The 72,089-nt window shown below is 44.6% G+C and overlaps 1 protein-coding gene across 1 annotated transcript; it reads right to left on the bottom strand.

The window, feature by feature from the left end:
* Nucleotides 1-26,989: 26,989 nt before the first annotated feature.
* On the bottom strand, nt 26,990-52,633 carry SLC30A8 (solute carrier family 30 member 8). Its single transcript, XM_056854686.1, has 8 exons — nt 52,554-52,633; nt 40,842-41,038; nt 33,313-33,459; nt 31,943-32,096; nt 30,175-30,361; nt 29,620-29,725; nt 28,544-28,678; nt 26,990-27,135 (listed from the first exon to the last, which is right to left on the bottom strand). Exons 1-8 carry the CDS (start codon nt 52,631-52,633, stop codon nt 26,990-26,992), a joined length of 1,152 nt encoding a protein of 383 aa, XP_056710664.1.
* Nucleotides 52,634-72,089: the final 19,456 nt, after the last annotated feature.

Raw genomic sequence — 72,089 nt, 5'->3', positions numbered from 1 at the left:
AAGTGTAAAGAATTGTTCTTTAATTGGTAACAGATTAAAAGACTTGTATACGTTGATGTTGATGCCTTAGAGTTTGATATTATTGAATACATTTAAGGATACAGTGGCTGTGTACTGAGATTTTTTTCCTTAGGGATTTGAACTGCCAGGTAGTAGCAGGAGATCTCCTGCTAATTCAACTGATCTCCAGCTGATAGAGCAGGGCCGTGGCTCAGTGGTAGAACATCTGCTTGGCATGCAAAAGGTCCCCGGTTCAATCCCCGGCATCTCCAGTTAAGAGGACTAGGTGATGTGAAAGACCTCTGCCTGAGACCCTGGAGAGCCGCTGCCAGTCTGAGTAGACAATACTGACTTTGATGGACCCAGGGTCTGATTCAGTATAAGGCAGCTTCATGTGTTCACTGCAACCTGGAGAAAAATGGCCGCTTTGGCAATTGAGCTCTATGGTATTGAAGTCCCTCCCCTCCACAAACCCTGCCTTCTTCAGGCTCCGCCCCCAAAATCTCCCGCCGGTTGAGAAGAGGGACCTGGCAACCCTACTCCCCTCCCCAGACCCCGCCCTTCTCAGGCTCCACCCCAGGAACCTCCTGCCGGTGGCGAAGAGGGACCTGGCAACCCTATGCCCTGGGCTCAACAAGTTTGGAGACCCTTGCTTTAAAGGAAGGGCATTCCACAGTCAAGGCATTACCACAGAAAAGGCCCTGTCCCTGGTTGCCACCCGCCTTGTCTTATGTTTAGTAGCAGTAGCAGAGGCTGCAAAACATACTAGAAGCATATGGGAAATTGCTAAAGTCTATAATAGGAGATGCCAATTTGAAGGCTTTTGTAACCCCCCGCAAAACAGACTTAAAAGCTGAATGCTGGTTCCTATTAAGTTGCAAAAATGGAAAAATGCAACCGTCCAAACATGCATAGTCAAAAATGGAACAGGAAATCCAAAATCAAGGGTTTGATGTTAGAAGACTCGATTACATAACAGGAGGAACAAAACGTGTGGGGAAAAAGTCCCTTGGGGAGGTCGTATGTCACTGAGATGCAAAATGTCCAAATGTGATCCAGTAAATTGCTCCCAACTTTACATTTAATGTTCTTGGCACTAAAGAGTTTTCAACAAGACAAGAAGGGAAATGTTTGGTCTGCTAAGCGATTTCTTTCTGGGAAATGCTTTAAAGATGCATCGTAAAGTGCTACATTGCATTATTATTTGGCACTGGTGAGGAAGGATTTTTCTGTTTCTTCTCTGCCTGGGCCTTGCCTTTGTTTTCTTCGAGGCTGAGAAACAAACATTTATTGTCTCAGCAGCTAATCTGGCTCCTATCTACTCTTTGTCAAGTATCAAATGGATTTTCATTAGCTTCAGTTCAAACCATGATGAATAAATAATTGCATAGTGGGTGGCATTTTGCATTAAGACAAAACAAAAGTGCAGACACAAGAAGTGAATGATTAAAATAGCACAGCAGGATTCTTGATTTTAAAACTGTTGCTCTGCCACCCACCGGACGGCCAAAATATACATTTACAAGTGACACAAGTCAGGTCACTGGCGCCCAGCCTGACTCTCAGTTTTGCATTCATGCTGGGACTAAACTTTAAAAACCTCTCAGTTGCTTCCCATGGCTCCAGACTAGGGTTGCCAGGTCCCTCTTCGCTACCAGCAGGAGGTTTTGGGAGCGGAGCCTGAGGAGGGCAGGGTTTGGGAAGGGGAGGAACTTCAATGTCATAGAGTCCAATGGCCAAAGCAGTCATTTTCTCCAGGTGAACTGATCTCTATTGGCTGGAGATCAGTTGTTATAGCAGGAGATCTCTAGCTAGTACCTGGGTGTTGGCAACCCTACTCCAAACACTGCTGGGGGGGGGGGTTTAGAGGAGTGTCAGACTTCTCTGCTGCACTATTTTTGCCAGTGGAAATGGCCATGGAGGGGCTGTTTGTCTTTTCATCAGGTTTATGGTTGCCAGTCCTCAACCTAAAGGTTGCCAGCTGGCAACCTCAAGGAGACTGTGCCGGTGGGGGAGGACTTACCTAAATGGTGCCCCTCACTGGCATGACATCAAATCTGGCTGCATAACTGGAAGTGATGTCACTGCGTTGTGGGATGCTCTAGAATGCTTCTGAAATTCTATGGTAAAACCTCAGAGTTTTGAGTGAATTCTAGAGCATCTTGTGATGCAGTGATGGCACTTCCAGTTATGAAGGTAGAAGTGATGTCCCATCATTGTAGGACACCCCCTAGTTCCTGCTGCTGCCCTATCAAGCAGTGGCAAAAGATAGGGTTGCCAGCTCCAGGTTGGGAAATACCTGGAGATTTTGGGGGTAGAGCCTGAGGAGGGTGGGGTTTGGAGAGGGGAGGGATTTCAATGCCAGAGTCCAATTGCCAAAGCGACCATTTTCTCCAGGGGAACTGATCTCTGTCACCTGAATATCAGTTGTAAAAGCAAAAGATCTCCAGCCACCACCTGGAGATTGGCAACCCTAGCAAGAGATGATCAATTGCAGGAGGTTGCCAGCCTACGGGGGCTCCATGTGCCCTGGGATTAGGGTTGCCAACCTCCAAGTAGTAGCTGGAGATCTCCTGCTATTGTTGATTTCCAGCCAATAGAGATCAGTTCCCCTGGAGAAAATGGCCGCATTGGCAATTGGACTCTATGGCATTGAAGCCCCTCCCCTTCCCAAACCCCACCCTCCTCAGGCTCCCCCCAAAAAACCTTCCGCCGGTGGGGAAGAGCGACCTGGCAACCCTACACATAAAAACCAAGGAAGGGGAAAACATTGTCTACCCCCATGGCCTTTTCCGCTGGCAAAAATGGTACGGGAGGAAATCCTTCTCCCTTGCACCGTTTACAGCTTCGTGAAGCAACTTGGAGGTTTGTGAAGGTTTGTCCCCATGTGAACATGTGATTGAGAGTCACACATGAGCTGACTCATGTAAAGTGAATTTGGGCCCTTATTACATAGCCTAGAGAGAGTCACTTAATTTTGGATTGGTTTCATCAGAGCAGACTGGCAAAAGAAAGGCAGACTGGTTAACTAGGGCTGCATCTACAGCCCTTGGTAGAAGCAGGAAGCGGCTAGATACTTTTATTTTGTATGGAGGAATAGATAGTCATCTGATTTCAGGCCACCCACCCTGGCTTTCTGAAGTGGGACAGTCCAGGAATCAATTTACCACTTCTTTTGCTGTTTGTGTGAATGGAGCCGTTATATGGGATGACTGATCGAGAAGATATTCCCATTGCTTTCCAGTTTCACACTTCTCCCCTCCTCCAAGACTCTGCCACTGGGATATTAAGTAGGACTTGAGAGGCCTTAATTAATAATAACAGTTTCCATTTAAATTGCTAAAAAGCTGGTTGGGTTTCAACTGTTGGTTCAGCTTATTAGTAGCAGAAGGGCACAGACCTATTGCATCTAAGCCCGTGACTGCCAAATCTCCCACCCTTGAGGCACATTTTCTGCATTAATCTGCCTGCCCAAGGAACTGCTGAATGTCTGCTACAGAACATGTTTCAGAGGATTCTGTGGGTTGGGATACAAAACTCTGAGAGCCTCTTTGACATTTTTACAAATTCAGAAGGGTCACCTTGCTAGGCTAGCCAGAGGTAAACATTGTTATTTACCGTTTAACTCGTCATCTGCCTTTTAACCCATACTCTGTTAATAACTTTCTCTCATCGCACAGAGCCCTCTGTTACTTCTCTCTTTGCAACATCACAAGTCTTTCCGAGAAACTCAGATCCATAGGGTTGTCAGCCACTCGGTGGCACCCGATCCCCAATTTCCCGCACAGAGCGGCAGCAGGAGAATTTTTTTAAGGTGATCTCGCCAATGGCATGATGTTACTTCCAGGGGAACCCTAGAAGTTATGTTAATCCACTCTAGGAATTGCCAGAAATTCCTAGAGGGGTCTGATGGCACTTCCGGGCTTTTCATGAAAGTGACATCAGTCCCATTTAGGAATTGCCAAAAAATCTTATGCTTTTACCATAGAGTTTCTGGCAATTCATAGAGAGGCGTGACATCACTTCTGGGGTTCCCAAAGAAAATCAAAATTATATTTCACCAGGTTCTTTAACCCCTTTTGCTATGGGAGGATGGTAGCCTGCGGGATGACTATTTCTGTAATCATTGTTCATCTTATCATCACTGCAATTTGTCACAGTCTCACCAAGATACTAATTCTCTGCCTACTCATCCCTTCCTTGAGTGAACATTGTGCAGAAGGGGCTCTTAATACTAGCAAAGATATGATGGCAGTTTAATACTCACTGCCTAATTATTGCTCTAAATTGCCATCATGTCTCCCCAGCATCTAATTAGAGTTGTTAATATCTATATTACATATTCACCAACATTTCACAGATGGAAAGAGGGATAGGATTGTGAACGTGTGGGGCGGCGGGTAACTAGCAATTCCAGCTACGAGATTCTTCACTGAAAGAAAGCAATGTTAACGGCTTAAAAAGAGATTTTAATTTACAAATATAATAGCAGCAGTTGCTTTGAGAAACCGTCATTGAAAAAAAGTTTGTTTAAAATTACACTTCCATCCCACCTTCCTTATGGAACTTAAGGAAGAGTACATAGCATTTCCAATCAGTCTCCAATCAGACCTAGATGTAAAAAACCTGCTACCAATCGTAAACAGCATCTCTGGATAGTTCAATGGAGAGACAATGGTGATGGAGAAGAACATTTTCTTTATGGCCATCATCATCACAGTGTGTGTGTGTGTGTGTGTGTGAAGTGCCATCAAGTTGCAGCTAACTTCTGGTGACCCCTTATGGGGTTTTCAAGGCAAGAGACTGAGAGAGGTGGTTGGGGAGGGGCTGTGCGTCAGTGGTAGAGCATCTCCTTGGCATGCAGAAGGTCCCAGGTTCAATCCCTGGCATCTCCAGTTAAAGGGACTAGGCGAGTAGGTGATGTGAAAGACCTCTGCCTGAGACCCTGGAGAGCCGCTGCCAGTCTGAGTAGACAATACTGACTTTGATGGACCAAGGGTCTGATTCAGTATAAGGCAGCTTCATGTGCCATTGCCTTCCTCTGCATAGCAACCATGGTATTCCTTGGTGGTCCCCCTGTCCAAATACTAACCAGGCTGACACTGCTTAGTTCCTGAGATCTGATGAGTTCAGGCTAGCATAGGCCATCCGGGTCGGGGCTATCATCCCATAGCAGGCTCTAAAATGCTTGTGTGTCTCAGCAATGCTCAATCTGAGCCACTGGTCTCCCTTGCAATGCTCGATCTGAGAAGCACAACCCAGACTGCCTTGCAATGTCACACAGGGCACTGAGGTGCAAATCCCGGACAAAACGGAGCGGCAAAATGTTTTTGGTCTACTGCCTTCCTCCCAGTCCCTGCAGATCCTTGTGCTATGGTGGAAGATGCTGTCAAAGCAACATTAAAAAAAAAAATACTGCACAGCCAATCAAATCTCCAATAGTCAATCAAAAGCCTTGCTGGGCAAAAGCCCTACCTGGCCCCACCCACTTCCTAAAAACACTCAGCAGGCACCAGAAAAGATGTCAGTGGGCGCAATGGCACCCACGGGCACCACATTGAGAGCCCCTGGTTTAGACCCTCGTCTGTGTGACCTTTGTTTCATCCAAGAGCCAGTGTGATGCAGTGGTTTGAGTGTTGAACTACAGTCTGAGAGACCTAGGCTAAAACCACCACTCTGCCACTGAAGCTAGCTGGGTGACCTTGACCCAGTCACTGCATCTCTCAGCTATATTTGAGTCCAGTGGCACCTTAGAGACCAGCAAGTGTTTCGGGGTATAAGCTTTTAAAGTCAAAACTGCCTTCATCAGATACCTGTCAAGGGGTGCTTTGTCTCTACAAGAGCTCATACCCCAAAAATCTTGTTGGTCTCTAAAGTGCTTCTGGACTCAAATCTAGCTCTTCAACGGCAGACCAACATGGCTTCCCTCCGAAACGCTCTCTCTCTCAGCCTAACCCGCCTCATAGGGCTGTTGTGAGGATAAAGCAGAGAAGGGGAGAACGTTGTAAGCCCCCATTGTGAAGAAAAGTGGGGCACAGATTAAGTAAGCAAGTAAATAACTTTCCAGAAGAGTCACAAAGAAATTTGGACCACACACGACTGACACAATGTCCTCCCATCGAGACAATCTCTCACCTTTCTGGCACAGAAGAGCAGCTGATATGCGGTTATTATTTTAACGAAAGGAGGTGGAGGGCGCCGGGACCCATTTCGACCTGTTTTATTCTATAATACGTTTGATGAGGGAAACTGCTGTGATCATTTCGGGGGAACCGAAGTTGGGAATCTTTTGAAATGAATATTACATTTCTTACCAATTAGCGACAGCCATTGCCAGCGGCACCCAATTTTCGCCAGCTGCGTAACTTCTCAGAACAAAGTGGAAAAGATGGAAATGCAACACAAAGGGGGGAAAGATCCGTCCACAGTAGCTGTCATTATTCTGCCTTTTCACTTTTGTGATTGTCATCTTTTGTTTATTTGCTTTCATTTTCCAAAACAGCCGCCTTTCTCAGATTACACGTCTCTCCTTCGTTTTCCCTTTCATCTGTGACTTTGTTCCTCGGCTTTCTTGAGGAATGGTTTTTCAGACTTCAGATTTCTCTGAACATGTCTTTGAGGGTCAAAGGCAGGCTGCAGCTATCTTACACATTTTAGATAGCGATTAGGGTCGCCAACCTCCAGGTAGTAGCTGGAGACTGCCTGCTATTACAACTGGTCTCCAGTCGATAGAGATCCGTTCACCTGGAAAAAAATGGCCGCTTTGGCAAGTGGACTCTATGGCATTGAAGTCCCTCCCCTCCCCAAACCCTGCCCTCCTTAGGCTCCGCCCCAAAAATCTCCAGGTATTTCCCAACCCAGAGCTGGCAACCCTAATAGCGATGGTCATCAGTTAGCAGCCTGCTGGCTAATGCAGCCCACTTTGGTCTTTTCCAAGTCATATCCCCACTTATTCCCCTGGTGACATATTACTGTTTCTTCATAGCATGCTGTCTCTAATCTTGACTCGGTTTCTTCTCCCATAGAAGATCACAGTGTTGTTTGCTTTAATCCCTTGCACTTCATTCCTCCTCCTAATGCTTCCAAGCTTTTCAAGATCTCCATTGTTTAGACACTGATCAGTTCTCTGTTTCCTTCCTTTCTTCATCTCTCTGTGACAGTCTCTGGACTCTGCCTCTTTCTGAACTTCACTTTCTCCTACTTTATACTCTTACATTCCCATTTTGTCACCACACTGCCTCACTGCCTCTGTTTTGGATGCTGTACCTCTGTTTGCCCTGACCAGGATAGCCCAAACTAGCCCGATCTCATCAGATGTCGGACACTAACTAGGGTTGGCCCTGGTTAGTATTTGGATGAGAGACCACCAAGGGATACCAGGGTTTCTTCGCAGAGGCAGGCAATGGCAAACATTCTTTGTTAATCTATTGCCTTGAAAACCCTTCAGGGTTGGCATAAGTCAGCTGTGACTTGATGGCAAAAAACCCCAACACCCCCCCCCCCCCGCCCTCTGTTTTGGTGCTGAGACCTGTTTCCCTTGAGATGTATTGACCTAAACTGAAGAAATGCAAGGAATCCATGGTAATTATTTCAAATGCAGTCATGCTCTCCGGGAGTACTGTGGTATGATACAGGATCGCCACCCTTCCATTTTTAACAGGTCTGAGCAATATAAGCTGCATTATAGTGAGTTTCAGTTGCTGTGATCTGAAAAGCAAATAAACTTTGGAGCCACCCCATTCCAGGGATGCTCTAGGAGGAACCTGGAGAGCTCCTGGAATTACAACTGATCTCCAGACTACAGAGATCAGTTCCTCTGGAGAAAATGGCTGGTTTGGAGGGTGGACTCTATGGCCTCACATCCCTGCTGAGGTCCCTGTCCCCTGGCTCCACCCCTAAATATCCAGAAATGTCCCAACCTGGATCTGGCAACCCTACCCCCCACACACACACATAGGTTTGCCAACCTCCAGGTACTAGCTGGAGATCTCCTGCTATTACAACTGATCTCAAGCTCATAGAGATCAGTTCACCTGGAGAGAATGGCTGCTTTGGCAATTGGACTCCATTGAAGTCCCACCCCTCCCTAAAACCTGCCCTCCTTCGGCTCCACCCCAAAAATCTCCAGGTATTTCCCAACCTAGAGCTGGTAATCCTACCCACACATCATGCCGGTGGCCAGGGGCCCCCATGATCCCTCATATTGCTCAAGGTCCACCAGTTTCCACCAAGCTCTGCCCGGTGGTGGTATCTGGTGACCGGTGGTGCCTTCTAGCCCAAATGTTAAGTGTTGCCAATCCTACAATCAACTTAAGTGAAAAGTCCATGAACACGTGGACCTGCCTCATACTGAATCAGACCATTGGTCTATCCAAGTCAATGCTATCTACTCTGACAAGTGAAAGCTCTTCAAGGGGAGTCCTTTCACATCCAGTTTCAAAGAGACACCACCTGCTTTGTAATGTTCTCTTGTACTTGAAGGTTAGGATCAGGGTATGCAGGTTGCTGCTCTCAGGTTCCTCAAACAAATATGGATGGGTATGCTCAAAACCACATCCATTTCTTAACAAGAAATCACAAGAAAGGGATCGACTGGTTTCAGAACTAGGGAGCTCATGCGGTCTATAGTTCTAGCTAACAAACAGTGCTAACTAAGTAGGGACTCCACCCCATGAGACCAAACCAACTTACACAAATATTGGGAGGAGGGAAATCAGATCAATCCTTTGTAATGTTTATAATAAATATATCACAGGTAGGGGAAGGTCTGTGTCTCAGTGGTAGAGCATCTGCTTGGCATGCAGGAAGTCCCAGGTTCAATTCCTGGCATCTCCAGCTAAAAGGATCTGGCAGTAGGTGATGTGAAAGACCCCTGCCTGAGACATTGGAGAGCCTCCACCAGTATGAGTGGACAATGCTGACCTCGATAGACCAATGGTCTGATTCAGTGTAAGGCAGGTTTGTGTGTTCATGTGCTATATCTTACACAGCATGGTGTAGTAGTTAGGAGCAGTGGACTCTAATCTGGAGAACCGGGTTTGGTTCCCCACTCCTCCACATGAGTGGTGGACTCTAATCTGGTGATCTGGGTTGGTTTTCCCACTCCCACATGAAGCCAGCTGGGTGACCTTGGGCTAGTCAGTTTTCTTAGAGCTCTCTCACCTACCTCACAAAGCGTCTGTTTTGGGGAGAGGAAGGGAAAGATATTGTAAGTTGGTTTGATTCTCCTTAAAAGGTAGAGAAAATCGGCATATAAAAACCAACTCTTCTTCTTCTAAATATTGTCGAAGGCTTTCACGGTCAGAGTTCATTGGTTCTTGTAAGTTATCCGGGCTGTGTAACCGTGGTCTTGGTATTTTCTTTCCTGACGTTTCGCCAGCAGCTGTGGCAGGCATCTTCAGAGGAGTAACACTGAAGGACAGAGTCTCTTCTTCGTCTTCTTCGTCTTCTTCGTCTTCTTTGTCTTCTTCGTCTTTATGGCAATGAGGCATGTGGTGACTTTTAAAATGGAATGTGTTATACTTAAGTAGGGCTTCAGTTGATTTCTAGTCTTCGCTGGAGCAACTTCTAAGCTGTTCACTTGTGGTCCAAGAACCTGCTGAACCCAGGGGACCATTTCTTCGAAGGGCTTCAGTTAATCCTCTCTAGCTCAGCAGCTATATTCACTGTGGAACACAACAGAACGTTATCAAGTCTGAACACAGAGAAGTGCAGCAGTGGCTCGAGAGAGCATGTGTCCATCGATATTTTGTTTCTTTAAAATATTGATATGCTTTTCTCCTGATCACCCAAGGCGGGTAAAAACAGTAATATCAAGTACAATAAACCTGTTTAAAATCACACGAACGGATATGTTAAAACACTAAATAGAACATATTCAAACTATATTAAAATCGCAAGTCGTGTGAATGCAAGCGGAGGAGGGAGTTAAGGTGACTCGTGAAACGAGGTGGTGGCAGAGGTTATTTTTATTTCGAGGCGGCTGGCGTTCCCTGGAAGCCATCAGGCCAAACCTATAAGGTATGCGCCTATTAAGTTTAGATTAGGTTTATTGATTTAATTGTATATTTTAACTTTATATTAGATATGGTTTTGTCTATTTTAACTTTATATTATATGTGCATGTATTATATGTTGTTAACCGCCCTGAGCCTGGCTTTGCCAGGAAAGGTAAAAAATGGTAAAGGTCCCCTGTGCAAGCACCAGGTCATTCCTGACCCATGGGGTGATGTCACATCCCGACGTTTCCTAGGCAGACTTTGTTTATGGGGTGGTTTGCCAGTGCCTTCCCCAGTCATCTTCCCTTTACCCCCAGCAAGCTGGGTACTCATTTGACCGACCTCGGAAAGTTGGAAGGCTGAGTCAACCTTGAGCCGGCTACCTGAAACCGACTTCCGTTGGGATCAAACTCAGGTCATGAGCAGAGCTTGGACTGCAGTACTGCAGCTTACCACTCTGCACCACAGTATAAATCAAACCAAATAAAATAAAATAATAAAAAACACCATTGAAAAGCTGCTGAAATATTCCTTTGGGCTCTCACATTGTGCCACCACAGGGGAGCATGGCTGTGTTCTAGGGGTGCCCCTGCATTTTTTGCAGCATGACTACTACCTTCAACAAGCCCTTTCAGTTTGTAGTGGAAACGGAAAGTGCACTTTGGGATGTGCCCAGAATCTTCTGCAATGTTCAAGGGCTGAACAGTAGATGGATCTTTGTGGGCAAATTTCCCTGTGGGAGAGAAGTCTGAACTCTTCCTCCACTGGTTTGGAACAAGATAACAGACGCTGACATCGACTGCAAAAACATTAGCGGGAAGAAGGGTTGCCTATTTTTTTAAGAAAAGCAAAGACATACAGGGATTGAGGTTTAAAATAAATATTGCAGCAGGAGCCAAGTATAATCAGAACACATCAAGACTGTGTAAGGAAGGAACTGGAAATCCATAGACAAGGGGGGAATGATGCAGTATGCATAGATGCAGATGATAAAATATCAATATAGAGTTCACAACTCTTCTTTGACTGGCACATATTTAATTCCTTCCCAAGAAATAGAATACATATGCAATCTTGCACTTTGCTGGAAGTAATTATCTACTTGTTTCCAGTTTATCCCAGACAAAAACAGAATATAGTGCTCCCCCAAATGTTTTTGGTTTTGCATCCGTATAATCCCCTCCAGATGCCAAAAAATGTAGGAAATGCTGAAATGCACACCAATTGTACCAAAAAGACAGTGGAAGCAGGTTGCGGGTTACAGCAGGTAGCTCATGCTAACCTGGGAGGGCTCCCAGGGAGGAGGAGGAGGAGGAGAAATGAGCCTGTGGATATTGTGTATTTGGATTTCCAAAAAGCTTTTGACAGAGTCCCCCACCAAAGACTGCTAAGCAAACTTCATAGTCACGGGATAAGAGGACAAGTCCTCTTATGGATTGAGAGCTGGCTGAAAAATAGGAAGCAGAGAGTAGGAATCAATGGTCAGTTCTCACAATGGCAGGATGTGAGCAGTGGGGTGCGTCAGGGATCTGTGTTGCGACTGGTGCTTTTCAACCTGTTCATCAATGACCTGGAATTGGGGTTAAACAGTGAAGTAGCCAAGTTTGCAGATGACACCAAATTATTTAGGGTGGTTAAAACAAAATCAGACTGTGAAGAGCTCCAGAAGGATCTCTGCATACTGGAAGAATGGGCATTAAAATGGCAAATGAGATTCAATGTGAGTAAGTGTAAAATGATGCATATTGGGGCAAAAAATCCCAACTGGTTAGCCACTGTGTGAACAGACTGCTGGACTTGATGGGCCTTGGTCTGATCCAGCAGGGCCTTTCTTATGTTCTTATGTTAAGAAGAAGAAGAAGAAGAAGAAGAAGAAGAAGAAGAAGAAGAAGAAGAAGAAGAAGAAGAAGAAGAAGAGTTGGTTTTTATATGCCGACTTTTCCTACCACTTAAGGGAGACTCAAATTGGCTTACAATCACCTTCCCTTCCCCTCCCCACACAGACACCCTGTGAGGTAGGTGGGGCTGAGAGAGTGTGACTAGCCCAAGGTCACCCAGCTGGCTTCGTTTATAAGAGTGGGGAAACAAATCCAGTTCACCAGATTAGCCTCCGCGGTGGAGGAGTGGGGAATCAAACCCGGTTCTCCAGATCACAGTCCACTGCTCCAAACCACTGCTCCAAACCACCACAACCACGCTCGCTCTCTCATAGAGACCTGCTGTCCAAAACTCATGGGAAGGCTGTATCCCCAGGCAGGGCTTGATGTTTATCAAAACCCTGCCATTCAGCAGTGCTGCAGCAGCATTTAATAGCAGAAACGGAGCAACATATATGACAAAGGAAACTGCTTCTCATCCTATACCCTGAGTTGTCTGTAAAAACCAGTTCAATGAGGCTATGGCATTGAAAGAGCTGCTGTGGCAAAAAAAATTACTGCTGAACGAGGCTATTTTTAACTCCTTGATAAGTCATTCAGAATGTGATCTCTGCTGAGAGTGTAGCAGTTTATTACTCTTCTCCCCCCCGAAGCTAATCTAAATTAGAATCTCCTGAGATCAATAGCTCATATTTTTACCACAGAACAGTTTAACTATATCATACAGATCAGATAAATCATTTTTCACCGCACTTGAGAGTTTATAAGTTACTGTGTAAAAAATGCATCAGAGGTGGTGTTAGAAGCAAGAGCTATAAAATACCTTTCTTTCTTTTATTTTCTTTCTTTTTTTAACCAATAAGGACTGCTGTTAAAACACAGCAGCTATTTTAATTGCTGATCCTTCTGAGATCATGGCCAGATGGTTTCTCCTCCAAGGTGAACTCTTGACAACATCATCGGTTGACACACGTTGCGCTCCTTGGCCACGTTTGTGAGAAGGAACAGTTTTGTTCCTGGAGATGAAAGAGGGTGTTCAAAGTGGAAACCACACAGTTTTGAAAAAGCATTTGGAACTCATCATCTGTGGTGCAGGAAAAGGTGTGATCAATTTGTGTGTAGAAGACTATGAATTCTGACCCTCACTTTGAACTCTTCGACATATGTTGGGGGTGAACCTTGTGAAGTACAAACCCAGGGGCCCTTGCAGGTACAGATCTTTTTCTCTCGCTCCTTCCCCCAGCAACCCCCTGGCGGTGGAATAGGGTTGCCAACCTCCAGGTACTAGAAGATCTCCTGCTATTACAACTGATCTCCAGCCAATAGAAATCAGTTTCCCTGGAGAAAATGGCCACTTTGGCAGTTGGACTCTATGGCATTGAAGTCCCTCCCCAAAACCCGTCCTCCTCAGTCTCCTCCCCCCAAATCACCAGGTGTTTCCCAACCCTATGGTGGAAAGTGCCATCAAGTTGCCGCTGATTTTTGGCAACCCCATGGAGTTTTCAAGGCAAGAGACATTGAGAGGTGGTTTGCCATTGCCTGCCTCTGCATAGTGGGAGGGACCTCAATGCCATAGAGTCCAATTGCCAAAGTGGCCATTTTCTCCAGGGGAACTGATCTCTATCGGCTGGAGATCAGTTGTAATAGCGGGAGTAGAGGCAACCCTACCCCAGAAGGACATTTATATTTTGTTGTTGTATTCACCATTTATGGTAAATTTTAAGGACATTAAAGATGGAGTAGTATTGCTGGGAATAAATTTTATTGCTGTGACTTTAAAACACAAGCAGACAAAAAAACAATCAAACGAATCTATTTATTTAGGATATTTCTATGCCGCCTCTTCAGAGTTCTGCTTGGGCAGCTTACAAACTAAAAACTCGTCCCTATATTAACAACAAGTCATTGGACATAAGGAGTGTAAAAACTATTTATAAAACAGAAGCAGACCATTAAAAAGCTGGTAAGATAAAGTTCCTAAAAGTAAAAGCCTGTGTAAAAAGGTGTATTTTGGCCTGGCATATTATGTATGGGTGTGAAAGCTAGACATTGAAGAAAGCTGATAGGAAGAAAGTAGATTCCTCTAAAATGTGGTGTTGGAGGAGAGTGTTATGGATACCATGGACCACCAAAAAAACAAATCAGTGGGTTATAGATCAAATCAAGGCTGAACTGACCCTAGAAGCTAAAATGACGAAATTGAGGCTGTCGTATTTTGGTCACATTATGAGAAGACAAGAGTCACTGGAAAAGACAGTCATGCTATGAAAAGTTGAGGGCAGCAGGGAAAGAGGAAGACCCAAGAAGAGGTGGGTTGACTCTATAAAGGAAGCCACAGCCCTCAATTTGCAAGATCTGAGCAAGGCTGTTAAGATAGGACACTTTGGAGGACATTGATTCATAGGGTCGCCATGAGTTGGATGCGACTTGACGGCACTTAACACATGCATAGTATCAAACATTTCCTTACCAACCCTTTTCTTCCAAACAACTAACTTATTTTTTCCCCAAACTGCTATCCTAGTTGCAAAGTGGAAGAAGGATGACGTTATTGGGCCTTACACGTGCAAATTCAGTTCATTTAGGAGCCAAAAGATATCTGCTATGTGTACTAGTTTCAAGATCTATTCAATATTATCAAAGAACTCTGCTCGCTTAGATTTCCTTTCAACCGAGAAATATGTAATCTCTTGTCTCAGCTTGAAGACTCTGGAAAGCTCGTTGCCTTGAAACTGTTATGCCACTTTGGTATGCAGCAGCAGACTTTTGTGATCAGCATTCATCTCCTTACAAAGTACTCTGAAGAGTTGGCTGTTCTACATTTGTATGCAGTCAGATAACATACCAGACAGTTCAGGGATTATACATTTCTTCATAGACCTTCAAAATCCTGTATGGTTTGGGACCAACATACCTGAAGGACTGCTAGGGTTGCCAACCTCCAGGTGGTGGCTGGAGATCTCCCGCTATTACAACTTATCTCCAGGCAATAGAAATCAGTTCACCTGGGGAAAACAATGGTCGCTTTGGCAATTGGACTCTATGGCATTGAAGTCCCTCCCTTCCCCAAACCCAGCTCTCCTCAGGCTCCGCCCCAAAAATCTCCAGGTATTTCCCAACCCGGAGGTGGCAACCCTATTGCAAACACACAACCCAATCTGGCATGGCCTTATTTAGAAGAAATAGCTGCTTTGGCAACAGGACTCTATGGCATTGAAGTCCCTCCTCTCGCTATGATATATTATTGGATAAGTGGGAAAGAGTTTGGTCTCGAGACATGAAGCTTATTCTTGCTCTGTCATTAAGAGAAAATATCTACAAAATGATGTATAGGTATATTTAACACCTAAAAAGATGGCAAAGATCTACAAATCAATGTCCCCAAAGTGCTGGAAGTATAATATAGTAATAGGTTCATTTCACCATATGTGGTGGACCTGTGATAAAGCAAAAAACTTTTGGGACATGATCTACAATGAAATAAGATTGATCATACAGAACAATATACCTAAAATACCTGAGATTATGTTACTTAGTATGGTACCAGACTCTATTTTAACTCAGAGATCATTCTTAATCTATGCCACCATTGTTATGCAGCTAAATGGAAATCGACGGACAGATATCTGCAAAAACAGTTTGTATTGGAAAACCAAACAAACAATAACAGCAAAGTGCTATATACAGAAGTGACAAATCACATCAGTGAAGTGCTATGTACATAAATTGCCATAAGCATATACAGCAATCTAGGCATATATTTTTCGTATCTTAAATGCAGGTAGATGTTCAATGGATGTTCATATTACTGAAGAACAAGATGGAATGCTGGGATACAATCGTTTTGGAGTCTTCTTCATTCCCACATCTACACATAAATACACAATGTTCCAAACTATCCATAAATATATGCCTAGATTGCTGTATGTGCTTATTGCAATTTATGTACATAGCACTTCACTGATGTGATTTGTCACTTCTGTATATAGCACTTTGCTGTTATTGTTTGTTTGGTTTTCCAATACAAACTGTTTTTGCAGCTATCTCAGCATATTCTTGTACTACGGTAATTTCCTAACCTATGGTAACAATACAGAGATGTTTGTTTTTGTGGGTTACTACCTGGAGGCTGGCAACCCTACGGACTACAAGTCTGACCCAGCTGGGCTCTTCTTATGTTATGACATAGAAGAAAGAATGGAAGGAGGACAGTAGTCATAACTGATTTGCTCAGGTGTCTCTCCTCTCTTCCTTTCTTTTCAGTTTCAGATTTATGGGGCTTTTGGTGACAGCGGATCTTCAGCAATTCTGCGCTCTTCCACGATACAATCAGAAAGCTCAGGGACTTGATTGCAGCCATCGTGCCCATGTTAGAATAAAATATTATGAATAGCTACTGCTGACTTGGGAGCAATCTGGAAATCTCAAATAATAGAATCATCATTCGGAGCCTCCTTTTAATTTAGCGATATTTAAAAGTTAGTAAAAAACAACAACACACCTCTCGCTGCATAATTTTTCTTACTTTGCTCTAATCACAGGAGAGATGTTGTTTAGTGTACTATTTAATTTCAAGATGCTGGGCATGCATTCTATAAAAGGTGCCCAGAGGTTTTGAAAAAAGAAGGCAAGGACACGGGAGAGCACTTTAATCTAACACTTATATGCAAAATTATAGCCAAGTCAGTTCTTGCACGATAGACATTTTTCCTTTGAGCTGTGATCTGTTTAATTATGTTCGATGTTAAGCACTTTAAAGTTACCATGATAAGCCTTGATGAAAATATTATGATGATTTAAAAAAAAAAAAGAACCTTTTGGCAGGCAGGCTTGTATTCATTTGTTCTAGATAAACGCTGAATCAAGCTGACTCAAATTCTGTGTTGTATGAAAAAGCCAAACTTCGTGGCCTGAATAACTTATACAAATTATGGCTCCCATTCCATTCACATTCACCAGGGAAGAAGCCCTTGTTGCAAACTCTTCTAAATAAGGCCATACCAGATTGGGTTGTGTATTTGCAATAGGGTTGCCATGTCCGGTTTGAGAAATACCTGGAGATTTTGGGGGTGGAGCCTGAGGAGAAGGGGGTTTGAAGAGGGGAGGGACTTCAATGCCATAGAGTCCTGTTGCCAAAGCAGCCATTTCTTCTAAATAAGGCCATACCAGAGTGGACTGTGTGTTTGCAATAGGGTTGCCACCTCTGGGTTGGGAAATACCTGGAGATTTTTGGGGCGGGGCCTGAGGAGAGCGGGGTTTGGGGAGGGGAGGGACTTCAATGGCATAGTGTCCAATTGCCAAAGTGGCCATTTTCTCCAGGTGAACTGATCTCTATCACCTGGAGATCAGTTGTAATAGCAGGAGATCTCCAGCTAGTAGCTGGAGGTTGGCAACCCTAGTTTGCAACCATTTATCCAATAACCATTTATCCAATGGGCATTAAAATGGCAAATGAGATTCAATGTGAGTAAGTGTAAAGTGATGCATATTGGGGCAAAAAATCCCAACTTCACTTATACACTGATGGCATCTGTGCTGGCAGCGACAGACCAAGAAAGGGATCTTGGGGTGGTAGTGGATAGCTCAATGAAGATGTCAACCCAGTGTGCGGCTGCTGTAAAAAAGGCAAATTCCATGCTGGCCATAATTAGACGAGTTTCGATACAAGTTTTCATAATTAGACGAGGAATAGAGAATTAAACTGCTGATATCATACTGCAAATCTATGGTGAGACCACACTTGGAATACTGTGTACAGTTCTGGTCACCACACCTAAAAAAGGATATTACAGAGCTTGGGATGGTGCAGAAAAGAGCAACCAAAATGATTAGGGGACTAGAGCAACTGTCCTATGGGGAGCGGTTAAGATGCTTAGGGCTGTTTAGCTTGGAAAAAAGGTGGCTGAGGGGAGACATGATAGAGGTCTATAAAATTATGCATGGTTTGGAGAGAGTGGACAGGGAGAAGTTTATCTCCCTCTCCCATAATACTAGAACACGGGGTCATCTGCTAAAGCTGGAGGGTGAGAGATTCAAAACAGATAAAAGGAAGTATTTTTTTCACACAACGCAGAGTTAAATTGTGGAACTCCCTGCCCCAGGATGTGGTGATGGCTGCCAGCTTGGAGGGCTTTAAGAGGGGAGTGGACATATTAATGGAGGAGAGGGGTATTCATGGCTATTAGTTAGATGGGCCTTGGTCTGATCCAGCAGGGCCTTTCTTATGTTCTTATGTACTGTAAGTTTATTCTGGTATCGCTGATGTGGGATGAAACAAGTAGCTATGCAGCTCACCAAAGCTCTACCCCCCTGGTCATTGTCAGTCAGGCCTTCTTACCCCGCTCACTCATTCAACCCCATGAAGCACTGCATACACACTTCCTAACATATCTCCATAATCATCAAGGCTTGGAAATTATTCAACAAACCAAAGTATGGAACTTAGATTCTTAAAGTGCCGAGTTCTGTAACAGGCATCACGTTTCAAATTTTATGGGGTGGGGGAAATGGATGCACACCAACAGGTCTCCCGTCATGAACAGGGAGCCGACTGTACATCGATCACTTTGCTATTCATGAGCAGTTCGAGCCTGTTCATTGGGTTGGGTATGTTAAATGCCGTCAAATTGCTTCTGACTGTGAATCAACAACCTCCAAATGTCCTATCGTTTCCAGCTTTCCTCAGGTCTTGCAAACTGAGAGTTGTGGCTTCCTTGATTGAGTCAATCCATCTCATGGTAGTAGAAAAGAGCAAGTGTCCAGTAGCACCTTAAAGACCTAACAAAATTTCTGGCAGGGTATGAGCTTTCATGAGCCACAACTAGGGTTACCAATCTCCAGGTGGCAGCTGGAGATCTCCCGCTATTACAACTGATCTCCAGCAGATAGAGATCAGTTCACCTGGAGAAAATGGCCACTTTGGCAATTGGATTCTATGGCATTGAAGTCCCTCCCCTCTCCAAACCCCATCCTCCTCAGGCTCCACCTCCAAAATCTCCAGGTGTTTCCCAACCCGGAACTGGCAACCCTAGTTACAGCTCACTTCTGAGCTGTGACTCACGAAAACTCATACCCTGCCAGAAATTCTGTTAGTCTTTACTAAGACTACTAGACTCTTGGTCTTTTCTACTGCTACAGACATACGAACACAACTACCCATCATGATCTAACTCACAGTGGGTCTTCCTCTTTTCCTACTTCCTTCAGCTTTTCCTAGCGTTATTGTCTTTTCCAGTGAGTCTTGTCTTCTCATGATGTGACCAAAGTACTATAGTCATTTTAGCTTCTAGGGAAAATTCAGGCTTGATTTGATCGAGAAACCACTTAAACACAGATGGGTTACTTTACAAGTATTCAAACAGTACAGGGATCACTGCATTAAAGATTTTCATGGCTTCTTTGGTTGCTGAGGCAGAATATTCTGATAGTATCTAGGTCACCAGTATAATAAATAACAGTTTGCAACCCTTTAATGGCACCCAAAACTTACCTGACTGGCTGAATGGAACAGATAGGGTTGCCAGGCCCATCTTCACCACCAGCAGGAAGTTTTTGGGGTGGAGCCTGAGGAGGGTGGGGTTTGGGGAGGGGAGGGACTTCAATGCCATAGAGTCCAATTACCAAAGCAGCCCTTTTCTCCAGGTGAACTGCTCTCTGTCAGCTGGAGATCAGTTGTAATAGTGGGAGATCTCCTGCTACTAGCTGCAGGTTGGCAAACCCTAGGAACAGACAAGGCACACCTCCACAATGAAGGAACCAGGAGGCCCCCCAGACTATGGAAAGCCAACATGAACTGTGCATTGAGGGAGCATCAAGTCCAAAGGCAGAGCAATCAGCCACTTTTATCACAATTCCTAGACCAATTCACAATTATCACAATTCCTGGACCCTGCCACATACAAAAAACTAAAACGAGATCCAACTTGCAAAATTACCAGTAAAACTAGCATACTGATCAAGAATTCTGCTCTTCATCCCGACACACACAGAAAACTATGCAAGACAGAAGCACAACCACCACGATTATACGGACTACCTAAAATTCATAAGGATTCCGTCCCACTCCGACCCATCATGAGTTCCATTTCCCAACATATGAATTAGCTAGATATTTGACCACCCTCCTACAGGACCACATTGGAAAAACCACTTCTTACATCAAAGATTCCACTCACTTCATCAACAAAATCATTCCGTTGAGACTCAATCCACAGGATATATTAGTCAGTTTTGATGTTGTATCCCTCTTTACCAAGGTTCCAGTAAAAGACACAATCTCATTGATTAACCAGATTTTCCCAGAAGATATAACCGCCTTATTTCACCATTGTTTGACAACAAGTTATTTCCTATGGGATCAAGAATTTTATGAACAGATTGATGGAGTAGCTATGAGAAGTCCTCTCAGTCCAGTAATAGCAAACTTTTACATGGAATATTTTGAAAAGACAGCATTAGAATCGGCACCTTACAAACCTACAGTCTGGTTCAGGTTTGTAGATGATACATTTACTATTTGGAGCCATGGTGAAGAAAAATTAATGGACTTTCTAAACCATCTTAATAATATCCATCCAAACATTCAGTTTACCATGGAAAAGGAAATTGAGGGTAAACTCCCATTTCTTGATACCCTTGTCATCCGTAAAACAAACTCTCAGTTAGGTCACAAGGTCTACCGGAAACCAACTCACACAGATCACTACTTACACAAAAACTCCAACCCCCCCCCCCGACAGAAAAGAGGAATAATCAAAACATTAATGGACCATGCGAGACGGATCTGTGAACCACAGTTTTTCAACGAAAAATTAATCATCTAAATCACGCACTGCTAGCAAACGGCTATTCCAGAAATTAAATCAGAAGGGCCATTAAACCAAACAAAAATCAGAAAACTCAGGAAAAACAGTCTCCCATAGGAAAGGTATTCTTGCCATTTATTAAAGGAGTCACTGATAGGATGGAGAAACTTTTGAAAAAACATAACCTACAAACAGTGTTTAAACCCACCAAGAAAATACAACAAATGCTACCATCAGCAAAAGACAAAAGAGACCCCCTCACCTCTGCAGGAGTATATCGTATACCTTGCAGCTGTGGAGAAGTTTACATCGGGACCACAAAACGCAGCATACAAACAAGGATAAAAGAACATGAAAGATACTGCAGACTGGGCCAACCTGAGAAATCAGCAGTGGCTGAACATGGACTGACACAAACAGGACACAGAGTCTTATTCCAAGACACCGAAAGACTGGACAATTCTACCAACTATTTTGTCAGATTGCACAGAGAAGCCATTGAAATTCATAAACATCAGCACAACTTTAACAGAAAAGAAGAGAGTTTAAGAATGAGTAAGGCTTGGCTTCCTGTCCTAAAAAACCTCCAGACTAACAAAGACTATAGTCAACAATAGCCATGCAGATTAGCTTTGGACTTCACACATTAACAGATCACTTCAGGATACAATGGTTCCATATTAACATACCACACCGTCATTAGCACATTATCTTGATGCTTACAGGACAATGACTAGCACATTACTTTTGCAGGACAATGACTCAGCTCAAACCCAACCCCTTTCTGACTATATCTTCCTACACACTTGACACTGAGAGACACTGTCCTTCAGTGTTACTACTCTGAAGATGCCTGCCACAGTTGCTGGCGAAACGTCAGGAAAGAAATTCCAAGGCCACGGTTACACAGCCCGGATAACCTACAAGAACCAATGAACTTTGACCGTGAAAGCCTTCGACAATATTTTTCCTAGACCAAAGTTTGCATCAGAACTGCTTTTAACAGTGGGAAAGCAGTAAAAGTACTGCATAGAATCAGAAAATCAAATTTTGACACAGGAAGCTTTTGGCATCTCCGAGGAGGCTTCTCTGCTCGAGCAACTGATCTGTTTAATGTCAAATCTGTGATAAATATAAGATTTAGTATGGGACAGGGAGATGTAATTCTTTTTAACTTCTGCCAGGCAGGCTATGGGAGTCATGGTGAGTAATCATTTTCTATGTTACTCGTGGCTTGGCTTTTCAAATTAAAGTCCAGATTCAATTGTGTTTGATTCAGAAAAGAAAAAAAGCACCTCAGAGCTCTCTGAGGAGCCCTTGTCTAGTATAACACACCTTGGGAGGGGAAAACCTTAAAATATATTTAAGAAAAGGAGGCATAAAAATGATTGCAGGAACTATTGATTGATTGATTGATTGATTGATTGATTGATTGCAGGAGAAAGGGCATTCTGAAGTGGCCCAAATTGTCCAGCATAAGTGGAAACAAGAAATAAGTACACTAATAGTATGATGCGTGGCGTAGTGGTTAAGAGCGATGGTTTGGCGCTGTGGAGTCTGATCTGGAGAACCGGGTTTGATTCCCCACTCCTCCACATGAATGGTGGAGGCTAATCTGGTGAAGTAGATTTGTTTCCCCACTCCTCCACACAAAGCCAGCTGGGTGACCTTGGGCAAGTTACAGCTCTCTCAGAAGTCTCTCAGCCTCACCTACCTCACAAGGTATCTGTTGTGGAGAAGGGAAGGTGATTGTAAGCCAGTTTGAGTCTCCCTTAAGTGGTAGAGAAAGTCGGCATATAAAAACCAACTCTTCTTCTTTTTCTTCTGTTCATGACTATTCATTTGGTGTCAGAGGAGAGTTTTATGGCGCCCATGAACCACCAAAAAGGCAAATAAGTGGGCTCTAAATCACATCAATCCTGAAATGTTCCTAGAAGCTAAAATAATTAAACTGAGGCTATCGTACTTTGGTCATATCATGAGAAGACATGACACAGTGGAAAAGACAATAATGCTAGGGAAAGTTGAAGGCAGAAAGAAAAGAGCAAGACCCACCATGAGATGGATTGACTCAGTAAAGGAAGCCACAGCCTTCAGTTTGTAAGACCTGAGCAAGGCTGTTCATGATAGGATGTTTTGGAGGTCATCAATTTATACAGTTGCCGTAAGTTGGAAGCAACTTGACAACACTCAAAGCACACCATGATTGCTTAGGGTCAGTCTACAGAGTCCACACATTATTGATGCAGCAGAGTTGATCTTTGGGGTTAGACTTCTGAACCTGGCACCCCTTCTAATTTTGTACCACGTCTATCACACATCAGGCCCGCAGGAGCTCTTCATCCAACCCCAACCTTCAAACATTTGACAGGATCATCAGCATGCCGGAATGCATCATCGTCTGATGGGAGGGATAACCGTGAGTGAAGCATTGCTTATCTGTTCAAAGGCTGGGGGTTGTTCAGAACTTTTTGGAGCAGCAGCGTGGGAGAGGGACCAATTGGGAGGTGAAGCTGGCCCCAGGAACTACATCCACGCAGCAGAATTCTGTTGTGTTGCTTCACCTCTCTGGCTTGTTCTCCCCCATCCAAAGATGAGCCTCTTCGTTTCGGAATTCTCCCAACTCAAATTTAAGACCTCATTGGATTTTCCCTTTCATCTGTGTGTGCTATTAAATTGCTGCATAGCTCACGATAATAACCACTCTACATTGATTATCCTCTTGTCTCATAACAGTGTCTCCTTGCATAAATTCCAGGAGGGGGGGGCGAGTGGAGAATTAAAGAAACATCTTGTTGTTTTGCTCATTTTCAGTAGTTAATGATGCCATTGACTTGTTCTTAAATGTTTTGTTCAGTGGTTTATTGCTTACTAAAATTGAGCCGGTGGTGTAAATTAGCGCCGGTGTGCGCTGCACAACGGGGCTATGCATGCTTTACAGGGGGTTCTTAAAAAATTATACAGTGGAACAACAGAAGTACACTGTAGTTCAGTGTGTCCATTCTTGTCTGTGTCCATTCTTGTGATGTTTTGGGCCAAGGCAGGGCTAACCTAGGGCAACTGAAAGGGTCTAGACTAGTGGTTCTCAACCTTTTTCCGACCATGGCCCCATTCCAACCTTGTTTCCTTCCTGTGGCCCCCTGTCCTACCGGTAGAAAGGTAGCTATTTAAATGTTTTGTTTGTAAATAGCCAAGGAACAAAGAAGCATAAACAGCCACACAAAATGCACATAGCAATTTTCACCTGTGGCCCCTTGGAATATCCTGCCCCCACCCCGGGGGGCCATATGGCCCCAGGTTGAGAACCACGGGTCTAGACTATAGGTGGGTACGGTTGCCAGGTCCCTCTTCACCACTGGCGGGAGGTTTTGGGGCGGAGCCTGAGGAGGGTGGGATTTGGGGAGAGGAGGAAATTCAATGCCATAGAGTCCAATTGCCAAAGGGGCCATTTTCTCCAGGTGAACTGATCTCTATCGGCTGGAGATGAGTTGTAATAGCAGGAGATCTCCAGCTAGTACCTGGAGGTTGGCAACCATATAGCTGGGGCTGAGAGCATTCGGAGAGAACTGTGACCAGTCCAAGGCTTCATGTGGAGGAGTGGGGAAACCAACCCACTTCACCAGATTAGAGTCCACCGCTCTTAACCATTACACCATGCTGGCTCCTTCACTTGTACACACATTTATAAGAACATAAGAAAAGCCATGCTGGATCAGACCAAGGCCCATCAAGTCCCGCAGTCTGGTCACACAGTGGTCAACCAGGTGCCTCTAGGAAGCCCATAAACAAGACGACTGCAGCAGCATTATCCTGCCTGTGTTCCACCGCACCTAATATAATAGGCATGCTCCTCTGATCCTGGAGATAATAGGTATGCATCATGACTAGTATCCATTTTGACTAGTAGCCATGCATATCCCTCTCTTCCATGAACATGTCCATTTCCCTCTTAAAGCCTTCCAAGTTGGCAGCCATCACCACATCCTGGGGCAGGGAGTTCCACAATTTAACTATGTTTTGTGTGAAGTACTTCCTTTTATCAATTTTGAATATCTCACCCTCCAGCTTCAGCAGATGATCCTATGTTCTAGTATTATGGGAGAGGGAGAAAAGCTTCTCCCTGTCCACTCTCTCCAAACCATGCATAATTTTATAGACCTCTATCATGTCTCCCCTTAGCCGCCTTCTTTCCATATGTGAAGAGAATGGCAGGCAAAGATTTTTATGGGATGAAAGGGTTTCTTAAAGATACTTTACAGAAGGGGGAGATGATAGAGGTGAACAGTTGCCAGCCATCCAAGTGTGAACCAGCATGCACATTTAGACCAGTGCACTAAAACACTCTTATAGGATTCTTGTGCATTTATTATTTAATGGGAGACCTTTTGTGGGCCACATCCTAATAACTACCAACTTTACACAGACACGAATCACACAGTATTACCCTTGGGTGAAGGAAGGACCATAACTAGAGGCAGAACTGTGCTGTAGATGCCATGGCTCCCAATGTTAAAATCCAATTAACATGCATATCTGAGTAATGGTTATTCTGAATATCAATGCTAACCTTTTTTTGGCATGAAAGCACAATTAGGGTTGCCAACTGAACAGTAAAAACATGTTGAAAAGCTCCTGTGCCTTTAACATCAGGCAAAGCTTTTCATGGTTGGAAATATTTATTTAATTTTAAATAAATAATTGCCTTCTAACCTTGACAGATCACGCTGTTGTTGAGGACACAGGAGCACAGACCAGTGTGAAAGTTGAAATCCTTAATAATCATACCTATTATTTACACTTAGGGCTTAAACTAATGGACACAAAGAGCAGATTCAGGTTTTGTTTCCAATCTACATGCATTGTATTTGTGTTTATTAATTTATGTAATGCTGCTAATCCTTAGAAATCAGGCCCTTTGCACAATGCAATAACCATTTCAAAATGAAAAACAATGATTACATGAAAAGATTAGTCTCTTTCTCAAAGCCAATTTTTGAAAAAACAACAACATATAGGTTAGCAGTACATTATAAGAGTATACAGTGGTACATATCATGAGGGACTGAATTCCACAAAAGTAATTTCTAATACGCAGTTGCCTTCACAGAAAATGAAATTATTGGCCATTTTACTTTATTTTCCAATATTGCACCTATTTTCCAATCAATACAACAGCAAAACAGTCAGTCTGAACTAGAAAATCAGTTGATCTTTTGTGCCAAGATAAAGACTGTGTGCATGCTGCTTCCTAGAGTTCCCAGCATTGCTTAGACAAATTCCAGGAGATTTCTGGGACAGTTCCTGGGGATGGTTGAGTTTGGGGAGGATGTAATGTCACTTCTGGGTGACACTCTAGGAATTTCCCCTAATTGGTATGGTCAAGACCATAGAAACTATGGAAAATTCCTAGAGTGTCACTATAGAGGCCATTTTATTCTCAAGTTTCTCAACTTCTTGAGGGTGGGGGATGGGGGTGTGGAATTCCTCACTAGCCCCCAGGCAATTGGGAATCCTACTGCAGCCTCTTGCGTTCTCCTAAACTGTGCAGAAACATCCATAGTCAGAGCACATTACCAATACGATAAACTAGGCTCTGAGGGTTATACCATCAGATACTAGTCCATTCAACTCAGTATTGTCTATCCTGATCGATGAACACTCTCCAGCATGGCCAGATCTGGCCAATAACCCATGCCTGGTTCATTCACTTTATACTGCTACAACATTATGCTTGTACGTATCTAGCTGATTTCCACCAGGTGTCGTCTCTATGACGCTCCGCTGTCAACTGGATGCAGCCACTTCAGAGGATAAATTAGAAATGGATGTTTTTAAAAAAAGAATCATGCTTCTGAAATGCGCCACACGACTATTGAGTAAACTACTTTATAAGTCTTCTCAAGCCTTTTCCTTCTAAAATAGCAACCTGCGACATGTGCCAGGTTTGGGGAAGCTAGACAGAGTTCTGCAAAGGAATGTTGCTGTGGCCGACCGGAAATCAGACTACCCAAGCAGAGACACTAATATTTTTGGTAGGGAATTGCTGCAGAAACAGAGAGGGAATTGAGTTTCTACTTTTTTAAAAAGGGCTTTTAGGTCACAGTGTGTTGATGGGGAAGGGGAAGCAACAGTCATGTCATCTCATGCATTCATGGTCTTGCTACCTGCAGGATGGTGCACAATGTTGTCCCCAACAGGCAAATGAAAAGGTGCCTATACCATTCAATTCAGTTTGGTTTCTGGTTTAGCAAACTGTCTGCCTCCAGTGCATTTAGTAGCCCTTAGCCCCCTCAAAGGACTAACAGTCATCTTAATCTCTTGGATCCTGGCAGAAAACGCAGTCTGGTTTTTGGTCTGCTTCGGGTTCAATTTGAAGAGTGACCGTGTGGAAATTGTAAGCATCGAACAGAACTTCAGTCATTTCTTTCAAAGTCTGCTCCTTGTCTGCAGTATCCACTGTAGGAGGTAAAGAAGCAAAGATTAATGGGTGCCAGGCTCGTTTCCCAGATCAATAGTTTTCATGTGCAACAATGGTTTGAACACTCTTTGTTTGTTCGCCCTGCAAAAACTGGTGGAACGTTAAACCGGTTTTTCAAGGGCAATATCGCTATACCCATATTGCAAAAGACAGCAGAGAAGAGCAAGAATTCAGTAGCACCTTAAAGACTAACAGCATTTCTGGTAGGGTGTGAGCTTTCATGAGTCACAGCTCACTTCTTCAGATGCGGCTAGTATTTGAGTCCAGCTATCCTTAAGTAGAGAAGAGTGAATTCAGACAGTGGCAGTAGCATGTAAACATCAATAGCAGGTAAATGACATTAGCAGTCGTGACTGGCTTAGGTGTGATATGCAGAGGGGTAGTAGGCATGGAGAAATCAGCATTGGTAATGAGACATGAATCTCAGGTCTCTATTCACTCCAGGAGAATGCATTGTCTTGAGCTTCTTTATTAGTTGTAATTCAGCAGGTGTGTGGAGTTGTAAAAGGTAACCTAGAAAGGTAACCTAATTGCTGTGATGAGATTTGGGGTGCCTAGTTCATACACTACAAACCATGACATTATTATTATTATTTATCTACTTCATCTATGTGTGTGAAGTGCCGTCAAGTCGCAGCCGACTTATGGCGAACCCTTTTTGGGGTTTTCATGGCACAAAAAACCCTGCGAGGTAGATTAGGCTGAGAGTGTGTGACTGCCTCCAGGTCACCCAGCTAGCTTCCACAGCAGAGTGAGGATACAAACCCGGGTCTCCCAGATCCTAGCCCAATATTCTAACCACTACACCACACTGGTATACTCAGCAACCCTAGTCAGGAGACTCCCAGAAACAGATCTGGGTACATTGGGACAGTCGGCAGTAGGAGCAAAAATCACCCCTCCTTCTCTAACAGTGGAAGAATCCTTCCGCTGGTGGAAAACAAGGTTTGGATGGAAGCTGGCAACACTGAGGTTTTTTTTTTCTTCCTTAAAAAGGTAAAGGTAAAGGTTCCCTGTGCAAGCACCGGGTCATTCCTGACCCATGGGGTGACGTCACATCCCGACATTTACTAGGCAGACTTTGTTTACTGGGTGGTTTACCAGTGCCTTCCCCAGTCATCTTCCCTTTACCCCCAGCAAGCTGGGTCCTCATTTGACCGACCTCGGAAGGATGGAAGACTGAGTCAACCTTGAGCCGGCTACCTGAAACCAACTTTTGTTGAGATCGAACTCAGGTCGTGAGCTTACCACTCTGTGCCACGGGGCTCTGCGCCCTTTAAAAATAAACAGTGGGCACAGATGAGTAGTGACACCTACTTACGTGAAAAGGGATTTCACAAAAAAGTCATATCAGTGTCAATTCCCTGATTATAGAAATGTACTGACCTGTGACAACGTGAGCAGTTAAAACAGCCTGGTTCATTGTTAGAGACCAAACATGAAGATTGTGGACAGATTTCACTTTGTCCACTGCTAGAATTTGCTCTTTCACCCCGTCATAGCTCAGTCCCTTTGGTGTTCCTGTGGAATAGGGGGCAAACACCTTTTCTTATCATTTAAAATAAGCACTATATGCATTTTGTTAAAGGTTACTCTGGGCCTATGCAATAAGTTCACTTTTCCTCTCGGCTATTTTACATGTTTAGCAAGCCTGACAATCCAATTTGCACATTTTATTCCCCAGCCTCAAAAAAAGGAGGAAAAATCTGAAATATCTAGCTCTCCACAAATATCCATCTCCACATAGAGTGGCCGCTTCATGTTAAATTATGGACCTACATTTGTAGAGCTCCGTATTCTATTTATTTTCTTTTTGAAAATTTACACATAACCTTTCCAGATGATCCAAGTAGTATATACAGTCAAGTCAAATAAAAATATTTCAATAAAACAATGGTACCCATAAGCCCCATATCAATGTGACTGAATAATTAGTAAATTGGTTGCTAGGGAAAAAAATGTTTTACAGCTCTAACAAAATGACATTGGTAAAATTGACTTTGGCAAATAGTTCCAAAATAATACAGCAGTGATGGAAAAGATGTCTGATTCTGCTACCACTATACATATTTGACCAAGGGAAGTTACCATTAGGGTTGCCGACCTCCAGTTATTAGCTGGAGATCTCCTGCTAGTACAACTGATCTCCAGCCGATAGAGATCAGTTCACCTGGAGAAAATGGCCGCTTTGGCAATTGGACTCAATGGCGTTGAAGTCCCTCCCCTCCCCAAACCTCACCCTCCTCAGGCTCTGCCCCAAAAACCTCCAGGTATTTCCCAACCAGGAGCTGGCAACCCTAGTTACCATCAATAGGGCTTGCTGTGCAACTCTTAACTGGTGTGTGGACTTCTATTTCTTCTTGTTGGAATGTTCCTTAATATTGTGTTCAATTGCCTTGGTTATTACAAGAAAAGAAAAGAGGCTTTAGGGATATATCTGCCCTACGCATAAGACATCTCACCTTCCATTAACACCACCAAAATGTCCCGCAAAACGGTGATGGTGGTTCCCACAACAAATACGGAGAACACAAATGTGCAGATCGAGTCAGCCATTTTGTATTCTGGCTAGAAAAAAAAGAGGCAAAGATTGTTAACTGAACAAACTACTCCCTGATACTAGTTCTATTCAATTTTCAAGTAGTTTGATCGAACTCAGGTCATGAGTAGAGCTTGGACTGCAGTACTGCAGCTTAACACTCTGCGCCACGGGGCTCCTATCAAGTATGTTAGTTCCTGACTAAAGCTTTATCTACACTTTAATCAAGTTGTGCTCCTTTGCTGTGTTAATTACTCTGCCAACATTCAGTACTTTTTCCAGCTCTGCCATGTCCTTTTTGAGATACGGTGACCAGAACTGCACATAGTATTCCAAATGAGGCCGCACCATCGATCTGTACAGGAGCATTAATAATATTGGGTGTTTTATTTTTAATTTCTTTCCCAAGGTCATAAGGGTCATGAAAATAGCTGCATCCTGCATTGCTAAGAAGGTGAGCGCACCGAATAAAACTGACCTCAATGAATATGATGAGTGCACTAATTAGCACACTAATGCTCTGAATCAGATCTCCAACAGCATGGACAAAAGCTGCCCTTACACTGGCATTCCCTGAAGCCGGCTTGTTTTGTGATATGTGACAGGTGGCGTGATGACCATCGTGAACTTTTCGATGTCCCGTCTGGTACAACATCAGACTTAATCTGCAAGAATGAAGTTTGTCAACAAGATCACTGACTTTTCAGTTTATTTTTTTCCGACCGGTGGTTATGCATGATTGCAGCATCTGATAACGATTTATGTGTAAGATCGTTAATCCTGTGCTATCCTGTCTCTCCTTCCTCTCCCCGGTTGCTTAGACTGCACAATTACAGGTAGATGCCTATCTACTCTAAAAATGGAACTCTATAAAGCTCCACGTACATTCATGGCAGCGTATCAATGATCCTGTCTTAACAGCGACAGTCATAATGTCTATATTCCAAGGATGATTATTTGTGTAAATCTGACAACCTTCAATCAAGCTTTCACTGGGCATTCCTTTTGCCCCATCTTCTAAGCACAGTTTTCAACCAGACACCTTCTGAGCAGCCTGCTTCTCTGCATCTCCTACCAGTTTTCACATCCAAACGGAATCATTACCCAATAAGCTACAAGTGGCCATGTGTCATTACACAGCCAGAGTGGTATAGTGGTTAGAGCATCAGATCTGACACAGGGAAGCCTAAGTTCAAAACCCTGCTCTGTCATGAACACACAAAGTTGCCTTATACTGAATCAGACCCTTGGTCCATCAAAGTCAGTATTGTCTACTCAGACCGGCAGCAGCTCTCCAGGGTCTCAGGCAGGGGTCTTTCACATCACCTACTTGCCTAGCCCCTTTAACTGGAGATGCTGGGGATTGAACCTGGGACCTTCTGCATGCCAAGCAGATGCTCTACCACTGAGCCACAGCCCCTCTCTGTGAAGCTCACTGGGTGACCATGGGCCTAATCACCCTCACAAGATCATTATGACGATAAAATGGGAAAGGGAGTACCATATATGCCATCCTGAGGTTTCACCCAATCCCCCTCCTTACTATATCCCCCATCCTGCATGGCTTTTCCCCATGCAGGTCCCATGATCTCCAGTTAGGGTTACCAGGTCCCTCTTCGCCATTGGCGGGAGGTTTTTGGGGTGGAGCCTGAGAAGGGTGGGGCTTGGGGATGGACTTCAATGCCATAGACTCCAAAGGCCAAAGTGGCCATTTTCTCCAGGTGAATTGATCTCTATCGGCTGGAGATCAGTTGTAATAGCAGGAGATTGTATCTCCAGTGCATCCATTTTATTAGTCAAAGGGCCCCCCCTCCTCCTTCCCTTTCCACCAGTGAGAAAAAACTGGTTGGATCCAACCCACCGATTACTCAATTTCTTGGCCACATCACTTTCAGTACATTTCCCACTGACCTCCCCATACGCTTAAAATCAACTGCAAGGAAGAGCAGTGTAATTACTGTTTTGTTATGAGATCACTTTCATTTCATAATGCACTGATCTGGAGGTCATGGGAATTGGCTCTGAGTAACTATTCACAGTTGATAAAGCATACACCCATCTGATTCATGGCAGCCTGCCATGTCAGATTACCCTCTTATCCCATTTAGGACAGCTTCATCCCTTCAGGGCTTTGACCTGCCAACATTAGCGCAAAATGGACACTTTTTTTGGGAAAAGGCTGTTGTTGATTGTATATTATCTCAATAGTGCAATATTTAAAGAACAAAAAAGAAAAGGCAACTTACATCATATTGGCTATGACGGCAAAGCCAGACGTGATGAGCATTACTGTGCCTTGAATTTCATAATGTGGATGCAGCAGCCTTAGGACAGCTGAATACGTCAACCCACCAGTCACTGCCCAAATGATAATAATTGACAGGAAGGCGCCGATGATTTCTAGTGGTGCAAATAATTGTTAACAGCTAAAACATAGGCTCATGTTCATGAAAATCCTCTTACTACGTATAACAGTAAAGTCATAAATTATGGTCTTCTGTTTCTCAGAAACATTACAAGATATTTTGAATAGCTGTTTCCTTTGCCTTAGAAAATTGCTCCAGGGGAGTTTTTTTCCAGTTCTCAGTCATATTTATCTTGTCAAAGTATGTTCAGGAGTTAATAGTTAGAAGCTCCTGGGCCAAATTCAGCCCAATGAGCGAAAACTTCTCTCTCCCCCACCACCAACACCCCCTGATAAGTTGCCAAGCTAAAGGCAAAACGGGTGTGGAGAAAGAGGTCCATATGGTAACTTGATTTGTCCACTGGTTACTCTAGTTGGTGGTGATCAAGCCTGGGTTACCCAACCTTTTTGAGCCTAGGGTTGCCAACCTCCAGGTACTAGCTGGAGTTCTCCTGCTATTATAACTGATCTCCAGCTGATAGAGATCAGTTCCCCTGGAGAAAATGGCCGCTTTGGCAGTTGGACTCTATGGCATTTAAGTCCCTCCCCTCCCCAAACCCTGCCCTCCTCAGGCTCCACCCCCTAAATCTCCAGGTATTTCCCAACCCGGACCTGACAACTCTATTTGAGCCTGAGGGCACCTTTTGAATTCTGACAGAAAGTAGTGGGCACAACCACAAAATGGCTGCCACAAGAGGTGGAGTCAATGACAAAATGTCAAGGAGTGAATTCCTGCAAAACTCTAATAGTAACACTTCAGCATTTCAGGCAGAAGTGAGTTTAACAGAATGCCTTTTTAAATGAACATATTATCTTAAAATATATGTTAGCATAGACACAGCTCACCTTCAGTCATTCAGGAAAGATCCTGGTGCTGTAGTGGCAACTGCTGCTGAAGCAACTTTTTAAAAAATCTTCACAGCCAATCAGATTCAACGGCCAATCAAAAACCCTGCTGGGCCAAAGCCCCACTTGCCCCCCCCCACTTTCTTAAAACACTTGGCAGGTGCAAGGAAAGGTGTTGATGGGCACCATGATGCTCCCACACACCACACTGGGAACCCATGCTCTACCTTTATATACCCTTCTCAATGCAGTTCTCCAGGAAAGTGAGTTGCTGACCATTGGACCTCTACTGATCTCAACATTTCATTCACTGCCCTTATCAATAGGAGCTGTTCTTTCTGGTTTTCATGGCATGGTGTTTGGTACCTGCTCTGTGCCATCCGTATGTTAATCTCTTGCTGGGATATTTTGACGTCAGCCAAAGAGAGAAGAGGCTGATCAGGAAACTCATCAAGTCAACCGACATGTGGGCTGCGTCCATCATCACGGCAAGGCTTCCCGCAATTCGGCCACCTAGGGCAAAGACATCTTGGAAGTCACTGAAGCCAAGTCGCACCTATCAAATTATTCATGGGGAAAGTGATACCTATATATCAATATATGTGGCGCCAGAGGAGATAGTTGGGGTGGGACTCAGTGGTAGAGCATCTGCTTGGCATGTAGGTCCCAGGTTCAATCCCCAGCATCTCCAGTTAAAGGGATTAGGCAAGTAGGTGATGTGAAAGACCCCTGCTTCAGACCCTGGAGAGCCGCTGCTGGTCTGAGTAGACAATACTCACTTTGATGGACCAAGGGTCTGATTCAGCTTCATGTGTTCTTGTGACTAGGATGACTCTGTGCCTTCAGGAATATTATCATTATTGCTGGTTTCCCAAGATTAATGTTTTCTATTGGACTTCGGGTGTCATATCTGAAGCCCGTATCCTTTACATCTCTAAGTCTGCATGCATACATACCTTGAAATCAGAACTTACTGTCTTCTTCCTCACTTGAACCCCTCCTTCAAAACCCATTTGACAGGCGTGCTACTTAATATATCAAATTCTAATTCAATACTCTGTTAGGCCTCACACCTACAACTCCACACAGGCTGTATGCTTTTTAAAACAATTCTTTAAAGCATGTCATGAATATTCAGTAATTTGTACAGAAGCTCAAACGCCAATCTCCAGTTTAGCTGTTTGCCTTTTGAGAACTGGGACCTGAATTTTCAACAATTGGCTCAATAGTTTGTTGATCTATTTGTCAACGTTTAACAGGTTATATTGTTCTGACCGGGATAGCTCAGGCTAGCCTGATCTTTAGGGTTGCCAACTGCCAGGTAGTAGCAGGAGATCTCCTGCTAATTCAACTGATCTCCAGCCGATAGAGATCAGATCACCTGGAGAAACTTCCTGTATTCCTACACCTTATTCCTTCCCAGCCATGCAGTACACAGACTCAGTTCTATTCCCCCCCCATTCTTGCTGCATAACTGCTCCGCTCAGCAGGCAATTCTTTAAATAGACAATTAAATTAGTCACAAATCATATACAGCTGTCATAAATAAGCGCTGTGTTTCAATAAAATCCTACCCTTCCGTGTCCATCTAATTAGTTCTTAGTAACGTTAATGGCCACCGACCAGTTTGAATCGACAGCATCTTTGCAGGTGGGCGGTTTTGTGAAAACTCAATGAAAACCAGTTCTGCAGACATTTGCAGCTGTTCAGCATGAACAAAACAGATCAGGTGATCCAGCTCACCTTTGGACATGGTAAATTCACATCAATAAAATTCAATGGGATTCAACAGAAGTGTTAACTTTGGTGCCTGTTTTGGGATCAAATTCGTTAAAATAGCATAAGTGAAGCAAACACATCAGGAACACCAGTGAAACAAAAAGGCTCGCAATTACAACACACAAAAAAGAAGAAGAGTTGGTTTTTATACTCTGCTTTTCTCTACTGCAAGGAGTCTCGAAGCAGCTTACAATCCCCTCCCCTCCCTTTACCCACAACAGGAACCTTGTGAGATAGGTGGGGCTGAGAGAGTCCTGAGAGAACTGTGACTTCATGTGGAGAAACAGGGAATCAAACCCGGTTCTCCAGATTAGAATCCGCTGCTCTATTTGATGCCCCTGGCAGCCCAGAAGCCTCTGCTGTGTGACTCCTTCCTGCATCCACAGACAGGAGATTGGGATGCAGGACCAAGCTGAGACAAGCAGCTCCTGTTGCTCCACTCAACCTGACCTGGCCAGCTGCAATCAGGGCAGACTGGCCATTATAGCCAATGGGATTTCTCCCGGTGGGCCAGTAGCCTCTCCCCTATCTGGGCTGGGCCATCCCAGTCGCAGAAAGGCTGCAGATGCCAGACCTACCTGAGCCCTGTGCAGTGTGGGGAAGCCAGCACTCATCCTGCCCAAGCCCTGCATTGAAAGACTGTGTAGGGACTCAAAGGTAGAGCATCTGCTTGGCATGCAGAAGGTCCCAGGTTCAATCCCCGGCATCTCCAGTTATTTCCCCTCAGCCATAACAGAAGGCCGGTATAGAAAGGTACCACTGGAAGAGCGGTTTTGTCCCTGTGGATCAGGGAGGATTGAGTCGATGGACCATATCATATTGCACTGTAGGTTTTATGAAGCAAGTAGAATGAAGCTTGAAGCAAGTAGAATGAAGCTTATTTCTCCAATAATAAAGCGATGGCATGGAATTACCGATGCTGAAATAAGCCAGAAACTATTATTTGAGACAAACTAGGAGTTTATATTGAATTGTGCTAGATTTTTAGCTATAGCCCTTAAAATTTGCAAAGATAAAGTGGTGACCTAAATGAAAGGCTACCCAGTAAAGATAACTTTATTTAGGTGATTTGTTGGGCTTTATATGTGTGTTTTATATTTATAGTCAGCTTTAAATTTTATTGTGGGGTGTTGTATCCCATCCATTGCATTTGGATGGCGGGTTAGATATACCTGTGTATTAGACTTTTTGCAACTTTGCTGGTTATGTACCGCAGTGGTTCCCAACCTTTTTTTGACCAGGGACCACTAGGACTTTTTTGTTCAGTGCAGGGACCCCAAGGTTCAAAATAAAAATTCCGAGAATTTGAAAATAAACTTTAATCATAACTGTTAGTTAAACATTAAACTTAGAATAATATTTGAATATATTTTTTATAATAGAGAACTTTTAATTGAAAATCAATGTGATTGTTGAGCTTGCATCTTTTTTACAAACTGGGCAATTCTGGGGCTAATACTGTTGCTCAGAGCTACACCAATATCATCACTTGCTTCCAGTCGATTTCTGGTCTTGTTCTTAATTATAAGCAAAGCAGAAAACCTTGTTCGCATAAATAAGTTGTGGAGAAGAGCATAAGATATCGCAAGGCGAATCCCCGAACTGTAGGATATGAAATTGCTTTTTTACACCAGAACTCTTCAAGAGAAACTGATTCAAACGCATCCTTACAGTGCCTATCATTTTGGAATTCAATGAGCTCTTCCTGGATTTCTTCTGCAACCTCTTCAACAGCAATACCAAAAGGATTGCGAATCAGCTTTTGGGTATCTTTTGATTCGGTCTGGTTATATTCCGGGAACTTTACAACTTTGTTTCGCGGACCTTAATTTAGTTCTCGCGGACCCCTGGGGGTCCACGGACCCCCGGTTGGGAACCAGTGATGTACCGAATAAAGACTTGGCTTGGCCTGGCTTGGCATCTCCAGTTAAAGGGGCTAGGCAAGTAGGTGATGTGAAAGACCTCTGCCTGAGACCCTGGAGAGCCGCTGCGGGTCTCAGTAGACAATACTGACTTTGATGGACCACGACTCTGATTCAGTAGAAGGCAGCTTCATGTGTTCAAGATGGTACCTGGCCCACACACAGTAAGGAGAAGGCAGTGGCCAGCCCACTCAAGTTCAGCATGTGAGGAGGCACCTGGACCACCCAAATTCAGTGCAGCCCATGGAAGGAAGTGCCCAGCTGGCTGGGCAGGCTGGCCGATCAGTTCACCTGGAGAAAATGGACACTTTGGCAATTGAACTCTATGGCATTGAAGTCCCTCCCCAAACCCCACTCTCCTCAGGCTCTGCCCCCAAAATCTCCAGGTATTTTCCAACCCAGAGTTAGCAACCCTAACCATTGAGCATCCCTATGCCACAGCCTATGCCTGTCACCATGGCGCTGCCAGAGCTCAGCTTGGCTTGCTCCGGGACACCAGCAGCCCTCCAGGGCAGTAGCCCTTTGGGAATTTTCCTGGCCAATTAAAGGGCAAGTCCACACCCTGCCTGCCCCACTGGGGTAACGCGAGAAGCTCCAGGCCATATGGAAAGTATCTGAGTGGCTCCTCCCCCTGCCACCAACCGAATGTAAAAAGGGGGCATGACATATTGCTAGGGTGGCCAACCTCCAGGTACTACAAAAATAGAACCTCGGTTGTTAAAGCAGCTTACCACCAAACAAAATGAACAACCTGATATTGCTTATGCCAAATGTTTCTTATTCAATCTCACTTAACATTCCTACAATGTAACACTCTCTACAAGAAACTACACAAAATTACAAAGAACTAACCTATGTAAACAGATACAAATTATACATACAACACATACAATTATTGCAGTTCACTATGCATCTCCAAAATCGGAGGAAGCACCCCTGTATATTGTAGGTAATGTCCATGTAAGGTTGCCTTGTATTCTCTCAAGGTAAGTGTCCAAATCAGCGTGCATTATTTGCAGTAATTCCATGTATAGTATTTAACTTTTCTTTTTCTTGTTTCTTTACAGGCTGCCGGTTATTCCTGTTCTGAAGAAACTCTTCCTCAGAAGATAAACATGGATCTCTTCATTTTGAAGCTTCTTTCTATCTTACTGGTGGAACATGTGTATGTTGGAGCTGGAGATCTCTTGCTATTACGACTGATCTCCAGCCGATAGAGATCAGTTCCCCGGGAGGAAATGGCTGCTACGGCGATTGGCATTGAAGTCCCTCCCCTCCCCAAACCATGCCCTCCTCAGGCTCTGCCCTCAAAACCTCCAGGTATTTCCCAACCCGGAGCTGGCAACCCTACATATTGCTCTGTACCTATTTTGTTTGCCCTTAAGAGTGGGAGGGAAGGATGACTTATTCTTCCATTACTTTCAGGAGAAATGCTTCTTGCAGAGCAGTAACTCGCTTGATTGCTTGGTAATGACGCTTCCAGCAAATGGCTTATGCGATTGAGCGTGACTCTTGCTGACTGTTCATTGCTTTGTGTACTAACACACAGCAATGGGAACCGTCATTCACTCCGTGGTCAATCATCCAGGAAAATGCTGTTTAGGCTGATTTTTTTTAAAAAAAGGAATTAAAATATGGGTTCATAATTAGAATGAGTCCCAGAGACCGCTCCCTATACCAGCAATTTAATGGCCAGTTTATCGTAGCTCAAAGGTCTTCAGGCATCGTGGCAGTGACATTTGCTTCTGACGTTGTCACTGCAAAAAATTGGAATGATTTATGAAGCCAAAAAAAAATCGGGAGAGGGGAACCAAGTCTTTTTTATGAGCACATTTCCTGTCCATGGCTATACTTCCCAGGGCTTGTGCATTCACTGAACTGCTTTTTATAGGAGTTTGATAACCATGCGCAAGGAAAGACAGCACCGAGTTCAAAGCGTGCCACATTATCAGAAGGCACATTTATTTTCTGTCTTTCCGTTTATAGCCAGCTTTTCTTGCCACTAAGAGCCCAATGTGCCTGACAACATCATCCTCCCCTCCTGCACTTTACGGTCACAGCAACAACCTTGTGAGATAGCTTAGCTCGAGAGAGAGTGTGTGACCGGTCAAAGGTCATCCAGTGAGCTTCCATGGCAAAATGGGGATTTGAACACGGGTCTCCCAGATCCTAGTCTGATATCCCAACTGCTACATGCCTACACCAGAAATCTAAACTTTTTAAAAATAATTCTCAAAATACAGAAGGAGCTGTGTCAGGTATAAGCAGCATACATTTGCCATGTTGGTATACCCTACTATTTTATGCAAACATTATAAAAGAGACAAGGGCCCTAGAACAAAGGATTTTTACTGGAGTTTGTAAGTGCCACACTATACGGATGACATAAGCAGATTTAGATATTATGGCAATGGTGTCCATTTAATGAACGGGAGCTTGTTTTCAAGTATATTTCTGGGTTGTAAAAATATTCCCTTTAGCTTCTATGGCTGAGCATTTTACACTGTCCAAAAGTGATAATGGGTGACTTACAGTGCTGTCCTGTGTGTGTGTTAAATGCCGTCAAGTTGCTTCCGACTCATGGCGACCCTATGAATAAAAGTCCTCCAAAATGTCCTATCTTTGACAGCCTTGCTCAGATCTTGCAAATTGAAGGCTGTGGCTTCCTTTATTGAGTCAATCCACCTCTTGTTGGGTCTTCCTCTTTTCCTGCTGCCCTCAACTTTTCCTAGCATGACTGTCTTTTCCAGTGACTCTTGTTGTCTCATGACATGACCAAAATACGATAGCCTCAGTTTAGTCTAGTGCTGTCCTAGGCAAAGTTAAACCCTTCTAAACCCATTTAAAGTCAATGGGCTTAGAGGGGTATAACTTTGTTTAGGATTGCACTACTAAAGCAGGGGAGGCCAGTTCCTTAACCCTGGATGATGAATCTTCCCCCTGCCATGCTGTGTAGGGCTTGGACTCTCCCAGACATGACAGTATTGCTCCTCCCTCCTGCATGCAAATTGGACAAGGAGGGTCAGGCGTAGGGTTGCCAGGTCCCTCTTCGCCACTGGTGGGAGGTTTTGGGGGCGGATCCTGAGGAGGGTGGGGTTTGGGGAAGGGAGGGACTTCAATGACATAGAGTCCAATTGCTAAAGCGGCCATTTTCTCCCAGTGAACTGATCTCTATCAGCTGAATATCAGTTGTAATAGCGGGAGATCTCCAGCTAGTACCTGGAGGTTAGCAAAAAGAGGGGTTTTGATATAACAAGCACACAAGCCACAAGTAATAAGAACTAGCAATGTCTGAGTCAATTTGAATTATATTGTATAAGCAACCTATAACATCACAAACCATGCATCAAAAACATATTACAGAATATGCTTGATTAACAACTTACAATTGTTTTCGCAGCATATAAGATATGCAAAAGTATTAAGCCAGAAATAATCAACAAACAGTGGCAAGTCCCAAGAGAAAAAAAGTGCTGTGCAAGGTATGCGCAATGAAGACTTTGAAGGTGAGTCAACGTTGTATTGGCATCTCAAGGTAGCGTGTCCCTAGAGGAAGAGCGCTGTGCAAGGCATGCACACTAGAACTTAGAGGCTAACACCGCTGAAAAGCTTGTAAACAAAGCAAAATACATTCTGTTGGATGGAAATAAGGTGGAAAACAAATTGTAAATACCGTCCTTGAAAAGTACCCGAAGGGTAAAGACTTGTAGAAGGCAGTAGTTTGCTCAAATCAGGATCGGTAATCTGAGCTGGTTTCCAGCCGTAAATACGGCAGCTGTAGACACAGTATGTGGCTGTACCGGTAAAAAACTTGTTTCGGTTAGTTCCTTCTTCAGAACATTAAATTACATACATAGTCCTGTGTTGTTCAGTTATTTACAACTGTGTAAATAACAGTTGTAAATAACTTGTTCAGTTATTTTCAGGCTACGGCACCATGCTGGCAAATCTGGTAGAAAAGTTTATCACTTTTGTTGAATAAATTAAACTTTATTTTATTTTATTTTTTGAATAGATTTTTAATTAATTGATACTGTGCTGAATGTTATTGTTATCTTCCTTAGAGAGTCATGCAAAACAACGATTTTGAATAATGCTTATTATGGGGTAGGGTAGAGGGCACGGGGTGAGTTCATGGAACCAAGGGGGCGATGGCCCAAAAAAGTTTGGGAACCACTGAAGGTGTGATCTCACCTATGACTTCTGCAACCATGAAGATGAAGCACATCGCAGACGCCATGTAGAGCTTGCGGTTGGCCTGCTGCCGCTCCCTCTTCCTGCTCTCTTGGGTTGCCGTGTGGTCATGGCAGTGGTGCGAAGAAGAAGACCCAGAAACCACCAGTTCCTTGCTGTGGTTCTCTTTGCTTGCATTATTCTGCAGTAGACGTGTGCTACATGTGGGAGAGGAACAGAACGTTTATTTTTAGATAGATTTATGCATTGCCCGCACTAACAAACTCACTCTGCGCGGCCCAATTTGGGATGCCCAGCGAACTGCTTGTCTAAGAGGTCTGCTTACCCACCTCTGGTTTCACAGATTTCACCAGACATTGACCACTTATTTTCATGCTGCAGTCATAAGGACTAGAAGCATAATGGTTAAAAACAAAGTAAGGAAATAAAGTTGAGATCTTTAGGATGCTGAATGTATGTCAGATACAAAGCTAAAGTGAAAATGAATTTGGATTTAAAAAAAATCAAGTCAAATCTCCATGCTCAAATTGCTCTTGCAATTTTTAAAAACAAATATTCTCCGTGACTGAATTTTTACAAAAATCTCAATTAGGGATGCTGTTAGTATTTAGGAGCCCCATGGCACAGAGTGGTAAGCTGCAGTACTGCAGTCCAAGCTCTGCTCATGACCTGAGTTCGATCCTTACGGAAGTCGGTTTCAAGTAGCCGGCTCAAGGTTGACTCAGCCTTCCATCGTTCCAAGGTCGATCAAATGAGTACCCAGCTTGCTGGTGGTAAAGGGAAGATGACTGGGGAAGGCAATGGGAAACCACCCCATAAATAAAGCCACACTCTTCTCTCCTCTGTTCTATCCTCACAGCAATAACCCTGTGAAGTAGATCAGGCTAAAAGACAGCATCTGGCCCAAAGTCAGTAAGCTTCCATGGCGGAATCAGACCTGGGTTTCCCAGATCCTAGTCCAACCACTACACCACACTGGCTTGGTTAGGTTGATGGACAACCCTGCTTTGCTGTACCTTTGGTCCAGTGGTAGACACAGACAAGCTACTGACCTTGTAGAAGACAGAGCCAAGATGCAGGATGATCTTGACAGGCTGGAGAAGTGGGCTAGAACTAATAAAATGCACTTCAACAAAGACAAATGTAAAGTTCTGCATTTAGGTAGGAAAAATCAAATGCATAATTATAGGATGGGGGAGATTTGTCTGAGCAGTAGTGTGTGTGAAAAGGATCTTGGGGTCTTAGTAGACCGAACACTGAACATGAGTCAGCAGTGTGATGCGGTAGCTAAAAAGGCAAATATGGTCTTGTGCTGCATCAACAGAAGTATAGTGTCCAGATCACGTGAAGTGATGGTATCGCTTTGCTCTGGTTAGACCTCACCTAGAGTACTGTGTTCAGTTTTGGGCACCACAATTTAAGAAAGATGTAGACAAGCTGGAACGTGTCCAGAGGAGGGCAACAAAGATGGAGAGGGGTCTGGAGACCAAGTCCTATGAGGAAAGGTTGAAGGAGCTGGGTATGTTTAGCCTGAAGAGGAGAAGACTGAGAGGGGATATGAAAACCAACTCTATGATTCTATTATTCTATGACCTGTCCAGTATGGTGGAGCTAGGCTTGCCAGCTCTGGGTTGGGAAATACCTGGAGATTTGGGTGGTGGAGGTTGAGGAAGGTGGGGTTTGTGGAGGGGAGGGACCTCAGCGTGGTATAATGCCGTAGTGTCCACCCTCCAAAGCAGTGTTTTTTTTCCAGAGGAACTGATCTTGATCATCTGGAGATCAAGGTCTTTTATGAATTGCCATTTCACTCACCGTCACCCTTCCGGTGACTTTGGGACTTTGTGTGGATTACGCATGCTGTTTCCAACCATCAGAGGTCGCCTCGCTCTCCCCTAGCATTTCCCAGTTTTATCTCAAATTTGAAAACGCGGGCAAAACACGGGGAAACGCAGGGGGAGAATGAGGAGACCTCTGATGGTCGGAAACGGCATGCATAATCAACACAAAGACCCGAAGTCATCGGAGGGGTGACAGCAAATGAAACAGCCATGCATAAAAGACCCAAGTGTAATAGCAGGATATCTCCAGGTCCCACCTGGAGGTTGGCATCCCTAGGTGAAGCCCTGTGCTTTGGAGCTTCCTAACATGCTAAACAAGGGGTAGCTCAGAGCAAGTGCCTGGCTGGTTTTGATTTGTACGTGATTCCCTGGCTGGTATTCCAGGGAGCAGGGGGTCTATGTACAATCTTAAGACTTCATTCAGGGCTCATTCCCACATTTTACAGATGGCCACTATGCACATTTATGAGTTACAAATATACACTTACACTATGAGCAAACCCATCTTTCTGGAATATTATGCGGAGGCAAACACATTACAATTTTACAGGTAGCATAAATAATATTTTGAATGCCTCTGAAGAAAAGATGCAAAAGTTTACACTTTCCTAGGGTATAGAAACCTGTTAGAAAATGCCCTTTACGCCAGGGCCTACACCCCAATATTTTAAAGTTTGGGCTTGCAAAAAAAAACCCAAAAAACCACAATTGGTTTGAAAAATATTTTTCCCTGTTGGCAGAAGACAGGCAGGAAAAGAAAAGTTGATGGCTCCCAAGTATCGTCCATCCTGTCAACTGTTCTGATGAGTACTCAGCCATCAAAACTTTATAAATGCAAATTGCTCTCCCAGTGGAAGGCCATGAAATAGTCGCTCACACCTTAGGGGGAATCTGAAACTTAAAAGGTGACAGAGACTTGGGATGCAGGAGGCTAGAGTGTACATCCTGAAGACATCAGGAAGGGAATATATGACCCATGGTGTGAGTGGGGGCTGAGTCAACCTTGAGCCGGCTACTTGAAACTGACATCTGTCAGGATCAAACTCAGGTCGTGAGCAGAGCTTTGACTGAAGTACCACAGCTTACTACTCTGCGCCATAGGGCTCCATGCTACAATATGCATTCAGAAACATGAAACCGGCTTACAATCACCTTCCCTTCCCCTCCCCACAACAAACACCCTGTGAGGTAAGTGAGGCTGAAAGAGTGTGACTGGTCCAAGGTCACCCAGCTGGCTTCATGTATAGGAGTGTGGAAACAAATCCAGTTCACTAGATTAGTGTCCACCACTCCAAACCACCGCTCTTAACCGCTACACCATGACGGCAGGCACAAGGCAGGAAGGAGAGATCACCGAGGGAACACTAGGGCTGTCAATTCGGTTCGGTCCGAACTGAAAATCAACCGAATTTCCCCTGATTCGTTGCTTTTCTGTTCGGACGGATCCGAACTCGAAACTGGTGGGCAACCGGGGGGGGGGGCGAATTCAGCGAGTTCGGGAGTTCGCGAATAAATTCGGCCAATTCGGCCGTCAGTAAGCAGCATAACCGTCAGTAAGCAGCATTCTCCTCCCCCGGCCAATCGGTGGGCAAGCTGGGTCTTCTTCTGGCCAGTCAGGATTGAGTACTGGAGGAATCAGCTGATGTGCGGCCCGGCCAGGGAGAGAGAGAGAGAGAGAGAGCGAAATCCTCGTGTGTGTGTGGGGGGTGCTTGTGCACATTCGCTCCTTTCTGTGGCTGCAGGGGGCGCATTTGTTGGGGTGCACACACAAAACTTTCACTGGAACTTCAGATGAAGCTTCTTAAGGTACCCCCCAAGTTTTGTAAACATTGGGTCAAGGGGTCCCGAGATATGGGCTCCCCCCTTTTTCTTTCCATGGCTGCAGGGGGCGCATTTTTGGGGGTACAAATCCCAAACTTTGAGCGGAGTTTCAGACCAGTATTCTTAAGATACCCCCCAAGTTTTGTAAACATTGGGTTAGGGGGTCTCGAGATATGGGTTCTCCCCCTTTTCCCTCCCCCCTTTTCCATTTATGTGGCTGCAGGGGGCGCTTTTTTGGGGATATAGCCCCCAAACGTTTATCATAGCTTCAGTGAATTATTCTTAAGATACTACCCAAGTTTTGTAAAGATGGGTTCAGTGGGGGCAGAAATATCGCCTCCCCCCCTTTTCTCTTTCCATGGCTGCAGGGGGCGCATTTTTGGGGGTGCAGACACAAAACTTTCACTGGAACTTTAGATTAAGCTTCTTAAGGAACCCCCCAAGTTTTGTGAACATTGGGTCAGGGGGTTCCCAAGATATGGGCTTTCCCCTTTCCCCTTTCCCCTATTGGGATGAATAGGGCAGCCGATCCGATCCTGTGTGCATCTCTCCAGAGCAAAACGTTCCCTGCCTAATTGGAATCATCTTGGATTACAGCCCGTCCGGATGGAACAGAAGACAGCCACAGTAAGACCCCTTTGGGGGCTTTAATCTATAATTTTTCTCCTGTGTATGTGTGTGTGTGTGGGGGAAAGCAGAGTCTGTGTGTGTGTGGGGAGGGAGCAGTTTCTGTGGGTGGGGGGGAAGCCAAAGGGGGCTGTCGTCAGTTCTGCCTGGGGTGTGTGTTCCTCGCCTTCCTGGGAGTCCCGGGAAGACAGGCGAGGGGTCTTTAAACCCCTCTGCTTTGCCTGTCCAGGCAGAGCAGAGGAGCTTGCCAACCTCCCGCTCGCCTTCCTGGGAGTCCCGGGAAGACAGGCGAGGGATCTGCAGTGGATCGCCTGCCCTTCCCCCCCTCCAATCCCCCCTCCAATCTCCCGAGCGATCCTGCCGCCTGCGGGGGCCACAGAAGCCACGGCCCTCCGTTTGCAAGATCTGAGCAGGGCTGTCAAAGATGGGACATTTTGGAGGACTTTCATTCATGGAAGGTTTTGCATCAGAGTTGCCACTCTTTAGATGCACTTTTCCCCCCATCCATATTCTCCAAACTCAACAATAAGCCGCCGTGCAGAGTTTTGAGAATTCAGATGGGGAAAATGTGCATCTAGAGAGTGACAACTCCAATGCAAACCTTTCCATGAATAAATGGCCATAGGGTCGCCATGAGTCGGAAGCAACTTGACGGCACTTAACACACACATGCAAACAATGAGCAGGCGAGTGCGGCGGGGTGGGAATTTCTCCTTTTGCATCAGGACAGTGAATAGTCATTTTAAAGGTGTTTGGTTTGTTGCTCTGTGTGTGCGGGCTGTGATTTCTGGCCTGTGCTACTGTTCCCAAGTTTGGCTTTCTAATTCCTGCTGTGGCCTGGAGTTGGCATAGGCTTTTACTGACTGAGTCTCTGTTAAGCTTGGCCTGGTTTGGGGCTCTTTATGTTAAATTTGATGTTTGGGTTGTTGCTCTGTGTGTGTACGCTGTGATTTCTGGTTGGGGGGGATTACCTGTTCTGATTGGGGTGGGCTTGCCTTTGTGGGAGTGTTATTCCTGCTGTTTTTTGTGGTTGCCAACTTTGGCTGGAGTTAAGTGGGTCAGTGTGAGTCTCTGCCCGCGGGGGGGGGGGGGATCCAGTGTACTTTGGTTGAAGTTAGCTTGGGTTCCTAGAGTGTTGCGCCGCCTCACCTGTGTGATTCCTGCTTGCAGGGGAGATCCATCTGCTTTAAGGTAGCTGCCTTGTTTGTGAATTGTGATGTTGGTGGTTAACTTTGTTTAAGGGTGCACTAGTTATTAGGTAGAGTAGCACCCAGGCTTGGGTGAGGGAGGTAAATCTCTTGGTCATTTAAGCAGGGGAGGTTTTGCCTTGGATTTGCCACTCTCCAGATGCACATTTTCCCAGCCAGATTCTCCAAACTCTGCATGGGGGCTTATTGTTGAGTTTTGAGAATTTGGCTGGGGGGAATGTGCATCTAGAGAGTGGCAAATCCAAGGCAAAACCTCTCTGACCCTGGAGATTATAGATATGCATCATGACTAGTATTCACTTTGACTAGTAGCCATGGATAGCCCTAAGCCCTAAGCCAAAAGTTTTGCATTGGTTTTTATGGAGAAGGGGGCAAGCCCCCTTCCAGCCCCCCCAATCCTCACCAAACACGGGGATTCTGGCAAGAAGAGTCCCCCCAAGCTACCCTAAAAGTTTGGGACCACCACCTCAAAAAATGCCCCCCCCCCAGAGCCGTGGGAAAAACCTCCCTATGCCTGCCTATGCTGGGAGATTTCTCATTAACCTACTTCCCATGAGGGGTTAACACTTTGGGCGTCTGTGGTTAACCGCAGAGGAAACAAGCTTAATGAGAAATCTCTCAGCACCAGCAGGCATAGGGAGGTTTTTCCCACGGCTCTGGAGGGGGCATTTTTTGAGGTGGTGGTCCCAAACTTTTAGGGTAGCTTGGGGGGACTCTTCTTGCCAGAACCCCCAAGTTTGGTGAGAATTGGGTCAGGGGGTCCGGAGTTATGGGGCCCAAAAGGGGTCCCCCCCCCGCCCATTGCATGAATAGCAGCCGGCTTCTGTTCTTTCTTTCCTTTGGGTGGATGGGGGGGACCCCTTCCGGGCCCCATAACTCCGGACCCCCTGGTCCAATCTTAACCACACTTGGGGGTTCTGGCAAGGAGGGTCCCTCCAAGCTCCACTGAAATTTTGGGACCTCCACCTTAAAAAATGCCCCCCCCCCGAGCCGCGGAAAGGCGCGATTGTGTTTTTAATGGCTTTATTTGGCCGAATTTTTTCCCGAACTTTGAATTCCGGCCGAATTGAACGGATCCGAAGTGGGGGAGTTCAGACTTCGGCACGTACCGAACCCACAAGGGCCAAATTCGGCCGAATCCGAACTGTACCGAATTTTTTTTTTTGACAGCCCTAGGGAACACCAGACAAGACAAAGAAGTCTCAACCTGCTAGTGGAATACAGCAACCGAAGGGGAGAGGCATCACTCTCTCGGGAAAAAGTTCCAGAGATCTGATGCCATGACCAAGAAAGCCCTCTCCAGGTTTCCACCTCCCTAATTTCAGAAGGTGGAGCTACCTGAAGCATGGCCTCAGAAGACGACAGTAGCGGTTGGTTAGGCTTGTAAGGGAATAGGTGGTCCTTCAGGTAGGTTGGTGCCAAGCCATTCAGGGCTTTAAAAGTCAACACCAGCACCTTGAATTGTACCCAGAAGCAAATCAGGAGCCAGCATAGGTGGGCCAAGACTGGAGCAACGTGGTGCCTACAACCCAGCCCAAAATCTCTGGATGACCTCACCTAATAATTTCATGTACATGTTGACAAGCATAGGGGCCAAGATGGAGCCCTGTGGGACCCCACGGGGCAAAGGCCAAGGGGATGAACAGCAGTCCCCCGGCACCACCTTCTGGAATCTACCCTCCAAGCAGGACTGGAACCAGCACAAAATGACCCCCCCCCCCCAGTCCCAGCCCAGAAACGTAGTCCAGAAGGATATCATAACTGATAATATCGAAAGCCACTGAAAAATGCAGGAGAACGAACAGAGCAGCACTGAGTCTTGGCATTCATACCAGTTAACTGTCATGACTTCCTCCAAAGAATCCTGGGAGCCGTAGTACTGATAATTCTATAACATAACAAAGACACCTGGGAGCTGTAGTAAATGAGAATTCTATACACCGACAAAGAACTCTAGGAGTTGTACCCCCTCTGCCCCAACAGAACTAAAATTCCTGGGTTTTCCTATAGGGAAGGAGTTGTAATTACACTAGTTTGTGGTACCTGACCTGGATGGCCCAGGCTAGCCTGATCTCGTCAGATCTCAGAAGCTAAGCAGGGTCGGCCCTGGTTAGTCTTTGGATGGGCGCCCACCAAGGAAGACCAGGGTTGCTCTGCAGAGGAAGGCCCTGGCAACCCACCTCTGTTAGTCTCTTGCCGTGAAAACCCCAAAAGGGGTCGCCATAAGTCGGCTGCGACTTGAAGGCACTTTACACACACACACATGGTACGTACATATCAAGTCACACAGCCAACTTATGCTAACCCCAGCAATGGGCTTTCATGACAAGTAAGAAGCAGAAGTGGTTTGCCATTGCCTTCCTCTGCAGTCTTTCTTGGTGCCCCCCATCCAAGTACCAACTAAGGGTTGCCAGCTTTGGGTTGGGAAATACCTGGAGATTTTGGGGGTGGAGCCTGAGGAGGGCAGGGTTAGGAGAGGGGATGGGCTTCAATGGCATAGAGTCCAATTGCCAAAGCAGCCATTTTCTCCAGGGGAACTGGATTTCTATCACCTGGAGATCAGTTGTAATCTAGGACGATCTCCAGCCACCACCTGGAGGTTGGCAACCCTAGTACCAACCCTGCTTAGCTTCCGAGATCTGACAAGATTAGGCTATACCCTGCCACCTTCTCTCTCTAAGTCTATGGTAAGGTAAAGGTCCCCTGTGCAAACACCGGGTCATTCCTGACCCATGGGGTGACGTCACATCCCGACATTTACAAGGCAGACTTTATTTACGGGGTGGTTTGCCAGTGCCTTCCCCAGTCATCTTCCCTTTACCCCCAGCAAACTGGGTCCTCATTTGACCGACCTCGGAAGGATGGAAGGCTGAGTCAACCTTGAGTCAGCTACCTGAAACTGACTTCCGTCGGGATCGAACTCAGGTCTTGAGCAGAGCTTGGACTGCAGTACTGCAGCTTACCACTCTGTGCCACGGGGCTCCTAAGTCTATGGTAGACGTGCCCAAAGGCTTTAAGGACCTAGCTGTTAGTTTAGTTCTACACCATTTATTTACTAGCCTGCTATCTTAGCGAGTTTTACAAATCACTGTGCGGTGCAGCCTCAAATCAATCATGTGCCAATAATGTTCTCCAAAATCCCATTACAATTAATCAGGTTTCCTGGCCTGTCATAAATTTGCTAAGCACATAACTTGAAGGCACCCCTGTCAGCTCTTGATTGGGTCGATGAGCCATTGATATTCCAATAGTGTAACTCAGATGGAAGTACATAAAATACATCAATCTGAAGTGAGACATTTCAGGGTTTGTGTCAATATCCCTTAGATGTGACTATGATAAACCACCCAGACAAATATAAATTTTTATGACAAATGTACAGAAGTGTTCGCACATGTATAGATTTACAGAATGATTTTATGAATGATACCTGGAACGTTTCTTTCTTACTGCTTTAAGGGTGGCCTGCTGGAATCAGGAATAGTTTTATTTTCCTTGTTGTGGTTCATTTCCCGTCATACTAAACAAATGTCACACCTGTTTTCTGCAGATAGCACCTACTACTACAGAACCTTCTTAGGCTGCATCAACAGAAGTATAGTGTCCAGATCACGTGAAGTGATGGTATCGCTTTACTTTGCTCTGGTTAGACCTCACCTAGAGTATTGTGTTCAGTTTTGGGCACCACAATTTCAGAAAGATGTAGACAAGCTGGAACATGTCCAGAGGAGGACAACAAAGATGGTGAGGGGTCTGGAGACCAAGTCCTATGAGGAAAGGTTGAAGGAGCTGGGTATGTTTAGCCTGAAGAGGAGAAGACTGAGAGGGGATATGATAACCATCTTCAAGTACTTGAAGGGCTGTCACATAGAGGAGGGTGCCGAGTTGTTTTCTGTTGCCCCAGAAGGGCAGACCAGAATCAAAGGGTTAAAATTAAATCAGAAGAGTTTCCATCTAGACGTTAGGAAGAATTTTCTAACAGTTAGAGCAGTTCCTCAGTGGAACAGGCGTCCTCGGGAGGTGGTAAGTGCTCCTTCCCTGGAGGTTTTTAATTAGAGGCTAGATGGCCATCTGTCAGCAATGCTGATTCTATGACCTTAGGCAGATGATGAGAGGGAGGGCATCTTGGTCATCTTCTGGGCATGGAGTAGGGATCAATGGGGGGGGGGAGGTAGTTGTGAAATTCCTGCATTGTGCAGGGGGTTGGACTAGATGACCCTGGTGGTCCCTTCCAACTCTATGATTCTATGAACCAGTGTGCTATAATGGTTAGAGTATTAGACCAGAACCAGAGAGACCCAAGTTCAAATCTGTCCTTACCGTGAAACTTGTTCAGTCACTTTTTCAGCCTAGCCTACCTCAGAGCCAGCATGGTATAGTGATTAAGAGCGGCAGACTATAATCTGGAGAACCGGGTTCGATTCCCCACTCCTTCACATGAAGCCTGCTGGGTGACCTTGGGCCAGTCACGGTTATCTCTGAACTGTCAGCCCATGCAGAAGCAGGAATGGCAAACCACCTCTGAACGTCTCTTGCCTTGAAAACCCTACAGGGTTGCCATAAGTCATCTGTGATACACACAACTTACCTCAGAAGGTTGTTGTGAGGATAAAATGGACGAAAGGAGAAATATGGTTTGTATCCCACCACAAATCTCTGCAGATAGAAGAATTTCTGTCTACAGAGTGTGACTTCTCTGCATCCTGCTGTAGTCCAAAATGCCCCCAAAATGTTGGGGGACAGGGAAACCCCAGAAACTGCAGGAAGAGGGAAGCACTGACGCTATGTTTGAGACCTCCAGAGTGTCAGACTAGGATATGGGAGACCCCAGGTTCAAATCCCCAATGTACGATGGAAACTCACTGAGTGACCATGGAACAGTCACACATTCTTGTAAGCCGCTTAGAGTCCCCACTGGGGAAAAGGTGGAATACAAATTAAGTGAGTAAATAAACAGATAAAGGAAATGTTTCTCAAGTGATAGAGTGAATGCTTTGCATGCAGAAGATCCCAGGCACCTTCTATGAAGAAGACCTTGGGTAGCAGCACTTGGAAAGTGATCGTGGAGAACAACTGCTGGTTAGAACACGTAAAGAGGTGCGAAATGAGCCAGTGTTCCACCTCCGTTCATGTGTTCGCAGCAGAATGAAACATGTCTTATCAATAGGGTTGCCAACCTCCAGGTACTAGCTGGAGATCTCCTGCTATTACAACTGAACTCCAGCCAATAGAGATCAGTTCACCGGGAGAAAATGGCCATTTCGGCAATTGGACTCTACAGCATTGAAACCCCTCCCCTCCCCAAACCCCGCCCTCCTCAGGCTCCACCCCAAAAACCTCCAGCCGGGGGCGAAGAGGGACCTGGCAACCCTACTTGGTATCAAATCAGTTTGGTGTCATGGTTAGAGTGTCGGGCTGGGGCCCCAGGAGACCTGGATTCCAGCCCCCACTTTGCCATGGAAGCTTGCTGGGCGACCTTCACCTACCTCACAGGGCTGTAGTGAGGATGGAATGGGGAAAGGAAAACTGGGTGTGCTGCCCTGAGCTTCTAGGATCGATGGTGGTGTGAAGATGCAGTCGGTAGGTATGGACTGCTTGACAGTTATTTTAGATCTGATAGCTAAATCCAACGGATGCATTTGCAAGCCATTCTGATATCTTTTTTTAAAAAAAAAACAAGTTTGCATTCTCCGCTTCTGTAAATCAAATGCGAGGGCAGGGGAATCTACATTCCCTGGGACATACATTTGATTTTCAGAATTTCCATCTTCTGCTTCAGATGCTTCAGATTAGCAACATTCGCAAGTGATGCAAAAGGCATTTTCAAGATAATTCCTGATAATACCATCGATCTTAACTAGGCTTGCCTGGGAGTAAGCCCTGCTAAATGCAGTGAGGCTTACTTCCAAATAAGCACACGCGGCATGGCACCTCAGCGACCTGATATCAATGCATATTTACTCAGAAATAAGTCCCATAGAGCATATGGGCTGGCAGCCCCTTTTAAAGCATTTAATGAGAAATATTTGGGAAAAGGAAGCCAAGATAGTATCTTTTCAGCTGTATTCTTGGACTTGTTTATCCCATACTCATGGGGACCGCTCCGAAGAACCAAAGCTTACAGATGTCATAGAATGATTTGAACGCAGCCCTCAGAATTGCCCGTTTCATTGCTCTGCCAAATACAAAGTGGCATGAAAGAGTTGCCCGGTGGTTACCTGCTCATTGCTAAGGAGTACTTCTTGTTGTCTCTGTCACTCACGAGGCAGGTTCTTTCAAGACCCTCCATGGACGTCATGATGGTCTTTATCTCAAATGACGATGCTGCCACTTTTTGGACCTTGATGAGGAGTTAACGTTTCTCTTGCACTCGAAGACAAATCACCGCCGCTGTTTCCAAAGCAAAATCTGTTACGAATCTTCTCGGGAGACCCAGGTCGCTTGGGCTTAAGGGTCTCCTCATTTCCAACAGCCCCCAGGAAGCACAATGGACTTTCCCCATATAACATGAGGAGCCAGGCACTTGAGATTTGCTGGCTCAGCCTCTCGGGCATGCTCAAATACATGGAAAAGGTAATGAGTCCATCAGGGAAGCCGTGTTAGTCTGTGGCAGCTGAATGCAACAAGAATCCAGTGGCACCATAGAAACTACCAGCTAATGCTGTTTATTGTTAACCTATGGTGGCATAAATTCTGTAAGGTGCCACTGGATTCCTGTTCATATTATACATGCAAAAGGTGATTAAAACAGCCCCATTTCTCTTTGAAGCAGCCGTTCACCTCTCTAAATCCACTGCCTGGATTCCTTGACCGTGACATTAAAAGAAAATCTGTTTAATCCTATGTGAAGTTGCTTAATAGAGTTCTTTCATGCTCTGATCTGAAGAATCGGGTTTGATTCCCCACTCTTCCACATGAGTAGCGGAGGCTACTCTGATGAACTGGATTTGTTTCCCCACTCCTACACTTGAAGCCAGCTGGGTGACCTTGAGCTAGTCACACTCTCTCAGCCCCATCTACCTCACACGGTGTCTGTTTTGGGGGTGGGGGTGGGAAGGTGATTGTAAGCCGGTTTGATCCTTCCTTAAGCGGTAGGGAAAGTCAGCATACAAAAACCAACTCTTCTTTTGGATTTGAAGACATGATTGTTATTGTTGTTGTTAACAAAAGAGGAAGAGAGACTCAAATGTATCTTCAGCATGGGTAAAAATAATCACTATTGTTTAAAGAAAACTCTGTTGGGTCATTTTCTAGAGAGGCACAAACCACATCTGCTGTGATAATCACCAGAATCTATTATGTACTATGAACATAAAAGAGGCCATACTGAGTCAGATCAAAAACAGTTCCAACAGAGGTCTTTTATGCTGATTAGGTGTTGATTATGCGTGCCATCTGCAACCGTCATAGGTCGCCTCGCTCTCCCCCTGCGTTTCCCGTGTTTTCCCCGTATTTTCAAATTTGATATAAAACAGGTCTCTGAAAACGCAGGCAAAACACGGGGAAAGGCAAGGGGAGAGCTAGGTGACCTCTGACAGTCGGAAATGGCATGTATAATCAAGACAAAGACCCAAAGTCATCAGAGGGATAACAGTGAAACAGCCATGCATAAAAGACCAGAGTCAGCCGGGTATGCCAGAGCAAAGGTGAGGGCTACCCCTTCTTGTATCCCCAGCTCTTGAAATTCAGAGATATATGACAGTCGATGTGGAGTATTGGTTAGAGCAGGGGTGTCAAACATAAGGCCCATGGGCCGGATCCGGTCCCTTGAGACCCCTCATCCAGCCCGTGAGCCAGCCGAGGCAGCCACCCCCTCCAGTCCCGATTTGGGCTGGTGAGGCGTTGCCCGGCCCAACCAAGTGACATTTGTGACATCTCCGGCCCTTGTAACAAATGAGTTCGACACCCCTGGGTTAGAGTGTTGGACTAGGATCTGGGAGCTCTGGGTTCCAATCCCTACCTCGCCATGAAGCTGACTGGATGCCTTGGAGCCTGTCACAGTCTCTGGGCCTACCTTACAGGGTTGTTGTGAAAATGGAGAAAGTGAGCCAGGGCTTGTCCTCTGTGCTCCTTGGGGGAAACAGGTATATAAGTGCCGTCTAGTCACAATTGACTTACGGCGACCCCAGCAAGGGGCTTTCAAGGCAAGTGAGAAGCAGAGGTGGTTTGCCATTGCCTTCCTCTGCAGAGTCTCCCTTGCTGGTCGCCCTTCCAAGTACCGACCCAGCTTTGCTTGTGGGATCTGACAATATCAGGCTATACCGTGCTCCTTCCTTCCTCCCTATAAAGATAGGGTGTATAGGTACAAGCTAGGACTCAACTTGTTGAAAATAAAGAACAGCTCTCTTGTTACTTCTTAACTGTGCAAAACAAACAAGCTTTCCCCAGCTGTTGCACAAATATTTATTTGACTCTTAATCTTTTTCAGAATTGCTTATCGTATTAGGGAACAACACAGTTACCTGGTGAACATGATGATCAGCAATATCACACTTGAAGACTTTCTGGCAACCAGACTCTAATTGAAGCAGATGCTCTGAAGGCGATTCATCTGTCGCACTGTTCCTTTGCTTAAGAAGGTTTTTCATGGACCTTAAAACTTCCTGTATGTGTTATTACTAAGGCACTAGCTGGTAACCATCAGAGCTCAAACTTCATGTCGCAAACCAGGCTGGAATAAAGTAATGAAATTCTATAGCTATTGACTAAAGTAGCTAGAATCCTTTGCTCCCAACTTTCATATTTCCTATAGATATAAGAATGTGGGAGTATCACTAAATAGGAGATTTGTAGACTAACACTGGAAAAGACAGTCATGCTAGGAAACGTTGAGGGCAGCAGGAAAAGAGGAAGACCCAGCAAGAGATGGATTGACTCAATAAAGAAAGCCACAGCCCTCAATTTGCAAGATCTGAGCAAGGCTGTCAAAGATAGGACATTTTGGAGGACATTGATTCATAGGGTCGCCATGAGTCGGAAGCGACTTGACGGCACTTAACAAAGACTAACAGTATTTTATTCCATCGTAACATAAGCCTAGAGCCCACTTCATCAGATGCATTTAGAGGGTGCTCACTAGGTTGATATTTACATATGAAAATACATATTTTAAGAAGAATTATAAAATCAAGAGTCAGAAAGCTATGAAATGCAGGAAGGATTGAGATGTAATTATGTAAAATTCAAAGGTAATCAAGGGGAGTAATGAGACCATGCACAATAGCAGTAATTCTCTCTCTCTCTCTCTCTCTCTCTCTCTCTCTCTCTCTCTCTCTCTCTCTCTCTCTCTCTCTCCCCCATCCCCCTCTCTCTCACACACATTTTGATAAGAGAGTTGACACTTATAATGTCTGAAGAATTTCAAATCCTTGTTCAGCCCTGGGCATGCGGGGGGGGGGGGAGGGTGTTGGTTGTCAAACCTCTTGATAATTCTAAATCTACAGTTTTGTGGTGTGATGTCCCTCTGAAGTTCTGTACTTGAGGTCACTATTCATTAGGACATAGCTGGCTCCTTCAGAGTGGCTATGAGTGGGACAAACTCCAACCACAGAGAGCAAAGGATAGTAGTAGTAGTAGTAGTAGTAGTAGTAGTAGTAGTAGTAGTAGTAGTAGTAGTAGTAGTAGAAGAAGAAGAAGAAGAAGAAGAAGAAGAAGAAGAAGAAGAAGAAGAAGAAGAAGAAAAAGTTGGTTTTGATATGCCAACTTTCTCAACCACTTAAGGGAGGATCAAACTGGCTTACAATTACCTTCCCTTCCCCTCCCCACAACAGACACCCCATGAGGTAGTGGGGCTGAGAGATCTGTGACTAGCCCAAGGTCACCCAGCTGGCTTCATGTGTAGGAGTGGGGAAACAAATCCAGTTCACCAGATTAGCGTCAGCCGCTCATGTGGAGGCGTGGGGAATCAAACCCTGTTCTCCAGATTAGAGTTCACCTCTCCAAACCACTGCTCTTAACCACTACATTGTGCTGGTCGGTATGGGAACTCTGGGAGAGAATAATGCTGTAATCGATTCAAATCCTCAAACACACAGGCTGTTTAGGTGCCGTCAACTGTGGCTCAGACCCATAATTTGCTCCTCATGTATGACCAAGGTCACAAATAGGAAGATAAACTTGCAATCAACGTTAGCCATTGGCCAGACTCTCCATGGGCCTAGCAATCAGGTGACCCCAGAGAGCCAATCCCATGTCACAGGCGGATATAAATCTCCCAGATCTGCTATGCTCCTTATTTGTCTAGTAACTTCTTGCTGGGAGAGGCTAGAAGGCTTGTTAGCCAAATTGCCTAGTTAAATTATGAAATGGGGAATAGCAAATTAATAACTGGCAAAAGGCATAACTAAGCGGGATATAACCTATGTATATCAGAGCCCGAACCATGACCCCAAAATAAGGCGGAGGCAATGGGTTTTCGTTTAAAAAGGTTTTTACTCAATTATATGTCCACACACAAGCAATCATAACATACAAACAGAGCCTAGAGAATAAAAGGTAGTAAAAGTAGAAACGTTTGCCAATTTGGCCGGGTCCCTTTGAAGATAGGGCGATAATCACCTGCTCCTGAAGGTGGCATCCTGGGTTCTGTGCGGCAGAAATGAAGGGGGAAAGGGGGAAGGGGATTCCTGTGACTTGCACAGTAAGGCAGGAGGAGTACGTGGTCGGGCAGTGCTACCCCAAATTACAGCGTAACAGCAAGTAGAGGGCAAGGAAAGATGAGCTCCTGAATGTGTGTGACGTCCCCAGTTATACTTTTCTGGGGTGGGGGTTGATGCGATTACCCCCTCATGGTTCCCTGTGTGAACAAAGACTTTGATGGTTGGCTGAGAGGTGGGGCAGGGGAAAATTTAGACAGGCTAAACCTAAACCATTGACTAAGCACATTCCGGGAGAGTCGGGAGATGGGATTATCTGGTCCAAGACAAAGGTTCACAATGTGGCATCCGGGTGACTCATTCCTTCGACACCGGAGGTGCAATCTTTGGCCGCTGTTATCTCGGAGGTTTCCAATGAGCCATCAATCATGCAGATGGAGGGTGGGGGGGGTCTGCGTGCGTGTCCTGTCATTCCTTGCGAAATGGCTGCTGCTGGAGACACGATCTGGGCACAGAAAATGGATTCCTTCTGGTTCTTCCACAAAGGTCTTTCCTACCCATGGTTCCTCCTTGTCCGTTCGCTCGACAGTATGGGAGCCTCTGTCCATAACGTCTGGGCTTGGGACCGGTCTGGGATGGAGGTGACACGTATCTCTTTGGTTACCAGGTAACACAGTCTGGGAGATGGCAACCATTTGGCTACAGACTATTCTCCCGTGTCCCTGATTGCCTTCCTCCTGATACTTGACAACACTCAGACACAAGTTCCTGATGCACACCCAGTAAGAATTTTATGGAGCTGGCCATCTTATTTATGTTTGGTAGTAAAATGTGGATGTTACAATCATTTCCTTTGAAAAACTGTTCAGTTTTAGAGCAGTTTGCTACATCTCTTGTTTGGTGTATGAATCACAGACATGAGCCTTGTAACTTGGCAACTGCATCAATTACTTCGGCTTGGGTGTCTATGCCCACCTGCATGCTAAGTGCAGAAAATATTTCTTGGTGTTTTTTTCTTCTTCTTAATCTCATTTGTTAGCAGTGCTCAAATTGTGGGGGGGGGAGTGTGTGCCACCTGATAATCCTATCATTGGGAAGGGGGCAAGCCAGGAAGGAAGGAGGACCACAATCCACAGGGGATATCTCATGAGGAACTATGGGAAATGCACAAGACCAGGTCCTGTTTGTCTCAGTAAGACTTGCATTCGAAATGCTGCCTTGCTTGTGGGTAACACTGTGGACCTGGGAAAGGGGAAAATTCTATAAATGGAAGATTTATGAAGCACCTCTGTCACCTGGGGGTAGGGTTGCCAGGTCCCTCTTTGCACCAGTGGGAGGTTTTTGGGGCGGAGCCTGAGGAGGGCGGAATTTGGAGAGGGGAGGGACTTCAGTGCCATAGAGTCCAATTGCCAAAGTGGCCATTTGCTCCAGGTGAACTGATCTCTAGACAGTAGTGTGTATCTGTTCCTATTGTTCCAAAGACTTAAGGGAACTTAAGTCTTATTTGTTTGTTTGTTTATTCTATTTGTAGCCCACCCTCCCTGGCCAAAACCAGGCTCAGGGCGGGTAACATCATTTAAAATACACAACAATAGTACTAAAAACAGTAACATTCATCAAACCAATACTAAAACAATAAAATGTGGGTCCAGCGAGCAACAAACCTCAGGTAAAACTCCAGTGCACAAATGACCTTGCACAAAACAAAGTAACAGTGGTTAGAATCTGATTTTAAATCCTGCATTTTTAAGAGCAGTCATTACCTAGCTGAGTTTCTAAACATCCTGAATTATCTAACTGAGCGATTCATTCAATATTCTGCACGTGGGCACACATCTCATATTAAAGCCTTTTTACAAATTTATCCCTCCTACTGTATCCTTAGTGGCCTGGAGGGATCCCCCCCCCGCCCCCGATATCTCTGTCTTTCTTCTTTTTACTGAATGTAATGCACCAGTTCATCATCGAGAGAGATCCTATCACTCATGTGAATGTCCAGATTATTTGTACAGATTCAATCACTTAAAATGAGGGTGGACTTAGGTTAAGGCTGCAGAAAGAATTATGGTTTGCTAGAGTTTTCACTTTGGTGCTATGATAACTCATCCTGAACGTGAGCCCTGTGGAGGCCTTTTCAATTTATTGCTCAATTTATGTGAACTAATCTAAATTAAAATCTCTCTGAATCAATACCTCATTTTTATCATAGGACACTCTGACTGTATCATACAGATCAGTCATTCATTTCTCCAGCATAGGTAGCAAAGATTTCTTATTAAAAAAAAAAAAAAAAAAAACCTGCATGGAAACGATGCATGCTGGCTTACTCTCTGCTTACTGTATGCTAGGGTCTCATGCTCAAGTGCTATGCAAAAATAAATCAATAAATAATTAATGTGCTTATACCTATCATACGTTTTCCCTCTCTTATTTAGGGATGAAAGTCTAGTGAAGGTACGAAAGAAAAATGAGCTTATAATATGGCTAAAATATGCTGAGCATCCCAAATGCATGTTTATTCAGAAGGAAATCTCATCAAGTTCAATGGGGATTGCTCCCAAGAAGGCATAGGACTGCATCACTAGCTCTTTATGTATCCTGCATCTATCACATTATAACCAGTTGTGATACAATTAAACCTATACCAGACGGTAATAAAACATGCCCTGACCTGTATGGCCCAGGCTAGCCCAATTTCCTCAGATCTCGGAAGCACAGCAGAGTTGGCCCTGGTTCTTATTTGGATGGGAGACCTCTAGGGAAGTCCAGATTTGCTATGCAGAGTAGGGTTGCCAACCACCAGGTACTAGCTGGAGATCTCCTGCTGTTACAACTGATCTCCAGCTGATAGAGATCAGTTCCCCTGGAGAAAATGGATGCTTTCGCCATTGAACTCTATGGCACTGAAGTCTCTCCCCTCCCCAAACCCCACCCTCCTCAGGCTCCACCCCAAAACCTCCCGCCAGTGGTGAAGAGGGTCCTGGCAACTCTAATGCAGAGGCAGGCAATGGCAAACCACTTCTGAACATCTCTCGCCTTGAAAACCCCACCAGGGGTCGCCATTAATTGGCTGTGACTTGATGGCACTCACCATCTCCAAGTGAAACGCAATGAATATGCAGTTGGAAACCCATTGAACATATGAAGCTGACTTATACTGAATCAGGCCATTGGCCTATCAAGCAGCAGCTCTCCAAAGTCTCAAGTATAGGTCTTTCACATTACCTATTACCTGCAGGCTGCCAGGGATTGAACCTGAGACCTTTTGCATGCCAAGCAGACACTCTACCACTGACCTATGGCCCTTCCCCAAGGGTTTTTGGATGCACTTCCTTTTCAATAGACAGAAGTAATTTTGAAATGCTTAATTTATATTCTACTGTTCTATTAAATCCAATAACGGCTTGAAATAAAAAAGACAATATAACAAAAATACGTGCACACACAAAAGAACATAACCAAAAGGGGGCATTCAAGTGAATGGCTACTGAAATCCATTGGTATCATCTGAATGATTAGGAATCCTCCCAAGCTTTCAAATTAGCAGGGGAAGCAAAAGAGACTGGTTGCTTAGAAGGTGATCTTTAAGGACTCTCTCCAAATGGCTAGGGTTGCCAAGTCCCTCTTCGCCATCGGCGGGAGGTTTTGGGGGTGGGGCCTTAGGAGGGTGGGGTTTGGAGAGGGGAGGGACTTCAATGCCATAGTGTCCAATGGCCAAAGCGGCCATTTTCTCCAGCTGAACTGATCCCTATTGGCTGGAGATCAGTTGTAGTAGCAGGAGATCTCCAGCTAGTGCCTGGAGGTTGGCAACCCTACAAATGGCAGACCAAACTGTTCCTTGCCCCCAATATTAACAACAATTCCAGCAGGATTAGCAACACAGCACAGTGTTTGTTGTGTGTGTAAAGCGCTGTCGAGTTGCAACTGGCTTAAGGCTACTTCAGAAAGGGACTTTCAAGGCAAGTAATTAAGTGAAGGTGGTTTGCCATTGCCTTCCTCTGCAGAGTCTTCCTTGGAGGTCTCCCTTCCAAGTACCAACCCTGCATAGCTTCTGGAGAATTTTAACTATCTTGTTATCCCCCAAACCCATCCATTTTAAGAGGTTCTGAGTAAAATTACCAGAAATAAGACCATTGCAAAAAGTCATCATCCACTTCTTTTAATTAGTAAGGTTATCCATTGCTTCAGATGCTTTCCAATGGAAATAGCTTGGAAGTGCTTATAGTCATTCTGAAGAAAACAGTGGTTCCCAGTGGATTCCAAAGAAGTGTTTGGTAAACAAGATAATTGCAAAGAACCTTCATAAGAATTCCAAAAGAATTAGAAAAGTTTGTAAATGATTTAAATAATTTACCAGGTCCCTCTTCGCCACCAGCAGGAAATTTTGGGAGTGGAGCCTGAGCAGGGCGGGGTTTAGTGAGAGGAGGAACTTCAATGCCATAGAGTCCAATGGCCATTTTCTCCAGGTGAACAGATCTCTATCGGCTAAAGATCAGTTGTAATAGCAGCAGATCGCCAGCTAGTATAGGGTTGCCAGTTCCCTTTTTGCCACTGGTGGGAGGTTTTTGGGGCAGAGCCTGAGGAGGGTGGGGTTTGGGGATGGGAGGGACTTCAATGCCATAGAGTCCAGTTGCCAAAGCAGCCATTTTCTCCAGGTGAACTGATTTCTACCGGCTGGAGAGCAGTTGTAATAGCAGGAGATCTCTAGCTAGTACCTGGAGGTTGGCAACCCTAGTAGGACCGTGAAAGTGAGGAGGAAAGTGTGAAAGTGGGGTTGGAGCCTCCCTAGCAGAGTCTGAGAGCAGTTATAATCCACAGGGAACAGAAAGACCATAGGAAAACCTATGCATACTGAAGGCTACATTCATAACTTTTACTGAATAGTACTAGTTACAGGAGTTCTGAAACAGTAGCAGAGGAACTGAGTTGTAGGGGTTTGTATGGAGTCCTGAGAAAAATAGTTGTTCAGGTTCCAAGAAGACAAATGTTCTTAATCTGCTTTTCTACCAGGTGCAATTTGAGAACAGGATTGTGCTGCGACTAAATTTTGAAGCACACCAGCAGGAATCCATGAAGTCTGAGAGACATGGAGCTTGGGGAGATGCCAGATGAATGTTGTATATTTTTCCCCAGTGAAGTGTGAAGAGGGAAGGGGGAGTTACAGTCACATAAAATTACACATTTTAAAAGCATGTTTTGTTCAGTACAATGCAGGCCGCATACAGAATGCAGCAAAACAGAAACAGCTGAGCGTATACTGCTTCTTTCCTTTTGACAAAGATTATCGAATATTCTATCAAAACCTTCCAGAAACCTCATTCGTGCCTTCAGTGTCCCCATTATTCTTTTGCGTCTCACTCATGTTGCTCAGCTCTGCTCATCCTTTGGCATAAAATAAAAAGGAAAGCTGTTTAATGCAGACATGAACCTCTGATGAGTTTGCATGGTATCAGTGAAGCTCATGTTTTATGTCTAGAATTCCAAATGGTCCAACTTCTTTCTTACAGCTAAAACAGACCCTCTGAACAGTCGTATCAGCCTGCTGCAGTCATTATGATTTTTGCGAGCCGGCCACATATTAGGGAAGATCATGTTACATACAATCCTCTGTATACATGTGGTAACTTACCATATGAATAGGGCAACGTGCACATTTTCCTTTTTCAGTACATGCAAACTGAAAACCTGATTGGTAATGCACAAATGGGTACCTGGATCAAAACAGGAACATGCACATGCTGCCTTATTCGCACAACATGACAACCATGCATATAGAGAGGATGGCATGTAGAGACATCATATGTATTTATTTATTTGGTTTATAAGCTGCCTTTTCCCGACTTCAAGTCAGGCTCAGAGAAGTTTACAACAATTCCAATACAGGTTAAAATTCCAGCAATTTACAGTAATACCATAATATCTCTAAAAGTTCCAATCGTAGGTTTGCCATCCTCCAGGTACTAGCTGGAGATCTCCTGCTATTACAAATGATCTGCAGCCAATAGAGATCAGTTCAAATATCAGCTACTTTCCCTGCCTGCAGCTGTAAATGGTTCATCCCAGCAAAAAGTCTGGGAACTCAAGATCCCGCCTCCCTTTTGATGTAGCTTACTCTGAGAGAGCAAATACAGCTCAGGGTCAACCACAGATCTTTGTGGCAGAGTAAGAATTCGAACCCATCCTAGTCCTACAGGCTAACCACTGGCTGTCCAGATGGTTTGCAGCTGTTCAGCAGAGACAGATATTGCTCTGAGCAAGATAATGAACAAGTTGTTCAAGAGGATGATAAGTCAGTTGATAAATTAGGGAAGTCTTCCTTGACTCCTGAGTAAATCATTAAAAAGAGGGGTTTTTTTCAGGAATTGAAAGGTAGACTAACATTATCTATCTATCTATCTATCTATCTATCTATCTATCTATCTATCTATCTATCTATCTATCTATCTATCGTTGAACACATGAACTCATGAAGCCGCCTTATACTGAATCAGACCCTTGGTCCATCCAAGTCAGTATTGTCTACACAGAATGGCAGCAGCTCTCCAGGGTCTCAGGCAGAGGTCTTTCACATCACCTACATGCCTGGTCCCTTTAACTGGAGATGCCGGGGATTGAACCTCGGACCTTCTGCATGCAGAGCAGAAGGTCTCTCTCTCTCTCTCTCTCTCTCTCTCTCTCTCTCTATCTCTCTCTCTCTCTCTCAATATGTACGTACTTAAAATGGAAAACAATTGAAACATCTTTCCCTCCCCTGGAGATTCAACATGTCCTCGCTATTCTTTTTTCCCACTTTCCTCCGCTCAGGCTGTTCTACAAGCCACACACTCTAGGGGGAGATGAAACTCTGCCTTTTCTTCAGCAGCCCTGAGCTAAAAATAAACAAGTAGTTGATAATGTGCACACAACTCCCAGCTGTACATTTCAGTACCTTCTTGGAAACATAATTATTGCATTTTCTAGAGAATTAACATGTCCCTCCGTCTTAAATCTTCCTTTGCAGGTTTATTTATCAGACAGCTACAGTGGGGATCTTAGATAATTATTTCATGGGAGGATAAGGGGATCAGTAGGTTGAACCTGGGTTGTTCTGGAAGACAACGAAGGCTTTGAATACACTAGGGTTGCCAACCTCCAGGTACTAGCTGGAGATCTCCTGCTATTACAATTGATCTTCAGTCGATAAAGATCAGTTCACCTGGAGAAAATGGCCACTTTGGCAATTGGACTCTATGGCACTGAAGTCCCTCCCCTCCCCAAACCTCGCTCTCCTCAGGCTCCACCCCAAAATCTCCAGGTATTTCCCAACCTGGGCTGACAACCCTACAGACAATGTAAAATGTCCAGTTTGTTTTGATAAAATATACCACCATCATGGATTTTTCCTTATCTAATAGAGTAGATCTCCAAAGATACTTGGTTGGATCCAGCCAGCTTTTGTGCTAGTGAAAATGTGAGGAGGAGATCCTCTTTAACTTCCAAAAAGACTATACTGGGGGGATCAAGCTGCTGCAACAAAGAATAAAAATATTAAAAGATGGCCCTTTCTCACCCTAACAACCTGGGCAGAGTTGTAGGTCATATCACTGTTCTTCTTTACATTTACATTTCTTTACATTTCTTTCTTTACATTTCAAAGAGAAACCAATGCAAACCCTGAGCATGGCATCGATTGAATAGTTAAGAAGCAGCTAAAATTATTTAATGAGTTGGAAGCCCTGCTCAAAACCTTTCCATAAGGTAGGCTGGTATCTTCCCATATTCAGGGCTACTGAGAATGACTGTAGACCGTTTTTACTACACCCAAAAATACTTGACTAGAATGAGTTATGTGCTACTATTCCCTAATAACATTGCCTGGTTCATTGGAATCCAAGGGAATTCGCCTGTCCAGACTTTTGCACCCCAAGACTGTGCCCTAGAGAGCCCCATGGCGCAGAGTGTTAAGCTGCAGTACTGCAGTCAAAAGCTCTGCTCACAACCTGAGTTCGATCCCGACGGAAGTTGGTTTCAGGTAGCCGGCTCAAGGTTGACTCAGCCTTCCATCCTTCCAAGGTCGGTCAAATGAGGACCCAGCTTGCTGGGGGCAAAGGGAAGATGACTGGGGAAGGCAATGGCAAACCACCCTGTAAACATAGTCTGCCTAGTAAATGATGGGATATGACGTCATTGCCTTCAGTTGTTCAGCTGAGCATCTCTCTGTCTTGTCCCCTCAGAAAATAACAGGGATGCTGGGGAGAGATGTTTGTGCATGTCCTTCATTAAAGGACCTCTGTCTCGCTTAGTTTATAGGGAAAATAGCACATTCTCACCATTTTCTCTTTGCTGTTCCTCTTGCTTGGCTTAACCTTCGGAGGAAACATTGATAACGAGAAGCTGCATTTCACACCATGTAGTAAGTATCTCTGCAGTACACTAATGGTTTCCCCTCAGCTGCTACTGTATTTGTTTAGGAACCCCCCCCTCCCCATCATCTCCCTCTGAGCACACTGGAGTTCGAGGCCAGCGCAGCGAAGCCACCCACACTGACAGCACTTGCTTTAATGTTCTTGGTGAAAAAATATTTACTCAACCTGTCGACCTGCTGATAATATTGAAACGGGCAGTGTGTCCCCACCATTTGTGCCTATCCAGCAACTGTTTTCTGGATAGGGTTGCCAACCTCCAGGTAGTTGAAGGAAAATAACAAGCACTGATGGCTACTGGAAAATCAATAAGACTTTTTATAATTCAGTCATAAAAATCAAACCTTATACAGTGAAGGCTGGAGATCCGTTCACTGGGGCCCGATGGACAAAGCATCAGCGAAATAGGAAAATACCGGAATCCTATTTCGGGCTTAAAATATTCTAAGGAAATTCTCCTCAAAGTAAAGGGCAATTTAGCCCTAATTTTTGTTACAATATACTTTAAAATTAAGTTTTGGCTCAAAATTCTTCGGCTACATACAGCCAACATCGATCTGCAACTACTTTTGCCTGCGGTACCTGTTTCATCTGCGGCTTGGCATGCCGCTAGTGCCGCCCCAGTGAACGGATCTCCAGCCTTCACCTGGAACTTGGCAACCGGGAGACCTCACCTGGCGGAATTTATTTTCACCACGGGACTTTGTTTGCTTCTGTTTCACTGTATAAGGTTTGATTTTTATGACTGAATTATAAAAAGTCTTATTGATGTTTCCAGTAGCCATCAGTGCTTGTTATTTTCCTTCAACTCTGTTATTATAGCACGGGGGACGATTTTTGAATTGTATAACCTCGAGGTAGTAGCTGGAGATCTCCTGTGATTACAACTGATCTCCAGCCGATAGAGATCAGTTCACCTGAAGAAATGGCCACTTTGGCAATTGGACTCTATGGCATTGAAGTCCCTCCCCTCCCCAAACCCGGCCCTCCTCAGGCTCCGCCCCCAAAACCTCCCGCTGTTGGCGAAGAGGGACCTGGCAACGCTGAGTACCAAGCTCAATTTAAGATACTAGCTATCCCATGGAAAGCCCTTCGTGGCCTTGGTCCCTCACATCTTCTGGACTGCCTCTCCTCTTATGCTTTGCCATGACAGCTTTGTACATCTGAGATGGGCCTTCTGAGGGTGCCACCCTGCAAACTGGCAAAGTCAATAACAACATATGCATGTGCATTCTCTGCTGTGGTCCCAACCTTATCGAATGGCCTGCCTGATGAAGTCAGGAAGGCTCCTACCCTTCCGGCTTTCTGCAAACTATGCAAAACGAAGACTTTTTGAACAGGAAGTGGTGAGGTGATAACAGAATTCTTTAGTGTTACTCTACTCCAGTAGCTCTACTAGTTTTCTTCCAGGCACTCCGAGAATGGATATTTAATCATGATGCCATGTTAGACAGGTAAATAATATCTGGTTCCAAATTTTCCCAATGATTTCAGCTGCTGAAAAAAGATCATACCAGAGCATCCTGTTGGTTCGGTGTTACCTTTTATGAACTCAGATTAACCATTACAGTCATTCACTTTCAAACCATGCATTAACTGGTCGATATAGTCAAACACTTATTGCTCAGCATTTATTTATCAGTGGAGCTCTTGAATTAGAGGAACTTCCACATTACATTTTCTACTGCCCTCTCTATTTCAAACCTAGACATAAATTTCTTACCATCATTTTAGATCGTTTAAATTTGAGTTCAGTGGTGGAGAAAATGATCTGATATAGATCCTTATCTAACTTATATGGTCTCTCCCTGATTGGAAGCTAAGAAACTTTGAGCTAAAGTTGTGTCTGGTTAAGTAAATTACACTATTTTGGCAAGAGTTTTAATTCTGTTTTCATGGGGAAGGAAATCTGAATTCTATTGTCTTTTTATTATAAATTATGTTTGGTGATTTGTATGGTCCGCATGTTACTTTTCTTTTTTAAAAACCAGTATCTTTCATGTCAAGATTGCAATGGCCCTTGGCTAGGGTTGTCAACTCTAAGTTGGGAAATTCCTGGAGATTTGGAGAGGAGCCTGGGGAAGGCAGGTTTTGGGGAGTGGAGGGACTTCAGTGGGGTATAATGCCATAGAGTCCACCCTCAGAAGCAGCCATGTTCCCTGTAGTCTGGAGATCAGCTATAATTCTGGAAGATCTCCAGAAGGTTGGCAACCCTATAGCCCGATTCAGCAGGCTTCCGCTTACATCCTTTAAAAAAAACAACTTGTTTCTGGTCATTTCTCAAGTTGCATACTCTGTACCATAGAATACATCCCCAACAAGGTAACCAAAATAGTGCAGTTCCTAATCTATAGGATATGGGGTTGCAAGCTCTGGGTTGGAAATACCTGGAACTTTTGGGGTTGGAGCCTGAGGAAGGCAGGGTTTGGGGAGGGGAGGGACTTCAATGGGGTTTAATGCCATAGAGTCCACCTTCCAAAGTGGCCATTTTCTCCAGGTGAACTGATCTCTATTGGCTGGAGATCAGTTGTAATAGCAGGAGATCTCCAGCTAGCATCTGGAGGTTGGCAACCCTAACAGGAACTGATTCATAGCAAGGCCAGTTCATGTCCTTGAGTATAAACATTTATGTTTTTTTCAGTTCTTCAAAAAGTGTTTTAACTGCCTACACACACACAATCTTCTCAAAAGGACCTGTGTTGACCTCAAAGGAATGGTATGCTCTTTTATAAAGATAATAATTCACACAGAAATGTGAAAGTCTTAAGAAGAGCTGGTCTTTTTTCGAGAACAGTCATTTGTTCCAAAGCAATAGGTCTCTTCAAGGTGTGGAAGCTTCGAGGTAAACATGGGATATCCCTCACCCCTGAGGGGAAAGGATCTGGCACTATAATCTTTCCCTTCCATTGAACATAATGAACAAAAGGCACTCATACTTCACAAGACATGTAGGAGTCTCCATAAATAATGCTTTCTTTTACTGATTTTGCTAAAAATATACTTACCCTGCTGCTGCCAGTGGCCAACTTTTATATGAGTGAAGATCAGTTTTTAAACTGTTGAGCAATACAGATTAATTTTGCCATGTTTTCTTGGCTTGCAGGGAGTTTGTTTGTTTTGGAGATCTTTATGCCACCTCCCCAGACATCTATTCAAGGTGGCATACAAGTAAAACAATAAATGATCAATATAAAAAACAAAGAAGCCATAAAAACAAGCCCAGGATCAGAAAAGCAGTATAAACGTAAAGCAAACCACAGCTCAGAAAAGAGCTGGAAAGATAGAAACCCTAATTAAAAGTTGGGATGAAAAGAAATGTTTTCAACTGGTGCCTAAAAGACAGCAAAGTAGGTCCCAGGAGAGCCTCAAGGGGCATGGCATTCCAAAGGTGAGGTGCCACCACGAACAATGCCCTGTCTCTAGATACTACTTGCCACACATCTGAAGGTGGGGGCACCAAGAGATGGGCTTGGGAGGTAGGAAGAAGAAGAAGAAGAAGAGTTGGTTTTTATATGCCAACTTTCTCTACCACTTAAAGGAGAACCAAACCGGCTTACAATCACCTTCCCTTCCCCTCCCCACAACAGACACCCCGTGAGGTAGGTGGGGCTGAGAGAGCTGCGACTAGCCCAAGGTCACCCAGCTGGCTTCGTGCGTAGGAGTGGGGAAACAAATCCAGTTCACCAGATTAGCCTCTGCCGCTCATGTGGAGGAGTGGGGAATCAAACCCAGTTCTCCAGAGTCCACTGCTCCAAACCACTGCTCTTAACCACTACACCATGCTGGTGCATTAACTGGTTGGCTAGATAGTACAGGAAAAGGCGGTCCTTCAGGTACAGTAGAAAGCTTTCTGGTCTGTCACCAGCTTCTGGTGTGACAGATGGCATATACCTTGGTATCTCTCACTCCATGTCCCTTCTCTCTGTCCTCTCTCTCTGCCCTCTTGTACTTTATAAAGTGCCATACATGTTGAAGGTATGATAATAGTAATGATAATGATAATAACAACAAGACTAATAATAACATCAACAACCCTAGTTACAGAAAAACAGTTCTGGTCATTCCCTTTGATCACTTCCCCCTTCTTTATTCTATTTATATTTCCAACCCGGTTTTTAGTTCTGCTTCCTCAGGGAAAAGATTTGCACATTCTTTTAATAAACGAGAAACGTGTTTCCCCAGGAGAGACAGAAATGGCCCGATTAATGCTGTGCTGGAATAAGGAGCTAGACAGAGGGGATGAAAAAGTCTCCAGACATTTTATAAATAGATGTGAATATATAAGTAATGCTATAAAAATGACACAAGGTTGTATAACTTCCACTGCGTTCAGGTTCATACCCTATAAACTTAAACTGCTCTCAAACCATTTTGACTATTCTGCCTTCCCGTTAAAAAAATGTCTAGGAAATAGAGGCATTTCAAAAAAATGTTCAGAATTCTGCTCTGCCTTTCTAGCTGCTTTGGGGGGACTGTGGTCTTTTATGCATGGCTGTTTCACTCACCGTCACCCCTTCGACGACTTTGGGTCTTTGCGTTGATTATGCATGCCGTTTCCGACCGTAGGAGGTCGCCTCGCTCTCTCACTGCATTTCTCTGCATTTTGCCCGTGTTTTCAAATTTGAGATAAAACAGGTCCCTGAAAACATGGGCAAAATGCGGGGAAACGCAGGGGGACAGCGAGGCAATTTCTGAGGGTCGGAAACAATATGCATAATCAACACCAAGACCCAAAGTCGTCGGAGGGGTGACGTTAGGGTTGCCAGGTCCCTCTTTGCCACCGGCGGGAGGTTTTTGGAGTGGAGCCTAAGGAGGGCTGGGTTTGTGGTGAGACTTCAATGCCATAGAGTCCAGTTGACAAAGCGGCCATTTTCTCCAGGTGAACTGATCTCTATCAGCTGGAGAACAGTTGTAATAGCAGGAGATCTCCAGCTAGTAGCTGGAGGTTGGCAACCGTAGTTTGCAACCATTTATCCAATAAGTTTGCAACCATTTATCCAATAACCATTTATCCAATGGGCATTAAAATGGCAAATTAGATTCAATGTGAGAAAGTGTAAAGTGATGCATATTGGGGCAGAAAATCCCAACTTCACATATACACTGATGGGATCTGTGCTGGCAGCGACAGACCACTGAAGACCACTGGAAGGTTTACCTCTGTTTAGGATTGTGCTGGAAGTATAGAGATGCAAAAGGAGCTTATCCTGCATTTATGCATATGGAGACAAGGGATAAATTAATAGACAAGAAACAACTGCTTTCCAAACAATAGTTGCCCTTATTAAGAATTACAGGGCATCAAGGTGGAATTAGATGTACTTTTAACCTTGGCTGTTATTCAGGTACAGATTCAAGTGGTATCTTATTCTAGGAGGCAAAAGGCGAGGAATGTCTTTCAACGGTTATGTGATTATGTAGAGTAAGCTTCATCTAACCTCCCCTTGGTAAAGATTATTGGCAGGACTAAAATGGGGCCATGTGTAGCTGTTATTAATTCCATAGAGAAAAAGAGGGAAGGAGGGGGAAACTCATTAGGGAATGTACAGGTTTGCATGCAGCTTGCTTCACTTTCAGGCAACGAGTTTGAAATTAGGAAAGTGAAATGCAGAACATAGCATCAAAAAGACGCAGCAAGGCATGGTTCATAACTCAGTAAACAGAATCCTTGCTGCCCACGGGCTGTTAGCATAATGAGCTGTTCTCTAACTACAAGCTGAAAATATCTACTCGGATTGATGGATGGATAGGTAGATAAATAAACGCACATTATCCCTCCTTTCTCCCAGTGGGGAAATGGGATGGGAGTCCGGACATCATCATGCAAACATTTCCTTGCTCCTTGCAACACATCATTGGCTGTTGTCCAGAGGGGAAATGTAATGATATGATGACGGCATGGGTTGGATCCGACCAACTTTTCAGGTGGTGAAAAAGGAGTGAAGCGTCCCCTCTGGCCACCAAATACGCTTTCTGGGAATAATGGGACCTATTTGGACAAAAGTCATGAGGAAAAGAGGCTGTGATATGGTGGGGAACAGAACTGTTTTGAGAGAGAAAGGGAACTGGATTCAACTCCATGTGTTTCCATGAATACTACATGTCATAGAGCAGACGAATGGGGAATTTGGCGTGAGACTGCCATTTAGGGGCCCTATGCTAATCTGTGTATGTTAAGTGACTTGCCATAAATACTACTACACAGTAGTCTAGACTATACTAAACTATAAAATAATATTTGCTGCAATGTTATTGTGTTACAAATGGATGTTGTGATTTGTCTCTGATTTAGTATTCCTTCGTTAGTTTTGCAGTCACCTCTGCCACCGTGCCACCTCACTTGCATGTAGGACTATGTGTATGGATCTCGTGCTGTATAACGTAATTTAGCGTATACCGTATGTTACGTAACTTAAACTCAGTTGACGTGGCTCACGAAAGCTCATACCCTGCCAGAAAGTATTTTTGTTAGTCTTTAAGGTGCTACTAGACTCTTGCTCTTTTCTGCTATTACTAACATTAGACCTACTGTAGTACTATTAATAGCAATGACATGATTATTGGATATATTTATACATTGTATATGAATCCAGGTATAGGGGTATGCATAGATTATTAGTGATCGAACCTGAGATTCAATCACAACATTGAACACTTGTACAGTAATCATGTAGTGGTTATTTAAGATTATGAATTTATGATGCAGTACTAATAACCAGGTATTGATAGTTTGTGAATATATGAATGGATAAGCTTT

Source organism: Euleptes europaea, chromosome 8 (assembly GCF_029931775.1).
Source record: "Euleptes europaea isolate rEulEur1 chromosome 8, rEulEur1.hap1, whole genome shotgun sequence".
NCBI lineage: Eukaryota > Metazoa > Chordata > Lepidosauria > Squamata > Sphaerodactylidae > Euleptes > Euleptes europaea.
The sequence above is the reverse complement of the archived record's forward strand: the minus strand, read 5'-3'. Positions and strand labels throughout refer to the sequence as shown.

Bases quoted from the DNA above. Each gene is read 5' to 3' on its own strand.
- SLC30A8 (XM_056854686.1), bottom strand. From the start codon at position 52,633: ATGACGTCCATGGAGGGTCTTGAAAGAACCTGCCTCGTGAGTGACAGA. The intron at 41,039-52,553 runs GTAACCACCGGG...TCCCACATGTAG, and splicing joins TACTCCTTAGCAATGAGCAG to CACACGTCTACTGCAGAATA. The intron at 27,136-28,543 runs GTCAGTACATTT...TACCTCCTACAG, and splicing joins AACTGCTCACGTTGTCACAG to TGGATACTGCAGACAAGGAG.